General features: G+C 32.8%; 2 protein-coding genes across 2 annotated transcripts; both read right to left on the bottom strand.

The window, feature by feature from the left end:
• Positions 1–24,794: 24,794 nt before the first annotated feature.
• ELF7 (hydroxyproline-rich glycoprotein family protein) lies at positions 24,795–43,762 on the bottom strand. The gene is made up of 12 exons (XM_088218167.1): positions 42,012–43,762; positions 40,956–41,024; positions 39,502–39,609; positions 39,232–39,412; positions 39,064–39,140; positions 38,822–38,941; positions 26,764–26,869; positions 26,108–26,194; positions 25,906–25,974; positions 25,754–25,825; positions 25,507–25,650; positions 24,795–25,411 (listed from the first exon to the last, which is right to left on the bottom strand). The coding sequence occupies exons 1-12, from the start codon at positions 42,950–42,952 to the stop codon at positions 25,268–25,270; spliced, it is 2,118 nt and encodes a 705-aa protein (XP_088074293.1). The 5' UTR covers positions 42,953–43,762; the 3' UTR covers positions 24,795–25,267.
• A 13,002-nt stretch (positions 43,763–56,764) lies between these two features.
• On the bottom strand, positions 56,765–59,439 carry AHP4 (HPT phosphotransmitter 4). Its single transcript, XM_022053748.2, has 6 exons — positions 59,224–59,439; positions 58,182–58,312; positions 57,939–58,010; positions 57,737–57,808; positions 57,208–57,280; positions 56,765–57,106 (listed from the first exon to the last, which is right to left on the bottom strand). Exons 1-6 carry the CDS (start codon positions 59,266–59,268, stop codon positions 57,059–57,061), a joined length of 441 nt encoding a protein of 146 aa, XP_021909440.1. The 5' UTR covers positions 59,269–59,439; the 3' UTR covers positions 56,765–57,058.
• Positions 59,440–72,089: the final 12,650 nt, after the last annotated feature.

The following is a 72,089-nucleotide window of genomic DNA, read 5'->3' on the forward strand; positions in this document are numbered from 1 at the left end:
TTTATACCTAGGATACTTATTTTGTAAAAAATAACAAACGTACATTGATACTTGCACTTGGGGAGTAATTTTTTTTTGAATTACAGCCGAGACATTCTCCTCCACACTCGTCTTTTTATTGCAGCTTAACTTCTTTTTTTAAGTTCACAATTCCTTTAGAAATTTAGCATATCGAGGTACATGTTTAATAGCATACCGAGGTACCTGTTTAATTACATCATATAAAGGGATATTTACCCAAACTTTGCGAAAGGTTTTTAGAATTTCTTTGTCGTTTTTCTCTTTCTTTAATTTTGCAAACCTTTCTAGAAAAGGTGGACTAATTGCAATTGGTACTAGCTGGTCATAATTTAGTTTTATTTCATCTGTCTTATCATCCACTACAGTCTCTAACTATGTGCCTTTCCGTAAGCCTTACACAAGGCTTGTCCAACGAGAATTTTTCAATAGCTCTTTGTCACTTCGCAGTGTGGCAACACTCATATTGGGCATTGGATTTACCTCTATTTGATAAGGCAATTTACCTCGAGATTCTAGCTTACTTATGGACATTGTCAGTTGGCTCACTTGGGTTTTTCAATTCTGAATGTTTACTCTTGTTGGAATTGTTGATTGTTGGTAGTAAAATATTTCAATATTTCTTCGAGGGACATAGCTTATTTTGGAGGTGCGGGTTGTTGTTGTGGAAGCAACCTTGACGGCTACATTTGGAAGTTTTGCTGTCTTGATCCATAACTGAAGTTGGGGTGATCCCTCCATCCTGAGTTGTATGTGTTGAAGAAGGGGTCATACCTTCTTTGCGGCTGATTTGGAAATCCTCCTATCATGTTGTCATGTTGTTGGTCATCTTCTTGTAATGTAGGGCATATGTTCGTAGTATGGCCAAAATGTGCACAGATCCCATAAACTCTTGCTCGTTGAGTGTTTCCTACAACCATGTTTTACACTAACGTGGTTAGCTATGAAATTTGAGATTTGAAAGAAGAGACACTCATCTTATTCACCTTTTTTGGTGTCTCGTGTGGTTTCAAATTGTTGTGATGTGGCTACTATAATTGCTATTAATTCTCTGGCTTCTCATGGTGTCTTGTTCACTATGGCACCACCACTAGCTGCATCTAACGTTTTTTATTTTCGATAAAAATTACTCTTCATAAAGGTAGTGTATGAGGGATTGCTTTGATATATCATGTTATGGGCAGCTTGCGCATAGTCACTTAAATCTTTCCCAATAATCATGGAGGCTCTTCGAGTCTTTTTTTTCAATCCCACATATGTCTCTCCTCATCCCAATAACTTTGGAAGCAGGAAAAAACCTATCTAAGAATGACTTCACCATGTCTGTCTATGTTGTAATTGAACCTGGAGACAAGTAGAACATCAAGTCTTTGGCTGCATCATCCAACGAAAAGGAAAATATTCTTAACTTAATCTGTTCTTTGGACACTCCTTGTGGCTTTTTGTTTGAGAGTACTACATGGAACTCCTTAAGGTGTTTCTTTAGGATTTCATTCTCTAAACCTCTAAACTTGGTCAACAAGTGGATTAGACCAGATTTCAGCTCAAACGTAATGTCCAGATCTGGACAAGTAATACAGAGAGGCTACTGATTCATAGATGGTGGTGCTAGCTCTCTCAACTTGTGTTCCTTGGCCATTTGTTCTGTTTTTGCTTCGAATTCAACGATTGTGTTGTTTTCTTCAAAAATTGTGTCACGCTAACATGTTTTATTCTTTAGTTTTATCTGTTTCCTCAAATTTTTAGCATGTTTTATTCTTTAGTTTTGTCTGTTTCCTCAAATTTTTAGTAATCTTCTCAATTTTTAATTCATAAAGAAAAGGTTCTTCAAAATCAGATATGTTATAAAAAGAAAATAATAAAGTTAGTTACTTAAACCCTTTGGTAACGACACCGAACTTATCAGGGTGTCGAATCTACCAAAAATAATTTCACATTCTAACAATAATTTAAGACTTGTAGTAATGGCGAATAGGATCAAATTCTCAAAAAATCAAGAACCATTATCTTTTTATGGCCAATGATGAAAGCAAAAGCTGGGGGTTTTTGTTTTAAAATGATACAAATAAGTAAAATAGATCAATGAAGCTTAAAACAGAAAAATAAGAGAACATTATCAGCAAGTAAATTAAATAGTAAACAGTTATGAATGAATTTCAGTTAAAGAAGTAGTTTCGATTCTAGTTGCAAGATTGATCATTGATGCAATGATCATTCTCATTAAGGTTCAGTAAACCAGTTCTAGTTGTCAAAGATGCTCCTAACAACCAATTTTTCCTTAATCCTATATTAACCAAGAAATACTTGTTAGTTAATTCTTGTTAATAAATAATTCCAGAGTCACTTTTAAAATTTAGTTTATTAACAACATTAAGATCTAGAAAGACCTTATTCTAGCCAATAAATTCAACATCGTGATTCATTCAAACTAGATTATATATCCTCTTAGTATAAAACTAATTCGCCACTAACATTAAAACAACTTAAACAATTACAAATTTAAGAGTTTTGAACGGCAGTATATCATTACGCTATATACTCAACAGGTTCTGTTTTAAATGAACAAAAAATAACAATAATAATATGTGCAGAGAGATATATGAATATTGAAGTTTAAATAAGAACAAAAATAAAAACAGTTAGATCTCACAATCCAAATTGGAGCTTCAACTGAATCTCTAACTAGAAAGAGCATTTGTTCAACCGCTCATGATGAACTCAATACATAGTAAATTATTTTCGTGATTACTTAAGAGATTATAAAAAGAATGATTGAGGAAGACGAAGCTTGCTGTTGTTCTTGGCGGCTCCCTTTCTTCCCTGTTTTTTTTCCTATTTAAAGGCTAAGAGAATTAGAGTTCCCTCATGTGAAGATAACATTTTCATGATGATTTCGGCTTTCTTTCTACTTTTCAAAATCGTCTTTATGCTTGATTTAGTTTTTCGCTTCCAGGTAAAAACAAGATGTTCTTTTAAATTTAAAAGCATGTCGGGATATCAATATCTGCTGCTGCCACTAGGGTTCAAGTCTTCCCCAAAGGTTGCCTGTGCATGGTTTGATACCTGCTACTGCTGCTAAGGTGTTAGCTTTTCCCAAGGGTTATCTGTTTATAAATTGGTACGTTCTGTTGCCTCAAGAGTACAAGTTTTGACCAAGATTTAGTTGTACTCAAACTAAAATATGCTGCTCCTACTGAGGCTTAAGCCTTGCCCGATGCTTATACCTGAACTGACAACTACTTTTGCACAATATCTGCTTCTAATATATTATTTTTTTTTTAAATTTGAGTCTTATCTCTTAACCTGCATTAAAGTAAATAAAACCACTCAAATTAGGCAATAAGTAGCTCAATTATGCATTCAAAATAAGTGATAAAGATGTTGTTAATGCGCACTATCAATATTCTAGAAAAAAATCATCAATGAGGAGAAGGAAGTGTTAGTTACTATTCATTGATGGAATAGTTTGGGGTTCACATACATTGATATATATAAGTTGTAGCTTTTGAAAAGCCCCCCAAACTTGATTTTTCATAAATGGTTAGCTTTTGATTTTTTTCTCATTTGACATGTATCACAATCATATGGTTCAACTGCGATTTCTAGCATAGTTTGAACAAGATATTGCATTATGTGTTTGGTTGAATTCCAATGATTAAAGTGCCTAAATCTTTTTATGTTATAAAATTGAGTCATTCAACTCCACACTTGCATAAACTTTATCTATATTCCATTCCACAAAAAATATTTCTCTTTCATTTTTACACAAAACAAATCAACTCATCATGAAAAAATAATATAGTTTTATTTTTATATTCAAGAGAATATTCATTCTCCAACATTTGTTCAACACTCAACAAATTTCGACTGAGTTCAAAAACATATAAAACAACATCAACGACTTTGATACATGTGAAGTTCTTACTTTAGTTGCACCTTGCCCTTTACTTGAAAAAATTCTATGTTGCCAATTCTCATAGTGGTTTTGAAATGTTTATCAAAATCTTTGAAGATTGTTGCATTAAATGTCATATGATTTGTGCGTCCGCTATCAATGAGCTAGACGTTGTCAGTATTCATGTCATGAAAACTTAAGGCAGTAAATAGTTTCTTCTCATACGTTTCTGACTTAGTTGCTTATGTTTGTAGACTATTTTGAGGACTTTTGATATTGCTTTTACATACCTTGTCGACTTGTCCAAGCTATTTGCAATTGTCACATATTACATCAGGCCTCCACCGACAATATTTCTCTATATGAGTGGTCTTTTTGAATGCTTGTTAGATGTGAATTTTTTCTTGCCATCACAGCTTTCATTTTTTTCTTTCAACTTCTTTAAAGCCTTAGTTTCCTTGATGATTTTGTGTATGAAACGCTCCTTTGTTCTTATACTTGAAGAGCACTCATCAATTTAACAGTTGAAATATTGTTAAGATCTTTGGACTCTTCTAGAGATCAAATTTTGGACTCAAACCTCTTAAGAAGTGTCACTAGAACCTTTTTCAAAATTCTTTTATCTGGAAATTCCTCACTAAGCAAGTGGATTTTGTTGACTATCATGAAAACTTTTTTGAAGTATTTGTTGATGGATTCGTTTTTTTTTTCATGTTTAAAGCTTCAAAATCCCTTTTCAGATTTAAAATTTGCATTTTTTTTATTATGTTGCTTTTCTGATACTCCACTTTTAGTTTATCCCAAACTTCTCTAACATTCTTACATGCCATGATTATCGAGAAAACCGAATCTTCCGCTGAATTTTGGATAACAATCTTGCCTCTGGATCTTTTGGCTTTCTTTTAATGGTTTTTAATTTATACGAAGATAGGATCTTTTGGTACTGAAGGTACAGATATATTTTCAACTACAACCTCCTAAATATCAAAGGCTTCTAAATAGATTTGCATATTTACTAACCAGATTTAGTAGTTTTCACCATTAAAAATATGTGAGGCTGTATAAAAAAAAAAAAAAAAGCTATTGTTAGTTGATATTTTAAGGCTTTTCTTTGTTTTTGAATTTGTTTTCTCACATATCTTATAAGACCAATTATGGCTTTAATACCACTTGTTAGTTTAAAATAGAATACCTAACAACAATTAAAAAGAAAGATTTGAGAGAAAATTCTTTCATTTAAGATTAGTTATTTATGTAACAAAAAAAGAAAAAACTAATTTCCTACTTTTAATGTCTAATGTTTGAACTATTATAATTAAAAAAATTTATTCAATCATTATTTGCTAGCATTTTTTAAAAGATCTTATCTTAAATTGATTTTTTTTATAAAAAAAAAAAAATCATCTGATGCAACTACTTTTCAAAGATTTTATCTGCTGAAACTAAAATTTTAGCTATTCAACACAATTATTTTCATTTTTTGAGACTACAAATGATTCTCTTATATATACTTTTAGATATTTTTGGAAGAATATAAAAATCTTTCCTTTTTTTACATCTTTTCACGACTTTCTAGATAATTCTAATTATTTATATCTTCTCTCCTCTTATATGTAGTTCTATAAGCTTATATAATTTTTTATTATCTTTTAGAATTCTCTTCTAATATCTTTTAGAGAATTTCTAGATTTTTTTTTAAAAAAACCTAGAAATTGCATCATAGTCTTCTAATACTCTTCTAGAATAATCTAGTATAATTTTAAAAAAATAAATCTCATCAATTTATTAATCATACTTAATGGGATTTTTTCATAACTCCAAGCGTAATCCATAGTTTCTTGACTTTGATTGTAGTATTGCTTTAAGATGTTCGTCACTTGTTTACTAGCGTTGCAATACTCAAGCTCTAACTTTTTCTCTTTGATTGCATCCTTATAAAGTGATGTTTCACGATATGCTTTATCCAACTACAGAATGCTAGATTTTTTGCTATTATAACAACTGAATTGTTGTCATAATATATTTTTGTTGGCCTTTTTATTGTTCGCCCATATCTTCAAATATTTTCCTCAAACATATTGTTTGTTTGTTGCATTAGTAGATGCCACATTTTTAGCTTCTATAAACGATTGAGCTACTGAATCTTGTTTTTTTGATACTTACGTAAATGATTTTGAGCCTAGAGTGAAGATTGATCTTGATGTGTTTTTCATATCATCTGTTAATTTAGCATAATCATTGTATGTATATCCATATAGTCTTGAGTTAACTATAAGTGTATACCATATACCATAGTAGGTAGACAATGATACCAAAGAGATATGAAATAAATAGAAATGGGGTATGGATTATAATATAATTATAAAGAAATAGAACCACTTTGAGGTTCCCTATGAAATGAGGCATGGAACGGAGCCACTATGAAGAAGTTTCGGGGGTTACGAAGGAAACTTCAAGTCCATATTGGTCATGGGTTGATAATGGGAATTGAACTCTATGAAATATAATCTCCTGTTCTTAACTGGTAGAGTAGTCAGTTCTTAACTGACTAGTCGTAGGTTCAGATCTTATTTAGGGAGATTTGATTCATTCTGAATTAAAGAATTCAGAATTCAAAATGAAATGGTTCGTTTTGATCGTTAAGAATAGGTAACACGCTCGTTGTGTGTAACACGTTAGTACATTTATATTCGATACAATGTTTAAAAATTTTCTTAGTTTGAGCAATTTATTGTGTTTAAATTTTAATTGACATTTAAATTGTGTTATGCATGATTTTATGATTAATTTAAATTTTATTTTTACCCAAAGTAATTTGAAATTTTTTAAAAACAATAAAAAAATAAAATTAAATTAAAAAAATGGAGGAAAAGTGGGTTTGCCCCATCACGGACGGTGACATCTGCGCATGCCTATACGCCTGTGCAGTTTGTTGTGTTAGGCTTGGGCGCGCGTACTGCCCGCCTGCAGCGTGAAACCACATGCAAGGCCAACCTTACGCAACTCTTGATGGACGGGTTGTCCCGTCCGTGCTGTTAGCCCGTTGTCGGGCATGTATGGCTGCCACATGGCGCGCATGTACACCATGTGGGGCCTGTCTAGTCGGCCACTTAGACGAACAACAGCCACTGTTGATTGCATGTGATCTAATGGATCACATGCATTCGGAAATGCTATTTAAAGCCCCTTCCCCTCATTTCTCTTCACAAATTTCTTTTTCTTCACTTCCTAAGAAAAATTAGAGAAAATTTGAGTGATATCTAAGGGAGACTGAAAGCTTGATTTTCTTTGTACAAAATCCTTCTATGATTTACAGATCGCCAAGAAACTTTCCATTTTCTTCAAAACCACCAATAACTTCGTTAGAACTTTGAGGTTTACAGATTTTAGTAAGGAATTTTTTAGTATTTTCTCCTACTCTCCTAAATGAAATTTATAGAAAGTTCAATCAATGATTATTGATTTATTTTTAACACATGCAAATGAATATTGCTCCCAATCATAAAGTATTGAACATTTGATGAGTTTTAGATATATGTCTTCGATCTTTTCTAAAGTGAAAATGCATGCTTAAATCGAGTTATAATAATAATCAATTAAACAATACATATGTATGTGTGGATTTGGCCCTTTGTCTTGCCTTGGGATGAGGGCAAAGAGGGTTATCCTATTTGGGCCTTAGCTCAAGAAGGTATCTTGATGGTAAAATCCGAGGATGAAGGCCTCAATAGGTTGGGATAGGCTGTTGGACCCCATTAGCTTTTGATTGTAAAATTATCTGTGATTTTGGGACAGTAAAGAAAAGAGAAAAGTATTGAAAATTCGTTTCACCACTATCACTGAGAGGTATCTGAATATGACTAAAACTGACTGTTGGTGAACCACTCCCTGTGAATAGTATTGGCGTTCCTTCTGATGAGAGTGAATCACGATTAATTATAGGGACCACAGTGGCAAAGTATGGTTGTGCTCATTAGTTTTTTCTCTAATTTATCTAATATCAAAATTGAACTGTTTGTCCATTCACAGTGGTAGGCGGGTCTCATATGCCCTCAGTTGATATAAGTTAGAACAGTTTCTCGCGAAGATCTGTAAAATTCATAAATTAACCAAAACTATCTAACTATCTATTTAGGATTGATGACTATTATTAACGCATGATTGTCATTGTTTAATTATCTATTTGAAAATTTTTGTTTGTTTATCCATGCATGATTGATGAATGTCTTCTATATGCTTCTCACTATTCTACCATGCTATATAAGGTTAGTTTGTTGAACTATATATGCTTCATACTGTTTCCTTTCATTTTGCTTCGTTTATTATTGGTTCATTTTCTTTTCACATATGTTTCTCATTGTTTCGTTTATAGGCTTACAATTTGAAAATGATTTTCGAACGAATACACTATTTTCTTAAAAACCAATATTTTCATAAATATTTTAATTTATCCTGCTATAGTCCCTTCTAAGGGAAGGTCATGATATATTTTTTTGAAATTAATTAACTTTTGAAACCTTAGTAGTGTAGTTTAAATACTACTTGTTTTACTGAGTTTACTAAAACTAACCCCAATCCATGTCTCCCTTAGATGAAGAGGAAAGTGAAGATTCACTTGCTGAGTTGCCCCTTGAAGCTTGTTAGGATCCGTTCACGGACTTGTTGAGGAATTTGAGTGCATTTGTGTGTCTGCATTTTGATGAATTATGATTTTGTAATGAAAGAAGTGGCTTAATACCATTTTGTATATGTGTATTTTGTCACTCATCTTCTTTGCCTTGGGTGTATTTAGAACATCAAATATTTTGCAAGGGATGATTTTTCTTTTGTTGAACACATATCATGCACTTATATCTGTTATGTTATTAGACACCTTTAGCCCACCTGGTATCGGGATGTCACAGTTGGTATTATAGTATGATTCTCGGACATCCCTTACACTAAGGTCTAGAGTTTAGGTTTAGAAAACTAGAAAATTTCATAGAGCTAGAAATAATCTTTGCAGCCAAGCAAACAACTTTATTTATAAACTTTTGTCTCCCTTTCGTAGGCAAGTATGACTCGGGAGAGACCTTCCATAGAAAGACTAGATGCCTAGGATGATCCAATTCGGGCAGAGTTTACCGAATTATTTCAAACAATTCAGGGTTTGGTCATCGCTGTGGGCCCAACCTTACCCATAATGTCGGTCAGCCGCCTCCTCTAAATGACCATTGTCTCGTTGATTGTACTATCTCACATAATATCTCAGAATTTAGGAGACTAAACCCTCCTCATTTCGATGGTGGACCTAACCCAATGGTCACCGAAGTGTGGATAAGGCAGATAGAGAAACTCTTCTCCATCCTTGAACTCACTGAAGAGCAAAAAGTTTCCCTTACAGCCTTTATGTTCATCGGGGAGGCCGAATATTGGTGATATATTAAAAAGGATGCCTTATTTTCTCCAACTACTTGGGATCAGTTCATGGATGCCTCTCTTAAGAGTTTCTTCCTAGTTTATGTCCAGGAAAAGAAAGACGAAGAATTTCAAGACCTACGTCAAGGAAACATGACGGTAAGCTAGTATGTCGTCAATTTTATCTAGTTGTCCTGATTTACCCTAGAGATTGTAACCACGGAAGGCAAAAAGGTCCAAAAATTTCTTAAGGATCTTAGGGCGAACATCTTTGATCCAGTAGCTAAGATAAAGCCAAACACTTATGTAAAGGTCCTTGAACATTCCTAGTTGGTCGAGAAACTCTTCACTACCCGTTATTGGCACATTAATAATGTCCAAGCACAATAACAATAGAAAAGGAAGCTGATTGGCCAAGATCGTACTGACAAGCAACCCAGAATAGCACATGCCGTAGTTGCTACTCCACCTCCACTTCCTGATAATCCTACTTAGCCTGCCCAAATATGCCAACTTTGCGGGCAAAACCATGGTAATTAGCCATGGACCTGACTAAACAACGTCTGCTACAAGTGCGGGAGTACACAACATTACATAATAGACTTTCCTCAGAAGCCGAGGGATGTTGCTAGACTTGGCGCCCAAGGAAGGGTCTTCCACCTTGACGAGCCTAGTGTTATGATGACATCGATTATTATTTAGAGTATGTTTTATGTTCATAATTTTACTATCCGTGCTTTAATTGATACTGATGTCACCCACTCTTTTATGTCATGTGAGTTTTCTAAAAATCTAATAATTAAACCTAAACTCTTAAGACAAATTTTAGTTGTAGAAACACCTTTTAGGGGATTCCTAGAAGTCCATGTTGTATATAAGGACTATAAGGTGAAGGTTTTAGGTAAGGAATTGACTAGAGATATCATACTTTTATATTTTTTTAGGTTTGATGTGATTTTGGGTCTGGATTGATTAGAGACCTATCATGCCATTATTGATTGTTGTGACAAGATTATAACACTTTGTTCTCCTAAAAAAAACAATCCTAGGACAATGGGAGACTTTGTCTTGTGAATGAATGTTTTTAAATTATGTTTTGAATATTTAAAATTTTAATGCGTTTAATATTACATGCATGAAAAAGATTTTTAAGATTAAGATTGCATGTTTTTTCCTAACCTCTGTGATGCATAGGCACGTGGATTCTAAGCAGTCAGTATAGATAATCCTTATTGTCTATGACGTCCCAGACATTTCTCCTGCAAAGCTATCAGGCTCGTCACCCAAGCAAGAGATCAAGTTCTCCATTGACTTAGTTCCAAGGACAGCCCATCTAGAAGGTTGTTTATCAACTAGGCTGAACGAAACTTCTAAAGTTAGGATGTCAGATTACAACACTGAGGGAAAATAACTTTATTAGACCAAGTCTTTCTCCTTGGGGTGCTTTAATTTTATTTCCTAAAAAAGAAATATCTAACCCTCAGATTGTGTATTGACTATAGGGAACTTAACTAGGTGACAATCAAGAACAAGTATCATTGCCTCGTATTGACGACCTGTTTGACCAACTACAGGGTACATCAATCTTTTTTAAGATTGATGTGAGGTCAGGCTATCACCAGTTGAGGGTTAAAGTCGAAGACATTTCCAAAACAGTGTTCCGCTATAGGTATGACCATTTTGAATTTAGGGTCATTCCCTTCGGGTTAACTAATGCTTCTGTGGTATTTATGAACCTTATGAACTAAATTTTTAAGTCTACACTAGATTAGTATGTTATCATTTTCATTGATGACATCTTAATGTATTCTAAGGACCATCACGAGCATGTTGTCTACCTAACTCAAGTCTTGAGTGCTCTTAGAAAGCATCAACGCTATGCTAAGTTAAGTAACTGCTCATTTTGGTTGGATTAGAACTTTTTCCTTGGTCATATGGTTTCTAGTGATAGAGTTTCTGTGGACCCCTCAAAAGTCGAGATTGTAATTAATTAGAGTCAACTAACTAATGTCACTGAAGTTCGTAACTTTTTGGGACTAGTGGGATATTATCATCGTTTCATTGAAGCTTGCACTCTCTTAACTTGCCTCACTAGAAAAAAATTTATTTTCAATTGGGACCTCAGATGTGAAGAAAGTTTTGTCGAACTCAAGCGTCGACTTACTACTGCTCTAGTATTGATTCTTCCTAACAATACTGGTTGATTTCAAATATACTGTGATGCATCTCATTTTGATTTGGGATGCATGTTCAGCAGTATGATCCAGTAGTAACTTATGGTTCTAGAAAACTAAAGTCGCATGAATAGAACTACCCCACTTAAGATGTTGAGCTTGTTGCCATAGGTTTTACCCTTGAGATAAGTTGTCATTATATGTACAGTCATACTTTTAAAATCTGTACTGATCGTAAAAGTTTAAAGTACTTATTCTCCTAGAAAGAGTTGAACATGTGACAGAAACGTTGGATAGACCTCTTAAAAGATTACGACTGCAAGATCCTATACTACATGGGTAGAAGTAATGTAGTCGGAGATGCCCTTAGCTGAAAGGACTCAGCTATGTTGGCCCAATTGATGGTTTATAACTGAAGGATGCTTGAGACAATTCAAGGTCTCTGATGAACCATCATAGTGAAGGTGCGTACTTTACCAAAATTCGGATCCAACCCACACTCTCCAAAGAATTTGATAAGCCTAATCTACATATCTTGAACTTTTAAGATACATAGACAAGTTTGCATCAAAGGAACCTTGTGACTGTAGAATAACCAACGATAAACTTTCTAGGTTCTGAGATCGAATATGGGTACCTACTGACCCCGAGCTCAAGTTAGATATTCTGAAGGAAACCCATGCATCTAAATTTTATATCCATCTAGGAAGTATGAAAATGTATCAAGATTTGAGACGTCATTTCTGGTGGCCTAGTATGAAAAAGGATAATATTGAATTTGTCTCCTAATGTCTCACTTGCCAATAGGTTAAGGTAGAACATCAGAGACCTATTGATTTTTGTAGTGTTTCTCCATCCTAGAGTAGAAATGAGAGCATGTGACTTTGGACTTTATCACGGGTTTACCAATAACTAGTTTATATCATAATGTTATTCAGTTCATTGTGGATAGATTGACCAAATTCGCTCATTTCCTTACAGTCAATACTATTAATTTAATTAGCAAGTTGGCTAGGTTATTTGTTGAGGAGATTGTCAGGCTTCAAGGTGTCTCAGCCTCCATAGTGTCCGATAGGGATCTTCGTTTTACTTCTCATTTTTGGGAAAGTTTTTAATAAGCTTTTGGTTTCAGTCTTTAGTTCAGCACTACTTACCATTCACAAATGATAGACAATCTGAACGAACTATTTAGACATTAAAGGCTATGTTGCATGTCTATGCACTGGATTTTGGTGGTAGTTGGGACCAGCATCTCTCTCTACCTGAGTTTGCTTGCAACAACAACTATCATTTCAGTATTGGTATGACTTCATATAAAGCACTTTATGGCAGACCTTGCAGATCCCCTACTTGTTGGAATGAAGTTAGAAATAAGTGTCTGCCAGAAATGGATTATATTCAAAAGACAATTGACAAGGTTATCACCATCTGTAGGAATCTCATTACCATTCAAATTCAATAGAAGAGTTACACCGACAACCGAAGGAAGGATTTGGAATTTGCTGTAGATGACCATATTTTTTTCAAAATTTTTTCATACAAGGAAAAAATACGGTATGAGAAAAGAGAGAAGTTAAGTCCTCGTTTTGTAAGACCTTTTGAGATTTTGGAACGTGTAAGCTCTGTGGCTTACTGTATTGCTTTACCCCCTAAATTATCTCACTTACATTATGTTTTCCATGTCTCCATGCTCAGAAGGTACCACCACGATCCTTCTCACACCATCCCGCATCAGCAAACCCTAGTCCGTTTGGACATGGCTTATGCGAAATATCCTATCGATATCCTTGATCAAGAGGAGAAGGTTATGAGAAGTATGAGCATTCTAATTGTTAAGGTATTATGGCAGCACCACTCTCCAAATGAGGCTACATAGGAACTTGAAGATGAAATATGAGATAAGTATCCCGAGTTATTTTAAAGTTTCAAATTTGGAGGACCAAAGTTTTGTAAGGTGGAGAAGATGTAACACTCCAGAACCTTTATATTCGATATCGTGTTTTAAAATTTTTCAATTTTGAATAATTTATTGTGTTTATATTTTAATCAACATTTAAATTGTGTTATACATAATTTTATAATTATTTTAAATTTTATTTTTGTCCAAATTAATTTGAAGATTTTTTAAAAAATAAAATAAAAAAGAAAAAATTGAGGAAAAGGACTCACACCTGCATGCCTGTCGCGCAGCGGGGATGTCCCATCGCGGATGGTCATGTCCATGCATGCTTGTGAGCCTACACAAGCTATCGCATCAAGCCTTGGTGCGCATGCTACCCATCTAAAACGTGCAACTGCATGCAAAGCCGACCTTGTATGACCCTTGACAAATGGGTTATCCTATCCATCCTGTCAGCTCGCTGCCGGGCATGCATGGCTTACCATATGGCATGTATGCTAGCCATGTGGGGGGTCTCTAATCGACCATTTGGTCAATCACATGCATTCAGGAAGGCTATTTAAAGCCTCTTCCCTTCCTTCCTCTTCACAAATTTCTTCTTCTCACTTCCTAAGAAAAATTAGAGAAAAAATTGAGAGATGACTGAGGGAGACCGAAAGCTTGATTTTCTTCATATAAAATCCATCTACGATTTAATGCATGTAAATGAATATTGATCACAATCATAAATTATCGAACATTTGATGAGTTTCATATATATGTCTTTGATCTTTTCTAAAGTGAAAATACATGCTTAAATCAAGTTACAAAAATGATTGATTAAACAGTACATATGTATGTGCAGATTTAACTCTCTGTCTTGTCTTGGGGTGATGGCAAAGAGGGTCATTCTATTTGGGTCTCGACTTGAGAAGGTAACCCGACAGTAATATCCGGGTGTGAAGGCCTTAGTAGGCCAAGATAGGTTGTTGGCCCCCGACTGGGTTTTACTTATAAAATTATCTGTGATTCTAGAATAGTAAAGAAAAAATGAAAGTTTAAAAATTCATTTCACCAATATCACTGAGGGATTTTTGAATATGACTAAATCAGCTGTTGATGGACTACTCCCTGTGAATGGTATTGGCGTTCTCTCTTACGAGAGTGGATCGTGATTGATTGTAGGGGCCACAGTGGCGAAATACGACCGTGATCATTAGTTTTCCTTTTGATTTATTTGATATAGAAATTGAATTGTTTGTCCATTCACAGTGGTAGCTGGGGATCTCTTCTGCTCTCAGCTTGTATAAGTTAGAATGGCTTCGCACAAAGGTCTGTAAAATTCGCAAATTAATCAAAACTATCTAACTATCTATTTAAGATTGATGATTGTTATCCATGCATGATTGTCAATGTTTAACTATCTATTTAAAAATTGTTGTTTGTTTATCCATGCATGATTAATGAATGTCTTCTGTATGGTTCTCATCGTTCTGTCATGCTATGTAAGGCTAGTTTATTGAACTATGTATGTTTTGTACTGCTTCCTCTTGTTTTGCTTTGTTATTTTTGGTTCATTTTCTTTTTACATATGTTTCTCACTATTTCTTTGTTACTAAATGACTGTAGCAGGATCAATTAAAATATATTTGAAAATATTGGTTTTCTAGAAAATAGTTACCCATTTGAAAATGGGTAACTATTTTATAGAAAACCAATATTTTCAAATATATTTTAATTGATCCTGCTACAGTCATTTCCAATGGTAAGTTCATGATGGTATGTTTTAAAATTAATTAACTTTTGAAACCTTGGTAGTATAGTTTAAATTCTATTTCCTTCTTGAGTTTATTAGAACTCATCTCAATCCATGTCTCCCTTAGATGAAAAGAAACGTGAAGATTCATTTGTTGAGTTGCCCCTCAAAGCTTGTTTGGATCCATTCACGGACCTGTAGGAGAATTTGAGTGCATTTTTATGTCCGCACTCTGATGAATCATGATTTTGTAATGAAATAAGTGGCTCAATACCATGTTGTATATGTGTATTTTGTTAGCCATCTTTTTCATATCGGATGTATTTGGAACATTAAATATTTTGTAACGGATTTTATTTCTGCTGAACATGTATATTTTCATGCACTTATATATGTTCTGTTATCAACCACCTTTACCCCACCAGGTATCGAGATGTCACACTATGTCTTTATTTATATTATATTCTATCTCATCGTATCATATTATGTTCTAAAATATTTAATAATCACAATCAATACCTCGATGTAGGTCCTGGAACAGTAAAGTTAGGCTTGGAAATGGTCAAATGGTATAAGCACTAGGAAGAGGGTAAGTTTTTGTTCACTCCAAGCAAGGTACCAAGTATATTCATAATATGCTTTATATACCTAGTGTAATTCAGAACTTGCAAATTGTTGCTCAATTGATTTTAAATGACTATTCTTTAACATTTAAATATCAAAGTTGCAGTATATATGACTAAAACCAACATCTGGTTGCACATGTTCTTATAATTGATAGATCTTTCACTTTGAATTGGAATTCCACAAGTGATAGTGCTTTTTATAGGAGGTTTTATTATTGTGGCCTAGAAGATATGACCACTTTAATATTTTTTTCTTTGAAGGAAATGCAACTTCAAGGCTTGTTGAGAGAGTTATAAATCTTAATAAAAGAAAATCTTATACATGGCATTTGTGCTTTGGGAAAGTCTCATAGGTAACCATTATGATCAACGTCAACTTGGTGAGCAAAAAAAAAAATTTGTAGCTTGTTCAGAGAGATGTATGTGGTCCCATGAGCATTGAATCTTTTAACAAAAATAAATATTTTATGTTCTTCATTGATAACTATACAAGAATGACTTAGATTTATTTCCTGAGGGGCAAAACACAAGTTATTGATATTTTTAAAAGATTCAAGAATATAGTAAAAGTGCAAAGTAGATGTAGATTAAAGACTATAGGTTAGATAATGGCAAAGTAGATGTAGATTAAAGACTATAGGTTAGACAATGGCAATGAATATTCTTCTCAAGAATTTTAAAAGTTTTGTGACGATCGAGGTATTGCATACTAAATAACTTTGAGATATTCACTTAAATAAAATGGTATTTTAAAGAGAAAAAACAAATTAGTGGTTGAGGTGGGAAGGTTGATGCAGGGTGGAGTAGGAAGACTCTACATATCAAAAATATTTCGATCATGAATCCACTATATTCAACAATTCAATAACTTAATTATCTAAATTTAATCCTACCTACTGGAATCACAGTCAATGTATTGAAAGTTTATTTAAGTAATTGAAAAATAAAAAGAATAAAAAAAGACGTCACGACTTATCCAATAAGTTGATCATAAGTCCCTGCCACAAGAAGGCGGTCTGAAACTCTCTAACTCGAAGACACTTGAAGAACACTCCAAATTAACGAAAGCTAATTAAGCAACAAAGTTAAAATTTTATTCCGAATTGTAAAAGCTGTGTCTTACAGCCTAACGGTGAGGTTTTTATATGAGCTTTCACATGAATACTTCTAACTAAATACAAAGATTGATAAATAATAAAATACTAACCTTATCCTAATCTCTAAATCTAAAATACTAATAAATATTATTAAGGGATAGAATTACAATAAAATATTAATAAAATAAGGCTGGAATTATCAGTGTGAATTTGGATTAAATCACATTGAGAAAAAGGAGAAGCAGAGTCCTTCTTGGCAGCAACTTCCCCATCCGCATGCCTCATATACGCGAAAGGTTTCCTCATGGCATAACCTGCAGGCGTGTGCGACCTTTTTGGTGCATGCACACGATTTGGCTCGTGCATGTGCGCCCCCTGCGCTCTTCGTGTGTGACGTGTGGCGCTTGCACAAGTGCACCTCTTCAGTGCGTGAACGGCTCAGCTCACATAAACAGGCATGCTACAATTCTTGTCCACGCACAGTTGGCCTTTCCATGCACGCCTCGCTATTCCATGTGTGGATTCTGTTTTCCTACATGCCCCCTGTGCTTCTTCATGCGAGACAAATCCCTATATGTGCCAATGCTCCTTCTTGCGCATGTGCATGCCCATGCATGCGTGCCAAGCTACTAGCTTACGTTACTTGGCTTTGCGAGAATCTCTTTTTTCTTGCCCATGCTGGTCTGTGTGTGTTGTGCAGCGTGCGTACAAGCTTCTATGCATTTGCGCTTGCGTGTTGTGTGCGCAACATGCCCTTCTTCCCGTGCGGTTATAGACTCGCGGCTAACTGTGCTACTGGAATTTGGATTTCTAGAGGATTCCTCTTTGATGTGGGATTGCATCGTTAAAAGTAAACTTGAGCCACCTAGAATTATGTCAAAGGTGTTTGATGAATGACAAACCCTTGCCTCAAGAATAATGAGCAGAAGCTTTGCATACTTCAGTTACTTATTAAATAGATTACCAACTAAAGCAGTTGAACGCAAAACTCCAATAGAAGCTTGGTTAGCTATGAAACATTCAATGAAACACTTAAAGATTTTTTTTTCCATGTTATGTGCATGTGCTGTAGCAAAGAGAATCAAGCCTAATCGACAGGCATAACCAAGGATTTTTCTAGGTTATACAACAACCTCAAAAGGTTATAGGATATATAACCTGAAATCAAGTCAGGTTCAAGTCAGTAAATATGTTAAAGTTAATGAATATGCTCATTGGAATTGTGAGCAAAAAGATATTGAAAGAGATGAAGGAGGAGATTTGAAGCAGATATAAAACTTAGACGATCTTGACACTCCATCAGAAGAGAATATTGGTGCACTTGCAGACACCTCAACAAGTACATGTGCTGAAGATAAAATACTTGTTTGAAATCTATGAAAAATGGAACTTCATAAAGCTTGAACCTTCATCTTATGAAGAGGTAGCCAAATATAAAGAATGGAAGCATGTTATCTATGGGAGATTTCTATGGACGAAAATAATGGCACCTGAAGTTTGATAAAAAAAAAAATCAAACTCAAAAAATCTCATTGGTGTAAAGTGGGTTCTCATGACCAAAATAAATCCTAATGGAACCATTCATATTCATAAAGTAAGGCTGGTAGTCAAAGGGTATTTTAAGTAATTTCATGTGGATTTTAGAGATACCTTTGCACATTTGTTGAAGTATAAAGTTAAAAGACTATTATGGGCACTTGCAGCTCAAGAAGGATGGCAAGTATTTCATCTTGATTTAAAGTCTGTAATTCTAAATGAAAAATTGCAAGAAGAATTGTATGATGAGTAACCTGAGGGGTTCTCAGTTGAGTTCAATAAGGATTATGTAGATGTGTTTCATACTGCTTTATTTGGCCTTAAGCAGATCCCATGAGCATGGTACAGCAAGGTAAGGTAAATACCCATCTAGCAATTGTGACTTTGTCAAAAGTGAAAATGAGCCTACTTTATATATTTGCAAAAACTGAAAAATTTATTGTTGCTTTTATCCATGTAAATGATTTGCTGATCATAGAAAACTGTGAGAAACTTGTTGCAGATTTCAAACATGAAATGCAAGTCATGTTTGAAATGTTAGATTTGGGACTTATGACCTCATCTGGTAATTTTGTTTAGGAAATATGTCAAGGAAAGAAGTTTAAAATGAAAAGTAATAAATCAATACTTTATTAGTTCCAAATCAAAAGTTTTCAAAAGAAGGCAAAGGTAAAAGTGTTGATTCAAAGTTGTAATAAAAGCTTTATGGGAGTACCTTATCTCACAATTATAAGACCTGATTTACTGTTTGCAACAAGAGTTTTATGGAGATTCATGCAAGATATGTTAGCATTAGTTTATTTTATTAAATTATCAGTTACAAAAAATTACAAATTAGCTATTAGGAAAAAAATTAAATAATAGAATTTAATAGTAATTAAATAAAATAAATGGGTGTTTACCAATAAAAAAATTAATAGGGGATTTTTACTGCTTATATATAGCCTATATATTGTTCTATAATAGCATCCCATTCAAATTGAATATAAATGTATTTTCTCTTTTCAATATATCTCACTAATTATCTTAAATTTTATTTATTTGCATGAGTAAAAATCTCTTACCTTCAATTTATTTCTAACAACTGGTATCAGAACATGATTCAAAGACGGGTGTTAGCGAAGTAGTGAATTTACGTTCATGAAAAAGAAGAATTTTGAATTGACGGCTTCAGATGTTGGCGCAAATATGGCGCAAACAATAGTTCCCATATTTTTTGGTAGAAATTATGATGTATGGAAGATAAAAACGCGAATGTTGCTACAATCACAAGGGTTGTGGGATATAGGTGAGAATGGTTATTTTCGCTTTGTTGTTGGACATCAACTAACACCTGCAAAACCAAAGAAGTTAGAGGAAGATCATATAAAGGATGTCAGAGCCTTGTTTCTCACACAATAAGGTGTTGTAGAGAGTTTGTTCTCTCAGATAATTGGTGCAAGTAGATCGAAAGAGGCGTGGGATATATTGCAAGAAGAGTTTTAGGGATCTGCAAATGTGATAGCTGTAAAGTTTCAGACCTTGTGCAGACAATTTCAAAATTTACAAATGAATGAATCCGAAAAAAATAAAGGAGTATTTCTCAAAGATGATCGAGATTGTGAACCAGATGCGGAATTTGGTGAAGAAATTGCATATCAAAAGGTAGTAGAAAACATTTTAATTAACTTATCTGAAAAATATAAATATATTGTTGCAACATTTAAAGAGTCAAAAGATTTGTCTACTCTTACAATTCAATAATTAATGAGTACGTTGGAATCACACGAGGTAAAAAAATTATAGAATGAGAGCAACTCTATTGAAATTGCTTTTTGTACAAGTTTTAGAACTCAAAATTCTTTGACGAATCAAAGAAATTCGCAGAGAAAAAGTGAACAGGATATGGAGACGCAACAAAATTAAATTGAGAGAGAAGCAGGTTCGAGTCCAAATATATGGTGTGATATATTACAAAATCAAATCACAGTACGTTGAGATGTTGGAAGAAGATACGTTGCAACAAATGCAAGCAAAGCGGCCATATTGTAAAATACTGCAAAAGTCAAATTCGTGATTTTGCAAATTTCGTAGAAGATATAGAGAATACAAAAAACATTTTTTTTTTACATACCATATTGTAACAGAAGGAAATAATAATATTTGGTATCTAGATAGTGGTTGCAAAAATTACATGATAAGTAACCAAAAATTGTTCAAAAATCTAGATTCGTCGTATGAGACCCAAGTACGTATGGGAAATGGTGATTTAGTTCAAGCGAAAGGCAAGGGTAGTATTGTTATGCAAATTAAGATGGGGTTTAAATTTATTCAAGATGTGCTATTAGTCCCAGATCTGAAGCAAAATCTGCTGAGTATCGGACAACTTTTTTATAAAATGGTTATGCAGTTCATTTTGAAGATGGAGGTTGCAAAATTTTTTATCGAAGAAAAGCAATCATTTACTAGCCAAAATTAACATGGAAAAGTCCATAAATTTTCTTTTACAAATAAACTATGCTTCAAAAGTGACATTACGAACAGAGAAAGCAGTTCAAGTGAAGGGGGAGGCATCCAATTCAATAGAATTTGACAAGTTGCAGGAAGAGGTCAAAATAGGTGTATAAAGAACCGTTGTAGAAGAATAGGCAAAAGTTTTCAGTAAAGACACTTCACTAATGAACAAAGAAGCAACAAGAGTGGAGTCTAATGTTATTAGTGTAAGAAGTACGGACATGTTAAAGCAAATTGCTGGTATAAAGATAAACAAGTTAATTCTGCGAAGATAACTAATAAAAAAAATATGTTGTTTATGGTTTATCCTAATAGTGATGAAGTTACAGATATTGGCTGCTCCAATCGTATGTCAAACTCGAAGACAACATTTAAAGAAGTTGATGAGATATAAAAAATTACAATTAAATTTCGAAATAATAAAGATATTTAAGTTGAAGGAAAAGGTTGAACAAGTAACAGATATCTTCACAAACTTATTGACCAAAGAAAAGTTTATATACAATCGGAATCTAATCAATGTATTAAAGAAAATATATTAAAGGGAAAGATTGTTAGCATTAATTTAATTAAATTATTAATTACAAAAAATCATAAATTTGCAATATAAAAAAATTAAGTAACATAATTTAATAGTAATTAAATAAAATAAATGGGTGGTTACCAATAGAGAAATTAATAGGGGATTTTTTATGCCTATATATAAGCTATGTATTGTTCCGTAATAGTATCTCATTTAAATTGAATATAATATATGTTCTTTTTTCAATATATATCTCTAGTTATCTTAAATTTTATACTTTTGAATCAGTAAAAAATTTTTATCTTCAATTTCTTTCCAACAAGATCTAGGTCAGAAGCATCTTCTTGTTGTAAAAAGGGTCCTGAGATATGTTAAAGGAACTTTTGATTACGAAATCATCAATATGCAAGCAAATCATGAAATTCTTAAAGGTTTTTCAGACAATAATTGGGCAGGATTCCCTGACGATTTCATAAGCACAAGTGGATATGTTTTTACTATTGATTCAAATGTATTTTTATGAATGTTTATGAAACAAGAGGTAGTTGCACAATCAACAATAGAAGCAAAATACATAACTACTACTGTTGCAACTATTTAAGCTTTATGCTTAAGGAAGGTCATGGAAGATTTACTACAACCTCAAGCCAAACCAAACATAATCAAGGTTGATAATCAATCGGCTTTATGTATGACAAAGAATCCTATCAAACATGGCCGAATATTTAAGTAAAATATTATGTTATAAGACAAGCGGAAAAAGAAGGCAATATTAGTTGGATTCACTACTATTTAAATGATCAACTTGCTAACATATTATCTAAGTCATTGAGAAAAGGGAGATTTGAGGAATTAAAAGCTAAATTGGGCTTACCTAAGAAAACTCTTAAGGCATAATTTTAATGTATTGAAACCTCTTTTAGTACACATTTATGTTGAGGTGCATGTATATTTAGATAAGTACATGAATTTTAAGATGCACATATATTTGGATAAGTAAATGAATTTTAAAGTTCAAGAAAATGCATTTATGCATGGTTTACCATATGCACGTATTTTTTTGCTATATAAACCCCTTTTATATTTTGAATAGAACTTGATAAAGAAAGTTAAGTTTACGTCAATACTTTTTCCTTCCTAAATATATATATATATCAATGATGGGTGTCAAATTAACTAAAAATAATTTTCCTATTCAAATAAGAAAATAATATTATAGTAAAAGTGAATAAGGTCAAATTCATAGGGAATTGAATGCTAACATTCTTTTACGGCCAGCAAATAAATAAAAGTAAAAGAATGGGGGTTTTGCTTTGAGTTGAAATTGAACAACCAATGGATTAAAACAAACAGCAAATAAAAATTAATTAAATAATATATGTTTTAATATGTAATATTGATTATTGATACAAAAATAATTCTTACTAATTCTCAATAAACCGGTTCTATCTATTATAGACGCTCCTAAGAGCTAATCTTTCTTTAATCCTAAATTACCAACAGACGCTCGCTGATTAACCTTTACTAATGAACAACCCCGAAAACGCTCCTAAAATTTAATTTACTAATAACATTACGAAGTAGAAAGACCCACAATGAACTCAACTATGCAGTTTATTTAAATTAGATTATATATCTTCTTAGTATGAACATTAATTTACTACTAATTATGGAAATATCCTAAATAATTAGGGATCAAGGAATACTGAATAACGATATGCTATTACACTAAACGCACAATAAATCCTATTGTGACGAATAACAAACATCTATATTCTTCAACACAAAAGAATATATAAATATTAAAAATAAAGAAGAATAAAAGTAAATCAAGCCCTTTTATTAAAACTTCAATTAAATACTTGACTGAGAAATTATTTTTAGGATAAACAATGAAAAATACAGAAAAATAGAGAGAAAATATGATCTTCTTCTTTTCAATCAGCGCCACCTGCGACTCTCTTTCTCTTCTTCTATTTGAAGAGTGAGGTTGTCTGCAAGTAGGGTTTTTCTTACCTTGATTTCGACCTCATTTCTATTTTTGAAAGTGTCCTTTTTAATTGGTTTCTTGTTTTCTCTTATTTCTTTTCGTTTTGGCATAATCTGAAAATTTTGTATATGATGCCACACCTAGGGTGCAAACCTTGCCCAAAGCTTGCCTGTGCACAATCTAACGTCAGCTACTGATTCTGGGTATAAGGTTTGCCCAAGGCTTAACAATGGACAAACTATCTGGTACAGAAATTAGCCCTGCTATACTGTTTTTCGGATATTGAATCCTATCTTCCCACCTACATCAAAATTTAACAAAATCCATTAACTTAGGCAGTAAGTGATCCAAATATGCATTCAATCTAAGCAATAAAAGTGACATTTATGCATAGCAATCAACGCTCAAAATGAAATTCTCAAACAAGCTAAGAGTTTTAACGAACTCTGATTTAATTAGCTAACCATCATAAGGAAAGTAAAGTGAAATCTAAAGTAGATCTAAACTACACTATTGTTTCGTTGGACAGAATACTGGTTGTAAGAAGTCTAGTAATATGCTATAATTAATACACATTGTCTCCCCACATCCTTCCATCTAAGTCAAATATGATCGAATTTAATTTAAAATCCAATGGGATCAAAAATGGATTGGATTGGTGAATCCACTCCCAATTCGGGATAGGTTCAAATTTTCTATTTACAATATTGGATTGGTATAAATTTTGCAAAGGTCTCCATGAGGGCAGCTTATTGCCTTTCCTACGTAGTATAGTGTAATATTTTAATTTTTATGATAAATTAACGAATTATTTTGAATAAGAAAAAAGAGTTATAACTTCATTCATTTATTACATAACAACATTATATTTTTATATGAAGATATAATGCAGATTTAAACAAATTCAATTGAAACTAATCGTACTTGGCACCAGAAAGCAGAAGGCAATGGTCCACTGCACGGCATTAAGAGTGGTACCTGGGGTCAAGACTCGAGAATGACACGCCGACGTCAAGTGTAGAACCTAAATGCGTTACTTTTTGGATCACTCCAAAATACATTGATATCTCGAATGGACCTAAATAATTTTATCATTTTATATTTATAAATTTAAATAATATTCAAAAATAAAGAGTTAGGAAATTATATATATATATATATATATATATATATACATATGAATATCAGTAAGGTTAAATAAAAACTAAAGAAAAGTAACTAGAATCACGTGCTAGATAAATAAACAAAAAAGAGTGATTACTCCAACCCCCGTAGCAAATAATTTTGACTGTCTGAATACATTCTTTTAATTCCAGTAATGACTAAATGCATAATTCATTCACTGCTAACCAATCATCTACATTTAATCACCTATTCAGGTATAACCTCTGTCAGACTTAATCTGCGCAGTTCATATCAAAGACTTCCTAAATTTAGTTGCTACTCAATCTAATATTACAATATTTCTTTCCTGAGATTATACATATCCAATAATGCAAAGGATAATAATGGAAAAACTCAAATACTCAAGTTCTAAACTCAATGAATCAAGGAAAAAAAAAAAAGAAACAGCAGCATACCCATTGCCTATTTTCTTTTTTGTTTTTTTTTTGTGTCCAAACTCTTGTTTACAATTTTCTTTCCCCTTTCCATCTCTTGTATGACATCGAAGGAAAAATCTGTATATCAACTAACAACCCTGAATGAAACTAAGAAACATAAATATTTGGGAGGCTAGAATGAACATATGAATTCTAGATATATGACCATCTCAGTTTATTCTAGTGCAGCATCTAAATCAACAGATCTCTGTCCTTCACTGTCCCACAAGCTACCAAAATTGGGAAATCATTTTGATATAAGTGCATTTGCATCGACAACACTCAGTCAGAGAACTCGTCTTCGGCTCCACTAAATTGATCCATGTCTTCGTCTCGTGCAACCTTCCGTGCTGTTCCCAGGCCATCTTCAGCATCTAACCTTCCAATTCTCGAACTTGAAGGACCAACTTTTGCATTTGAGTAGACCTGAAAGCATTTCTAAAGTCAGACGCATACAAAGACTTAGTTCGTTACTCTTGTATCCACACATCTATAAGTTATAAATGGCTTTATGGTAATACCGCGGAATCTTTAAGCTCTCTTACAGCAACAGTTGACCTCCGTCTTACAGTCACTCTTGAAGGTGCAGGAAAATGTTCTATATCATCACCAGACCTCCCCTCTCTGGCCCTCTTTTTTCTTAGATTAAGCTTTGTGGGAAGAGGCTGCAAACAGGAGAATGATGTATAAAGCCAAAAAGTAATCAGCAGAAAATTTCAATAACAAATATATGTAGAAATAGATGTAAAATCTGCTCAAATGTGTTACCACATAGCGGGCTTCTCCATCATCAAATGATACAAGGTATGTCGTGGGATCATCTGCATCATCACCCCTTACCTGTTGAGTTGCCAAAAGAAATTGTCAGCAATCAATTAAGTGTCACCCCATCCACCATCAACAAAGATCTAAAAACATACATCCCAATGGTATTCACGAAGCCAAGAATACGAAATGTCCTCATTTTCATCATAGATGTCCTTCGATAGCTGTCACCATAATATCAATGCAGACAAATTAAAATACACCCATAAGAAAAAGGAAAAAAAATGGCAATGTGGCCACCTTTAAAGCTCTCTTGCTGAAACATAATATTCGGAAATTAGGAAAGTGATTATCTACCTCATCTACAGAAGGAACCATGTAAGCCAAAAACTTCTCTGGATTATATGGATCAGATCCTGTTGCCACATAACTTTTCATAATGGCCTGCAACAAGACATTAACAATCTGCTGAACAAATGGTTTTTTTTTTTTTCAAATTTCATAATGGCCTGGAACAAGAAATTAACAATCTGCTGAAGAAATGTTTTTTTTTTAAATTCACTGGCTCAAAGACACTGTTTTCCTAACCTCATTAGAAGCGAAGGTAACCCAAGCTACCATGCTTGAGCTGCTCCACAAATGAATCATTCTTTTCTTGTCAAAAAACCAAAACAGGAAACAGAATTTTCTGGACTACAGACAAATTAAAATAGAATTTTCTGACTGATAATTCAATTGATTTCTCAGATAATCCATTGGGAGAAATCTTTGTAGCAAAAACCACTGACCAGAATACATTATGACAAAACCTTCAGTGAAAATCATTTTGTGGGTACTTTTCCTGTTAAAGTTCATAACCTTATGCCTATCCTATAAAAGGGTATAGGCTATGCCTAGACAAACTAGTAAAGATTCTTTTGCATAAATTATAAACAAACAAGCCATCAGCATTAATTCTATGACTAAATGTGCCTACAGCACTGAGATTTTGCTTCACTATATATTTCTCTTACATGTGTTTCATGGGCATCACGAACAGATTGGTCCAACTTGCCATAGATTTCTGAATCAGCTGTAGGAGCACTATCAAATGAGGCTACAACAAATTGCTCATCATACCTGCAAAACCACATTAAACAGCCATCAGGAGTTAATATAGCTACAAGGTTGTTGCAATCATCAGCAACTGAACTTTAACAGAGAAGAATACAGACTGATGTAGGATAAGTTGGGTTTGAAACTAACTTATCAAAGATATGTATAACAAGAGGAAATTTAAGACAGACATTCCACAACAGGAATAGAACAGAAGAAAGAATGGATTGAGGTGACGCAATACCAGGGAAAGGAAAACAAAAAGCACAGGCAGGCAAGAAAAAACTAAGTAAACAAAAAGGGGGAATCGAGCATACTAGGGTAACATCACTGAAAGTTATCAATCCAACATAGCCTACTCTCTTTCATTCTACTCACAACTAAACAAAGGAAACAAAAAAATACGGAAAATATTCAAAGTTTCCAAAATTTGAAACAAAACCGAATCAGCTAAGTCATATAATCAAGTCTCTTCAATAAAATTTGTAGATTAACCAAGAATTTCTTATGCTTAATCTGAGGTGGTTCTTTATCATTCTCCTCTGCTTGAAAAGAAGTTGAAACCCGCAAGCTAAAAATAGCTATGGTTCAAGTTATGCAGCAAGGATTCGTCAATCCAAACAGAAGCACACCAGGGAAAAAATTTTCTATTCAAAAAAAATTTAGTGAAAAGGCCATGGAAAGTGTTAATAAAATTTGCATACAAATATGGTTACAATCTCACTTTTAGGCAGCAGCATTTAATTGGGCTCGTCAGTGCCTGGAATAATATTAGAAAGCAAAGCAACAGGCTCAAAGATGCCTTAATAAGGTGATAATTCCCCTTGTAAGCACGACCAGGTACAACAAGAATATGCACACTGGGTTAATGAGGCAAGAAGCCAAAGATTTTGGCAATCTGTGAACAATCACAAAATTACCTTCTTTTATAGAAAAGAATAAGAAAAGCAAAGCTGAGAAGTACAACCTAGAGGAGCTTATCCTACAGAAAAGATAAAACATACAACCCCCCAACCCCACCCAACACAAGAAAAAACAAAAGGAAAAGGAAAGTCAAAACAAGAGCGCCAATAGCAACTCAATCCTTTTGTGGTGGACAACGAGGAAGTCCCCTGATGAAATGTACACTTAGTCAAAGAAAAGTTAAGGACACAATCCTACCCGAAATATCATTAATAAGTACACCTATTGACAATTCTTACAATACTTTCCAACCAAAGCACCCTAAGTGCAGCAAAAATAGCCTCTATCCAAAGAGTGGAATCTCCAAGTTTAGGGCAAAAGCAGCCTAACCTTCCAAATCACCTTTACAATGCAGAAACAAGTGACCATATGCCCTAAGCACATGTAGAAGGCATGAGAGGAGAGAACATTACAGGTATGCACACTTGAAGCCAACTACTGGAATCAGTTTCATCAAGGACCACAAACTCAAAAGACTCTCACCTCATTAGGAACTTTCACTTTCTAAAAAGAGGATTGAAGAATAACACTGTTATTATAACCTCATTGAGCCTTCCAAACTCATCCAAATTTCTAAAAAGGTTGAAATTCCAAGAAATATGATTATCATAAGAGGAGAAAAGGGCCTATGGGAGAATCATGTTCAGTGGATAATCTGCTAAGGCAGGGAAAGAGATGCAAGTGGTGCATCACCCAATCACATATCCTCCCAAAACAAGATGAATTGATTCCCATTATAACCCAGACAAGAAGCCAAAAGAAGTCATATATGCGAGTGATTGTTTTCCTTGGGCTTTCGTGGGAGATGGAAGAACACATTTGGTCTCCCAACCATTCTGATGTAACTCGAACTTGATTTTCACCAACTTTAAAAGGAGCATCACTTGAAGGATAAAAGGAGCTATGTACAGGATAAAACGCAGATAAATTTGCTTGATAAATCCAAGCTAGCTGAATTATGCAGAATCTACAACGGTTTCACTAAAATTTACCATGAAGATAAAAGTACTAAGAATTAACCAAGAAGAAAATTACTTTTTGAAGAATAAACTAGAATTTATTAAAATTGAGTTTCTACTTAACAACCCATGAGGCTTACATATTTATAGTTTTTTTAATCTAATCCCAAAAGAACGGTGATAGCAAAAGATAAAATCTAATGCTAGACTTACTACATAATTCTTAACAAAATAAGGAAAAAAATTGTTAAGTAATCTAGAATATAAATGGCAGCTCAGTAGGAATATAATTAAAATAATATTAAACAACTAACTTCTTTAGGAATATAACTCTAAGTTAAATATTAGCAGACTAAATAGTAATAGTATTTATATATTCTTCTCTGCATCGAAGTAATAGACTCATGGGAGTAGGAAAGAATTAATATACTTGTACGTTGAGGTGGGCAAAGGAATAGGATCATAAAGAGTAGCAGCCTCAACCTCAAGGGATTCTTTAGTTTTATTTGTAGTAGAAACTCGCGAGCAATTAAACAACTGGCAGACTGCTTTCATTATCTACGTCATCGTCATTAGCAGATCATCATCTAAGTCATCCTCATTAACAGAGTATCCAATAGGATCAACAATTAGGGTGAATCATTAGACTTGTGTTCTCCAACCAAGGCACAGTGAGACATCAAGAAGTAATGTCAACTCTGTCAAGGAAACAACATCATTTAGTGCAGGAACCACTTGACTCACTATGAAGACCATTTGGGCAAGGTGTGAAAGAATGTGATGTTTGACAGACAACAGGTTTTGAAATGTGATGAGGAAGAAACTTAGGAATGAATAAACTCCCAAAAGGAAAAAGCTTGATGAACAAAAGGGCATTAGAAATAAGTTTCTATTTCAAGAGTATTTTGACAAACTTTATTTCAAAAAAAAAGCCTTCTGATAAACTTTTCCGAAAGAATTAAGAGTAATATATGACTTCCCCTTGATTTCTTTAACCCATTGATCAACCTACTAATAGTAGTTCTTCAGGTTGATACCTATGCAGCAGTTCCTCAAATTGAGCCAAGTAATCAGTCACGCTATTAGTAAATTGTCTCCACCACAACAAATTCTCAAACAATTACTCTTATAGTAGGTGGCAAGTTATTTTTCTTTCAATATTTGTCTCTTAATCCCCCTTTCCCCCGGGGAACAAAATTGGTTAGCAGACAGACCCACTAAATGTTCTAAGGTTTTAGTAGATATATCGCTAATACTTCTTAATAGAACCTACCAATTTCATTTCGGTTTCACTGATATGTTATACCAATAAAAATAATCTCCTAGAGCATCTATTCAATCTAAGAAAATAGCAAGGTCAAGTTTATAAGCATAGGACATTAACGTTAACCCTCTTAGTAATGTCTGGTTCATTCTCATAAGTCCGAATAGCAGGATGAGATAAATGCTTGATACTCCTATCAAGAACACTACCATAATAGACTACTGAGATTATGAAGGAGGAGTTAGGATTGATTTGCCTCATGATCTTATTGGAGCTAGTACAACCAATCTCTCGACACCATACTTTGGACCATAGAAACTACAGGTCAATATACTTGTAGGTCATTTTTTTCCTAATCACCTGACCAATCTTCTGACATCAAACAATCATATTGTTTCCAAAGACTTTAAGAAAGCTCCAGTCAAAAAGGCAACCCTGAAACTTGCCAAGATCTTTTAACTAAGGGACTTCTCTCTGAAACTCTCTCTCTAAAACTCTCTCTCCCACTTGACTTCTCCTCCTTCCCCTTTACCTAAGGGTAACCTTCCCTAAATCTACAACAAAAGAGCCAGAAAAACACTTGGTCGGCCTGTGGGGCCGACCTTCTTCTTTTCATGGGCATGTCAAACTCGGGTATCAGAAAATTCGTTGTTATCGAGTGAAAATCGTTTGACATGGTTTGTAAGGGAAAAAATCTTGATGGATTACAAATCAACGAGAACGGAAGAGGAAATCGAATCTCCGTCGCCCTTAATAAAAAAGAAGTGAAATGGCTTGTGGAGGCACTCAGCAACTTTTACTGGCTTAAAAGAGGAGCCACTTGCGGGAAAAAATTTATAGGTGATACTAGAAAGCTGTTCATTGCTCTTTGTTGGAACATATGAGGTAGAATACTCGTATTATCTGAAGAAAATGGAAGATTGGTCAAACATAACTTTATTCCTGAAGGCTACAAGGCGATGGTTGGTGGCGTATGATGAAATTGATATTCGAATTTGTTGAGATCCCAATGACTAATCTCTTCAAAAATAAAAAACCCAAAGCTGTGTACTCTTAACACTTTAGAGCAGACCATAAACGGCCCCTTTCCCTTGTGCTCAATGTTGGTACATTGTCCTCAATGCAGACATGGATTCAATATCCCAGTTCAAGTCGATAGAGGCAAACCTTTCGTCGAGATTCTATCGTCAAACAATGGCAACTCAGTGCGGGGAATGAAGAAGCAGCCTGACCCAATTCCCGGTTTTTCAAATTTTGAAATTCAAATGCCCCTACTCTGTCAGTCTCAACCCGGCAAACCAAAATTCATCTCGAGCCCAAAATCAACGGAAAAGCTCATAAAAACCACATAAACATAAGAGGAAAAAGGAAAATGGGTGGAGCACGTGGGATCTGAGTAAAAAGGCCTGAAAATTTACAAGTGCCAAGCAAAAGTCCCAAAAAGTCACACTTCAATGGAAGCCCAAATCAAAACACAGCCCACTTAAAAAGCCAAGAAAGCTTGATTTGGGCATCTCTTCAAATAAAAATCCCACTGACCTCTCAAACCCTCGAAAACATTTCGAGGAAGATATGGACATAATTTGCAGTGGAAATGGGTCAATCAACGATTCTCACTTATCCACCCCTTCATTCGAAGTTTGTATCCTTGAAGAAAATTTCTTGCCTCCAATTGCGAAACATGTATTGGAAATAATCCTTGCTCCCATTTTCAGAAGAAACACCAAACAACATTAAATCTATCCCTACATCACTCAACGTAGATGAAGCGCAGCTCTATTCTTCATGGGTGTTACAGAATATTGGCAACATCAGTAAACTCCTTGTTATCTCCTTCGAAGGGCTGGAATCTCAATCGATGACCCTGTTTACGCCACTAAAAAGAAGATATGGTGGAATCCCATCCCTTCTCAGAGCACCAAGACTAAGAAAAAACAGCCTGAAAGTGGGATAAGGGAGCTCAAGAGACTCAAATGCTCTGTTAACTATGAAGGTAGAAGAAAGAAGAGTGAGGAGACTGGGGGGTATCAAACATTCAACAATGGTAGGTAAAATGCTTTCTTGAAATGTGACGGGTCTTAACAATGTCAAAAAGAAAAACATTATCAGAGGCTTCTTAGACAGATGGAAGCCTACAACTGTTTGCTTACAAGAAACCAAATTGGACAACATTAATGCTAGAACTATTAATGGCATTTGGCGACAGGATGATGTTGGCTAGGCATTCCTTCCTGCTAATGGTTCTGCTGGTGGCATTCTAGTGATGTGGAACAAAAGCCTTGTTGATTGTAGTGAAACACTGGTTGGGGGCACTACCGTTGCATGTAAGTTTGTTACCTTAAGTAATGGGGTGGAATGGTTCTTTTCAGGGGTATACTGTAGAGATTCGGAATCTAATAAAGAGACTATGTGGAAAGAATTAATCGAATGTCATGTCAAGTGGGGTAATAAGGGAATCATTGGTGGTGATTTTAACATGGTCCTCAGAGGGGAGAAAAATCCAGCGGCCATTTCTCTGTTTCCTGTGCCAATGAATTTCAAGCTTATGTGAACAAATTCAATCTAGTTGATTTACCATTGAATGGAAGAAATTGGACTTGGAGTAATCAGAGAGACAATCGCTCTTTTTCCAGAATTGATCGATTCCTCGTCTCCAATGATCTCGTCCTTGAACTTCTAGGTTTAAATCAAAAGGTACTCTAGACCCACTTATGATCATTTCCCCATTTTATTATATTCTAATGGAATTCATTGGGGCCCCTGCCCATTTAGAATCGATAACAAGTGGTTTAAAAATAGTAAGTTTAGAGAAATGATTGCTAATGTTTGGAACTCTACCAACTGTAGAGGCACCCCAAGTTTTATTATCGCCTCAAAACTCTCCATACTAAAAAATGAAATTAAATCTTGGACCAAAGAGGTTGGTAAGGCCGAGGAAAAAAGAATAAATGATTTATTGACTGAACTTGATTGTTTGGAGAACTTGGAAAGTATTATAGGCCTCTCTAATGCTAATAGAGAGAAAAGAAATGAATGAAGCCATCTCTTGGAAGCAAAGGGCTAGAGAAAAATGGATCAAATAAATTGATAGAAATACCATATTTTCATTGGCTTGCCAATCCCAGAAGGAGGGTAAACTATGGTTCTGAACTACTTGTGGATGAAAATAAAATAGAGGGTAATGAGGCGATGAGAGAAGCAGCTAGAGCACATTTCTTGAATCTCTGCATGGAAGATTTCCCTGCTAGACCTCTTCTTAACAACCTGTACTTTGACAAACTCTGCCAATTCTATTCTGGAAGCTGAATTTATTGAATCGGAAATTCTAGAATGCCTCAGAGACTATGATGGCAATAAATCCCCTAACCCGGATGGCTTTAATATTAAATTTTTTCAAGAGTTCTGGGAAATAGTGAAAGGTGATATAATGGATTTCTTCAGATATTTTTACAACAGCGCTTTCTTTGTAAGATCAATTAATTCAACATTCCTTGTACTAATCCCAAAAAAGAAAAATGTTGTTAATATTAAGAACTTTAGACCAATCAATTTAATCAGCAGTCTTTACAAGCTTCTCCCCAATGTGCTTGCTCACAGACTTTCCAAAGTTCTTAACTGGATTATCAGTCAAAATAAATAGGCTTTTGTTCATGGCAGACAAATCACTGATGTTATTCTTATTGCCAATGAAGTTGTTGATGATGTTATAAGAAAAAAGGCAATGGTCTGATTTATAAACTGGATATGGAGAAGCCTTTTAACCATGTATCTTGGAATTTCATTGACCACATGCTTGACAACTTGGGCTTTGGACAGAAATGGAGAAGTTGGATAAAAATGTGTATCACTTCACCAACTTTTGTGTTTTATTAAATGGTAGACCTTCAAAATTCTTTAAGGCTACCAGGGGTTTAAAGCAAGTTGATCCATGATCTCCGCTTCTATTTATTATGGTACTGGAAGCGCTCAACAAGCTCATTGACGAGGCAAGTAATCTGGGATTGTTCAAGGGCATCACAATAGGTAATCATGATAAAAAGACAGAAATTACGCATCTTTTTCTCGCTAACGATACTCTCTTCTTCTATAAACCAGATATTGATAACTTACTTTATTTGAGGTGCATCTTATTATGTTTTCAAGCAATATCGGGTTTAAAGATAAACCTTGATAAATCTGAGCTTATTGATTTGGGTATGCACAATTCGAGTCACATACTAGTTGACACTTCTCCTCATTTTGCTGCTATCTGGGACTGCAAATCCTCTCAACTCCCAATTAAATATTTGGGAGTCCCTTTGGGCAGTAATCATAAAGATGCAAGAAGCTAGGAACCTGTTGTTGAGTTATTCCAAAATAGATTGGCTAGTTAGAAAAGTAAATATCTGTGTAAGGGTGGGAGACTAACACTTATCAAAAGTACCCTCTCCAATGTCGTTTTCTCTGGGGTGATTATGATAATAGTCGTAAATTTCATTTGGTTAATTGGAACGAGATTAAGAAACCGATTGCTGCTGGAGGATTGGGACTGAGATCCGTCATAACTCTTAATAAAGCTCTTCAAGGTAAATGGATCTGGAGGTATCTCTGCGAACATAACAAACTCTCAAAGGATGTTGTTGACTGTAAATGGCTTGGTAATAACCGACTGGATCTTACTGACTTGGACAAATCTGCATATGGGAAAAGTTTGTGGAAAAGTATAATGCACAGTTCAGAATCTGTACTTGATAGTTCTAATTGGAAAGTGGGCAAAGGAAACAACATCCACTTTTGGAAAGATAAATGGTTTGGTAAGGAATGTTACCAGAAACGTTTCCCTCTCATTTATGTCATTGCCAAAGACATAAATTCACTCATTAGGGATGTGTATGAGGATAATTATTGGAATGTGGTGGTAACCAGAAATTTACAGGACTGGAAAGTGCAGGGATATGAAAGTCTTCTCCAGCTATTATCTACCATTAAACTTAATTTTAGTGAAGATTGTCTCTACTGGAAAGAGAACATAAATGGTGCATTTTCTGTCAAGTCATTCTATAAACTTCTTGTGGATGACCAATCTAGTTCTCCTGGCAATTTTCCCAACAAAATTATCCAGAAATCTGTTGCACCACTCAGAATTTCTTTTTTCCCTTGGGAAGCTGCAAAGGGTAGAAATCTTACATTTGACAATCTCACGAGGAGACGACTGAATTTGGCTAACAGATGTCCTTTGTGCATGCTGAATAGTGTAATGAATGCCAAAAAAGTTATAAATCATATTCCAAAACTTAATTGCGACCGGACACCAAAGAAGAAGATGTCCTTTGTGCATGCTGAATAATGAAACTACTAATCATCTTCTTCTTTGGTGTCCGGTCGCAATTAAGTTTTGGAATATGATTTATAACTTTTTTGGCATTCATTGGGCTATAGCCGAGACTGTTTCTCAAGAGTTTCTAGCTTGGGAAGGAATTACTACGAAACACAAATGTCACAAATTTATCCCTCTATCTATTATCTGGGTGATTTGGAATGAATGTCACAAATTTACTGATTTTGATACTGCCAAGGATCAATGGCTACTTTTTTTGGTTCCACTATTCTCGGTCACAACCTAGATAGTTTAGAGGATTTGGGATCTATTGTTGATATTATCACAAATCTGTAAATTCTTCTCTTTATCTTTGTACATGGGTTCGCCCCCTTGGCGCTTTACCTTTAATATATTTTCTCCTACTTTTATCTCAGAAAAAATAAAATCAAAAAAAAAAGCTCCAGTCTGTCAAAAGTAACAGTGTTTAGAGGAACAACCATTCATTAAATGCTTAACAACTAATGAGATGTGACACGTCCGCCGGCCTAATCGAGCTTTGTCTCTAGACATCTCCATTATGTGTTACAATAGAGAGGAGACTCATTCCCATGCGGCATTGAAGTTGTGGATGAGATAATTAACCGATTTGGTTTAAGTACAATCAAGAATTTTATGCGATTGTGTTTTCAGGTTGTAGGGATAAAGAAGGCGGCAAAGCTACTGAGGGAAAGGAAACTTTTTTGTTGGCTTGTAGAGTATATGGCTCACGGGAAACTATAGGATATTTCAAGATTGCTGCTCGTCATTTTTTACACTGTGGGAGAAAGGGTACCTTATGGGCCAAAGCTCATGGGAATTATTCTGACTTAGTTATGAGCTTCATCAAAATTGGGATCCGATCATTTTGTTATCATAGGCGGTTTTCGCTATTTGCTTTTTCTTGCTGTTGCTTTTTCCTTTTGCATTTACTAAAGAGGATGTCTGTTTCTCTGTATATGTCTTATTTCCTCTTGATTCCTAACGATATTTCTTTTTCTATGAATAAAAAGAGTAATGAGTGAAGTTGAGTAAAGTAAAATTTTAATGTTGGGAGTTAATAATAATTCTTTTTTGAAATAAAATTGGGAGTTAATAATAAAAAGAGCAATGCAAGATTGAACTCTACTCTTGTTTGATTTGATGGAGTAGAGTCAAATACTTACTAATGTGACAGAAGTTAAAATATAGTTATGCTATATATAGAATTGGGTATTTACAAAATTTAATCAAAAACATATTAATAAGACTCTCTCAACCCCTTATTCGAAGGGTTATATAAGTGGACTTTAGCCGGGTTACAAGGAGTTGCAAAACCCTTTGTTTCCTCTGACTTACTCGCATTTACTCTCTTTAAGAACTCGCAAATATCATTTATCAGGCACTATACTCTACCTTATCTCATTTACCATCAAAATAATACTCTCAAACAAGCTGTTAAAAAAATTGGTTAAACTAAGAGATTTTAGTTATCACACCTAAGAATCAGGATTGAAAATAACAGAAAAGTAACAAGGAATCACACAAAAGATCCCTTAACCATTACATGTAAGGTTTTGGTTGCATCATGTAAACATGCGATTGCATCACAAGGTCATGATTGCATCACAGAGTCATACAGAAAATGCATCTTCAGAAAATTCTGTAAATATATTTATTGACTAATTGATGTCTGATGAGAGAGGTTAAAAAAGTATTCACAGGGCCTTTAACTTAATTCTAATCTAACTGCAACTGGAATTTTAACCGAAAACTTAAAAAATTGAAAGCTTAAATAAAATCATACATACTTAAACTTAATATACACTCCTAAATATTTCACAGAATAGAAGTATTCCGATGGTAAGATACATCAGTAACCAACAGGTAGCCCTTATTCCTCCGTTTTGACCCAAGAAAAAGTCTACATTTAGAAAGAAAGTTTCAATTTTTAAGATAAAAGAAAAAATACAAAGGGAGAGAAAGAAATAAATACAAAAGTCTCAAGAAATTGTCATCCAAAGGATCATTTTCAGAAAGATGCACACTCCCCCAAGAACTAGATTAGTGTTCCAAGAAAATAAGACAGTTGGCTTAATAACAAGCTTAGTTGACTCCATTAAGTCCAAGAACAAGAGTAGCAAGAAATCCCAGTGAAGGCTCTAGATCTTTTAGGGTAGACAGAATGGAGGGGGTCGGGGGGGTTGGGAGGGTGGTGGGTGGGTGTTGGCTCTTTTGGGTCTAAGGACAAGAGTAGGAAGAAGATCCTAGGTAGACACATTTAGGGTGATCAAACTGCTTAATGAAGGTTCAACGTTTCTTCGAGATGTCCCTGAAATCTTGAAGGATTTAAGCCAATCACCATATAATGTAAATAAGTAACTAGTGCTTAGTGTTTGGTTATGGAAAGAAGTAGAAAAGGCAGCAATGTGTTGTGTATGAGAGAAGGAAGTTAAATGGACCAACACAGATTAAGTGATGCTTGACTGAGAAGACACAACCAAGAACCAAATACAAAAATTTCATACTTATTGGACTAACCCAAAAATTCAGAATCTACTGAAAATTGGCTCAACTTGACTCACGACTTAGGTTGAATGAACCAACTCAATTGGCTTGGTTTAAAAGACTTGGCTCAACTAACAAGTTAAGCTTAAATAACTAGATCGCATGGCACTCACAGGCATTTGGCGTTTGGAGCAACCCAAGATTTTCCAGTGACAAGAATGTAACTATTTTCAATAATCGAGCAATACTGTCCAAGAGGATACAAGTTCAGCAATCCCTCTGAACACTTACGACTAAAAACAATGCTTTTCAAGGAGCCACGATGGTGAAAGATTAGCTTGCATCTGCTAAGGAGTGGCTGTGATATTCCAATTGTGGATGTCTCGACAGCATCCATTGCCTGCCTGAATGGTAGTGGTGGCTTGCTGAGAAAGATGCTAACCAAGGAGTGGCTAATTTTGCAATTCAACTTTGTGATTTTTCAAGGAAACAAAGCCAAAATCTCTTGATTCTTGCAGGAAAGTTAGGAGAGAAATTACATTTTGTATCAACTGACTTAGAACAAGTAGGTCTGGAACCAATGTAAACATGATAACATAGAATCCGTGAAAATTAAGTGAGAAATCAAAGAATAGGAAGAGACACAAAGGAAAAACAGGATCAAGACAAAGGAATACGAGGGAGAAAGAAGAAAGAACTGGTATAAAATATACAAGAGTGAGAAATATAACAAAAGGAAGGCTACAAACTAATGTGACAGTTATCAATTCTGACATGCCTAATTTCTTGATTAATAACCGTAGATAGGTCAAATCACAACCAAGGAAGAGAAAATAATAAGGAAAATATAAAGATATTCCTAATTTCAAAACAAAATCAAACTCATAAAAGATCAAGAAGCATTTGCTTATAGAAACATATTTGATGCAGAAAATTAAAATAAACAGAAGCACCAAATAATTCCATACCGTTCAAAATCAGGTAACAAAGGCAGAACTTCAACAGGCTCTAAGTTTTTATTCGTTGCATGAACAGGGGGTAACTTGCAGGCCTCAAATGAAGCCTCAATTTCCTTGATTTGCCTCTCTCTGAGAAAATTATTAATTTTATTAGTTTGTTCTCTCTTCTGTTTTAGAAAAGAAGACAGTGTTATCATGAGTACATCTTGCCAGAACTCTACTTCAGATAGACCACTTGAAATACAGCAAACCTGTTATTAAGATTGTCCAAAATGTTGCGACCCCCTTTCATTTCTCGCAATTCCTTTGCTTGCTTTTCAGTTAAAGACTGCAAGTGATAATGCGTTTAATAATGATAAATCTCTATCAACATTTGTTAACAAAGAACCAAACCTAAAATTATGTAGTTATATGCTTACCTGTTTGGCCGACTCCATGCTAAGTGGAGATATATATTGTGTTTTAACCAGCCAAGAAACACCTTTATCAGTTGGCCTTTCTTTCCTTCTTATGCCATCTTTCTTCACAGGGGTAACAACTTCATCATCACGCAATAATTCCTCATCTTCAGGGGCCATAGGTGGTCTAACACTGGGAGGACTGATCAAACCAGCAGAAAATAAAAGTAAGAATTGTCTCACCACAAGTTGTTTACTTCCTAAGAAAAAAGAAAGTCAGAAAAATGATACTTGTATACACTGAGATCAAGCAGGTCAAGAGGTATCCCAAGATCAGGCTCCACATATAGTTCAGGCTTCCACATTTTCTCCAGAGATGTTATAGTGTATTTTGTATATCTGTCAGAAAGGATAACAACAATTACCATAAGATTATGAAAACTGAATCAGATCCTGAAACATAGACAAACCAAGAGAGAAGTTGTGCTTCTGAAGTTTTGTAACACTAGCCCAGATTAGTTTACATTAAATTTAAAAATATCAAATTTCTATCAGAATCTGCAAAAGCAGCTTCAGTTAAGATCAAACAATTTCAAAACATTGAACAACAATCTAATTAGTTGCATTTTTTTGTTTCTTAATTCTTTGATGATTCAAGCAAAGCTCTATCCTTTGGACCCAAACCAATGACTAGCATGAACAACAGTCTAATTTGTTGCATTTTTTTTGTTTCTTAATTCTTTGGTATTCAAGCAAAGCTCTATCCTTTGGACCCAAACCAATGACTAGTATGGCAGTACATTAATTTCTGAAGATCTAATAACTATTGAAAGAACTTTGTTGACCATTTTTCACCAGATCTATTTGCTCATTATCCACTTTAAAGTGAAATGTATAGAGACAACGTCAAAAAGAAACTGAGATGTGTTAATAATAATGACAGAAGCAAAAACACTGTAGAGTCCATCTCAAACTATTTTTTCCATTGGTAACGGTAAGAAATCTAAAAGCTAACCCAGAAGATCAAAAGCTAGTTCTGCCTATATCTTATTCCACAATTCCTATGTTTTGCATCCTCATGTATGCGAGAATTACCAGCTTACGTATTTATTCCGATGACCCTTATATCCTTAAGGGATAGCATCCTAAATTATCTGTTTCTTCATAACATCCTTTTTTTTCTATAAAACAGAACATAGTATATTATCAAATATCAGTTTTTTCTTAGTCTTCCATTTGTTAGATAAATGCTATATGCCAAAAGAAGGTTTACATGGTAGCATGACACTAACATCGAAATTTTCAAATACTTCATAACAGAAATTAGTGTCCAAACTCGCATAATATGGTTCATTCTTCCAACTTCTAAGAAGGGCGCATTTTTTTCAAATGCCTTCCCAAAGAGAATTAGTTAAATGTCTATCTTGGCACAATGTTCAAATATTTACATTTTTTTTATAGTTTCACTTTAGCATCTGACAACTAGAAGAGTTTTTTACTGTTTCGTTCATCATAAAAGTCAGAGCTTCTCCTAAAAATTTATTGTTAGCAAGCATGGACCACTGATATAAGTGGAGAACAACTGTCGATATATCACCACACTAATACCTCTGTGCACACGAGAAAAACAATATGTTTATGCAGGTACTCGTCGAACCCGAATTAAACCCAAATTTTGACAAAATTTTGAGCAAGACAATGAAGCGATAATTCTTTTTTCTAAGCAACTGTTTAGAAGTACATACTGATCTTTGTCTCTCTTTAGCGCCATGAGCTTCGGTTGTGCACTTGGATCAGGTAGCTCATTCCGGAATCTTTAGAAAGCACAAGAATAGAGCGTTTGTAAGTAAGCCTTGAAAACAAGTTTCATAAACTGAAATAAAACAACACTACACCTAAGAGAAGATTATTTTCTCTTACCAAAAAACAGAAGACTATTGACATAAACCAGACCATGTTATAAAGAATACCAATATCATTGATTCACAATTTAACCTTGTGCATATTTAACAATTAAAAAAATGGCATGGACATGTCGTCACATTATCATCCAGAATATCTTTAGCAAATATAACATTCTCCGATATGAACAGAGGAGATAAGGTCTAGAAAATAAAAATCAAATCCTTAATCACAGGGATTAGCAACAACCACGATTATATGGTTGTCACAACTAAAAATAACAGAACTGTTACTCATTGAGATATTAATAATTTTTTTCCATGGCCAGTCTTAAAAATAATGATGAGTACTCCATTTATCTATGGGGTGTCCACATGACTAGAATAAATATCAAACAGAACACAACTCTGACTAAATAAGAAACAAATTCTAATAAGATATAATAACTATAAAAATCCTGCTAAAGCATATTAATTCTAGCCGCAACACTATACTAGTAGAAGCTATACTAGATTGTTCCACAATATTGTTATATATCATAATTTTGCCACTTCGTTGCCATATATCACATCCATTTACTGTTCACGGTCCAGAAATTTATAACTTTATAGAACCACCTTAAGCAAAAAATGCAAGGATCAAGAGTTCCTCTAGTTCAACAACCTGTTTTTATTAAATACATGGAGTTTTCAAGGTAATCAAAGTAAAATACATGGAGTTAAAAACCACCAACATTTTCCATACATTTCAATAATTTTTTAGTGGCGAAAAAAAAAGCTTTCCTTGATTATTTGGCTCCATTTGCACACTTAAATTACTCAGTATGTTCCTTCAAAGAAAAGATATTTGGAGATGAAGAAAAAAAAATTATTGAACAAATGGCAAAATTATATACTCACTTCAATTTGCACAAAAAAGTTGTTGGCTTCTTTAACTTATTCTCAATCCTCTCACCACTTAGAAAAGGCGTGCTCCTCCTATCCCCCATTCTTGACCCAACAATTGAACCATGCCCCTTGCCCGCAGACATTAGTTGAGCCTTCTGCAGAACACTATTTTGCAATTCCTTCATCTGCTGTCTGTGCTTCTCGTCCTGCCTTTGTTTCTCAAACTCCCGCTTCTTTCTCATCCTTCTCTCTTCTTCCGTCTCCATCCTCCCAGGAGGATCATTTGGCTTCTTACCAGGAGGAACTGAGGGTCTTTGCTGTTTCACTGGAACCACATGATTAGAGTGCCCGCGCCTTCCAGACTCGGATACATCTCTATGCATCCCTTTATCACGATCTTTTGATCCCTTATTTGCTCCAGCCTCCTTACTTTGAGGAGGAGCCAATGGAGGCGGAGGAGGGGAACCTGGAGGTGGCGGGGGGGGAATTGAAGAACTTGGGGGTGGAGAAGAAGGAGGTGGGGGTGGAGGAGGTGGCTGCATAGACTGATGATTATATTGTGGATACTGAGAAGACTGATAATACGCAGGAGGTTGCTGTGACTGTAAAATCATTGAATTTTGCGGCATTGAAGGTGGTGGCGGTGGTGGAGGGAAGGAGGAATCAGAAGGCGGAGGTGGGGGAGGAGGTGGATAAGAGTACTGCTGATGAGGAGGTGGCGGTCTAGAAGCAGGGTAGGACTGGTGGTAATTAGAATTAGGCTGCACTTGACTGAAATTCTGAGGAAAAGAAGTAGCTGCAGAGGTAGACCCTTCCCCACCAGGATTACTACCACTATAGTTCCAATTTTGATTATACTGGTTTCCTCTCTGCTGCTGCGGGGGTGGTAAAGGATTTTGATTTGATGGCGGAGGGAAGGAGGATTGTGGAGGGAATGGCCTGTAGGAGGCCATGGCTAAGCCTTCGACTTATTTGAATATCAGAATACAACACCAGGCAAGGGTAACTGTTTATCTTGAATTCTGCGTTTCCCAATTAAAAAACTATAACTAAAACACAATCTTTACTACCTTGTTCCTGAATTCAAATACAACAAAACCACCTCCAAGTCCTAAATTCAAGGTTAATTTGAACATCCTACCAGAATAAAAACCCTAAGACAGAGAACTCGATTCATCACTTCAAATTCTCCAGAAGGACAGAGCTGATCCATACCAAAGCAAATAAAAGAACTAAAATGCCAAAATTGAATTCTGATAACACTCCTAGCAGATATATTGCGCGCAAAACTTCCTTTCCTCTTCAAACGCAACGAAAAAGAAAAGAAAAAACTCAAAGAGGCAAACTAAGCAGAACGAAAATCGAAATGCCAAGTCCACCAATCCTCGCACTCAATACAACTCAAGAATCCTTTAGAAGAAAGAGAAACTCTACCAATCCCAATTTCTACTCAATCTAGAGAAACCCTAAGAGAGAAACAAACAGAAAAACCCTCCAATTTTACCGTCTCCTCTACCCTCCTTATAAAACCCCCCGAACCAAGAGATTTGATGTACGGAAACCTAACATGAACACAAAGAAAAGTGAAGTATATACACAATCCACAGCACAGATTTGAGAAGGAGATTGTTTGTATAGTTGCAGAAAAGGTAGTACGACCGGAGAGGGGTTTGTCGGAAAGCAAAGAGAAGAGAGAAAAGTATTTATATTTATCACCGAACCACGTTGTCTCGCTCTTTAGATTTGGGCCTGTCGTCAGAACTCGCTCAGGTACCATTCTACGTTGCATTTTAAAAAACAAAATATCAGTACAAATTAATATTTAATTTTAAAAATGTTTATACATTATTATTTAAGCACCACATATATCAATAATGATATAAATATTCTTAAGATTTTCAAATTTTCATTAAATGATATTTTGTTTAGAAATTTATTTCATTTTTAATTTATTTAATGTCAATTTAGATATAATTTCTCTAAATAAGATTTTGTTTATAAATTTATATCATTTTTATTTTTTTAATGAAATTAGATTGACATGATCACTTCAAAATTAATGATTATAATAAAAAGAGAACATTTTCACTTATCAATAATAATATAAAAAAAAAAATGAATAATCCATCCCCCCCCCCCCCCACCCAAAGAGTTTATAAAAATTATTTCCTATATTTTTAGTTGTAACAAACATCTTTTCAAACTTTTAGTATTTTATAATTTTAGTTAAATTAAAATAAGTAAACTACATGAGATATATGAAAGTGATTAATAAATAAAAAAAGTTTTTACCCATATGTATTCTTTTATTCAAATTATATTAAAGAAATGTTATTTACAATATTCACATATATTGACCACTAATAATTTAAATGAGCTACCTATTTGGCTAGATTATGCATCGCCTATCAATATTTGGCCTTCAACCACAATTCTTTTAAAGGCCCATTTTAGTTGTAGGGATGGAGAAAGAAACGATTATAATTTAAATGGACTAACTATTTGAGCAAATTATGAATCATGTCATTTAAATTCTTAAGAATCCAAAATATGAAATATAAAATAAATTATGAGATAAGTATTCAACCTTTAGTCATGATATTTTTTTTAAAACCTTTTTGGGTTGTACGGGGCGTCTTTAGGGTGATCTCATAGTTTTTAGATGGAAACGATGGTGTCGATCAATGAATTTTCCTTCCTTTTGCATATTTTGCTCAAGAGTTGAAGGAAGATAATACATCAAATTGTTTATAAGGACCAACTGATCTCTTCTCTAAAGATTCCAAATTAGGGAACCCTAGTAGAGTCATCGCCTCAACTACCATCCATGTGTAATTCATACTAGATTTGACCGATTGTGTAACGACCTGTTTTCTCTGTTGAGAAAAAAGCGTCATTTTGCATACATAACTTGATAAATTTACGCAGTATTAAGTGAAAACTTAAGACTCAATCATTCCCTATACGGACTTATATCATGAGACTTACAAAATTCTTTACATTACATCATTATAATATAATTAAACTAACTTTCAAAGATGAACTCTCACTATCACTAAAGGTTCTTCAAAGTCTTTCTTCAACCTTAAACTTACTCTTGATTTTATTTGCATTAGAGGGTGTGAATTGGGGTAAGTTTCACGGACTCAATAAGAAAAATGGGTAATGCCCACAACCAATATATGCACACATTCAATTACCAAATCTTTTAAATCAGTTTATTCATTAAACATTCAGAATTTCTTATTTCAGTATTATAACTCATGGCATAAACAGTTCTATAAATAACATAATTCAGTATTTAATATTACAATTTAACCAGTAAGCAGTTCAGTAGATATTAATTCAGGATTTTAGTTTTGTAAACTTTACTCATGACTCTTATTCCTTCATATCAGTTTATATCTTATTAAAAATAGTTTTACCGCGCGATGTCAATTCTGCCGACATCAACGAGAGTAGTAAGGATCCTATGTATCACGTGAATATGTTACAGTTCAGTTCACAATTCACAATTTATAGTACACAGTATACAGTTCACAGTTCTTATTGTTCCGTCATGTTTGTATCCACGGGTAGGATTTACCATAATCACACGCCAAAAGGTTATACACACACCCACCCATTGGTGATACCGGTTAAAAGAATTTTTTCGTCTTTTAAATATTATTATGTTATTCTTTCACTAATCAAGCTCATCACTAGATGACTTACTCATGCATGCACCTGCATATATATTATCTGAAGTATACATAAATATGTTCACACAATAATCATAATATATACATCTTACATACACGGTCATCGACTTAAATAAATATATATATATACGTACAACACATAAAACATAGATATACTTGTATATTTACACAAGACATATATGTATTCCATAGCATGCATGTACAAGTTATTCACTCATATCCACTAACAGTATACATAAATACATCATACAACATATAATTAAATATATATATGTGCATCATGCACATATATAACTCAATAACTAGACTGCATAAAATCTGCATATACACACTACTAACAATATACATATATAAACATAAATCATACACAATACCTTATAGATCTCCAATCGTATGTAATTGCACACACACATGATGAATTCGTAAAAGTCATGTTAGAAATCTTAAATAATTTGTAAAGTTTGTAAATAAATCATTTTAATGGAAAATAAAGTTTTATAAAAATATGAGGGCCTCTGAATGAGACTAACCAAATCCCTTACCTACAGTCAAATCAGAAAGTGTTGGAATCTATATTGGCTCGGGTTTATGCTCTCCTCTAAATCCGGTATTATTTTAGATAACTCTCTTGTTTACAAATAGAAAATATGTGGGTCAATTATGGACACTTTTAGAAATAATTAAAATACAAAAAAGAGATCGAGTTTTATCGTAGTGCGATCCTAGTCACTAAAATTACCACAAGCCACCATACACATGTCTTTGATTTGCTACGCGTCTTCTATCGAAGCGTCATTGTCGGACCATCGTCAGCCACTGCATACTGCCACGAACCACTGCGAATTTACCAGAATTCACCATGAAATGCTTTGTGCACTTAGATTCAGCACGTATATGGTGAAATTGCACCATAAGAAGCCAGGGATAGGTTGAATCATGCGACTTACCACCACAAATCTCCTTCTTCTTTAGATGCACGTTGTTGTATGATTCCCTTTCTGGTTTCTAATCGCACAAGTCATCAGCAACCTAGCCTCTTCAACTTATCGTGGGGAAAGCCACGTACTGTCACAGATTGCCTCGCGCATGTTGGTGGTAGCCGCAACTTCCTCTCACAAATCTCCTCTCTTCGCACAATTTTCTTTCTCTCTCTATGCATGTATCTCTCTCTCTCGTCACGCATGGGATCTCTCCTCTCCACGGTTCTCTCTTTACTTTTATACTCGGAGGGAGGAAAGCCCCATATGACCCTTTCTCCTTCTTCTTTGATGGAGAAAAGAGGCGTACACGACTCTTTTTTTTTTCAGACCAGGGCGAAGATGTCCTTGGACAAATTTTTTTTTTCTTCTTCCCCAAAATGACATCGTTTTGGCCCTCTTTTTTTTTTACACCTAACCCATCTTGGGCTGGAGTGTTACAATCTCCCCCCCTTAAAATAAATTTGGTCCACCAAATTTGTAGTAAACAAGGTTTATAACATTTTTACCTATTTTTAAGTTTTCTCTTCAACCTAATAGTGTTGTTATAATGTTATCACTAGTGAGCTCTCTTTAGTTCGTAATCAGTTCTTTTCTAGTTCCCATAATTAAGGTATACTTACTAAGAGTGCATCTCTCAATTCTAAATGTTATTTACGAATTTGGTAAGATATTAGGGTTTTTAGGAGTTTTTCCCTTCCATATCCGATGACTTGATGTCTACATAGATTATCCTTTAACCAAATTGTATAGTTCCTCTAATTCTATGGAAATTTAATTTAGGAGGGATAAGGATTTTCAGAAATAAAAGTTCTAATTAGTCACACTCTAATCATCTGATACAGAAGTTTTTTGTCCATCAAGCATATAATGGTTTAATGCCTAAGGGGTTTCTAAAGCATCATTATAACTCCTATATGACATCTCAATAAAGATTTGGAATAATTAGGGTATTCGTTCTTCTTAAAGAAGATTTGCAAGAAATTCTATATTTTATCAAAGTAGTGAATAACTATTTGGTCTCCCAAAATGCTTTCTTTTGAGTTTACTTATTTTAAGACTTCTTTTTCTTATTGGTCTCTAGTGAATTTAGGAAATGTGCTTCCATCTCATACAGAATCGATTGGAGGAGATTACCAATTGATCAAAATATCCCTAATAATGTTTATTGTTGAAGATAACAATATTGGAGCACTAAAAACCTAAGCATTTGCAAAAACACTAACAGGAGAAGTAAGAGGCTAAAAGTTATTTCAATTCGGAAAAATATCCTCTATGATAAAACTCGAATAATATCCATGTGATAAGTAAATCAAGTAAATAGGTTGCGCTAAACTCTCTATTATGTCATGATTTTGATGTAGATCATAATGTTATCAATAAGAACAAACTCTTTGGTCCTTTAGTTCACAACATAGTAAGTTTATAACTAGTAGTATTAATTACAATCTTACATTTAATATCTCTATGCAAACTGGGAATTGGTTGGATGATTAGATAAGGTTGGTTAAGAAAGATAAGAATCATCGTAAATAACTATGAAGAAAAATAGGTGTATTAGTAAACATTAATCAAGAAAATTTAAAAGACATTATTCAACAATGGATTAGATAGCATAATTGTCATAAACAAATGTAATAAATACTTAAGCCCAAATGTCTTGTATTGGTTTGAAAGTACATCTAAACAAGTCCTCAACTATAACTCGAACTACCTCTTTGAACACATTGTCACATTGTAAAAAAAAAAAGAAATAGTTGGGAACATATCGACATTGTCTAAGAGCTAGATGTTAGAATAAAAATTCTTTTCAAATTCGTAGATTTGTAAAAATTAAACATATATTCTCATACTGAATTAAAGAAAAATATAAGCAGAAATGTACTTGAATCCATTGCAGAAGATTTGTTTGCGTCCGACGGTAGGATTTTTCGAATTAACACGATGCCTTGAAATTAGTTTTTTCTGGTGATAGGACTTTAAAAAAATAAAAATGACAACCTTGTGATTCGAGGACCATAACCGCCTTTTATATTGACAGACTTCTGTAATTTTCATTTCGTCCATCATAAAATGATAATATTATAAAAATGGTATCTACACATTATAAGTCCATACTTAAACCCAATATATTAAAACCCAATATTATTTAACTATATTTGATCACTTTTAAACGAGTCTATTAAATTAATAGTCTGATACGCATATTAAGGTGCACATTAAGCCCATACGTTAGAAAAAATCCAATAATCTCTTATTTGAGTTTTATGTGACACCTTAAGTTCGCTTTAAGTTGCATTAAATAACCGTAGGAATACTCAGAATTGTGCTATCGATACCTAAATGCATCACCAAATAATCCTGTCCATCGATCATAAAGATATAAGATCAAAACGGCCTTCACTATAGCTAATGTAGCTAAACCCATCAATGGTAACACATATCAGTACAACCGAATGACATGGATCAAACATGGATGTGTAGCATAGAAATTACATGCTATGTGATTTAAGCATGTCTATTTTTAACTGATCCTGCCTTAACCTTAGTTAGATCAACGGTAAGAATATTCAGATATTATAATATTTATAAACATAAACTTAAAAAAAACTGAAATGAAACCATATATACATAAACCAAACCAAAGTATAAAGTTTATGTCATGTCTTAAAAAATAAATGCAACTATGGTACAAGACTCTCACTGAACCTAGACATCATCTACGAATATAACACCCATATAAATAATGTGCTTATGAAAGATCTTAAGTGGTAATCCCTTAGTGAGTGGATGTACAATCATGAAATTTATTTTAATATGCTATATTGATATCTACTTACTTTAAACTCTTTCTTTGATAATAAAGAACTTGATATCTATATAACTTATTAATTAGATTACATAAAATCTGCATATGCACACTAGTGACATTATGCATACATGAACGTAAATCATACACAACACCATATAGATCTCTAATCATATGTAATTGCACACACACATGATGAATTCGTAAAAATTATGTTAGAAAACTTAAATAATTTGTAAGATTTATAAATAATTTATTTTAATAGAAAATAAAGTTTTATAAAAATATGAGGTCCTCTGAATGAAATTAACACAATTCCTTACCTACAGTTGAATTAGAAAATGTCGAAATCTTTATTGGCTCAGGTCTATGTTATCCTCTAAATTCGGTATTATTTAGATAACTCTCTTGATTACAAACAGAAAATATGTGGGTTAATTATGGACACTTGTAGAAATAATTAGAAAACAAAAAGAGATCAAGTTTTACCGTAGTGCAATCCTAGTCACCGAAGTCACCACACGCCACCATATACGTGTCCTTGGTTTGTTACACATTGCTGCCGAAGCACTGCTTCCGGAGCATTGTTGCCGAAGCGCCACCGTTGGACCACCTTTGGCCACCGCACACCGCCGCGAACCACCGCGAATCGATCAAAATTCACCACGAAACACTTTGCACACTCAGATCCAGCGTATATATGGTGAAATCACACCAAAAGAAGCCAGGGATAGGCAAAATCAAGCAACCAACCGCCGCAGATCTCTTTCTTCTTTGAATGCACATCTTTGCATGATTTCCCTTCTGGTTTCCAATCGCACTGGTCGTTGCTTAGTCTCATTGGCTTGTCACGAGGAAAGCCACGAACAGTCACAGACTGCCTCGTGCAGGTCGATGGCAGCTGCGACTCCCTCTCATAGGTCTATTTCTCTATCTTTGCACAATTCTCTTTCTCTTTCTATGCATGGATCTCTCTCTGTCCTCACGTATAGGATCTTTCCTCTCCATGGTTTTCTCTCTACTTTTATAGTTAGAAGGAGGAGAGCCTCATACGACCCTTCCTCATTCTTCTACTGTGGAGGGAAGAAGTGTATACGCCTCTTCTTTCTCTTTTTTCCTGACCAAAGTTAGACACGTCTCTTGTCAATTTTTTTTTTCTTATTCCCTAAAACGATGTTTGGAAAACTCCCAAAATGACGTCGTTTTGGGCCCCCTTTTTTTTTACACCTAGCTCATCTTAGGTTGGGGTGTTACAAATTGACAATCCTATATTGCTACATTCTTGACAGCTCATCTTTGTCTCAGTAGAGTCTTTTAGTGGCATGTTCAACCATCTTCCCCATTGCTCATAAAAAATAAGTCACTGGTTCAATTATAAAATACTATTATTAGTATCTCGAAAGTTAGACACATAACCTATAATTGCAATGAGTGAATTATAAACGTAGAGCTCTATCAACTAAGTTATATCCTCTCGAGCTAAGTGGATCATATTCTTGGATAACAAACCTAAAAGTTTTTTATTGATGATATCGATATTGATAATAGTGGCAATATTGATACTAATAAACGATATTGATACTAGTAATGATATTGATGATATTGATGATATTGATTGTGAACTTGATACAAAACTGGAGCTTTTAATTATGATGAATATGCTAATTAAGAATATTAATTTAAATGTGGTGCCTATTTGGCCAAATTATATGTCATGTCATTTAGATTCTTCGAAACACAAAATACGTAACATGCAATAAAAAATGATATTAGTATTCGACTTTCAACCATAATCTTTCTATAAGATCTATTCGGGTTGTAAGGATGAAGAAAAAAAGGTTCAATAATTGGTTGTGAGTAATTGGTTATCATAATCTTATCAAACATTGGATGTTACATCGTTATGAGAGAAATAAAGATAGTCTCACTTTTGAAGACAAGTGGATTAGAAGAGGGAACTTATGTTGCAAGTGCATGTTATTTTCTATTGAAATTCCAGGTATAAACTATAGTTGTTTTATTAATTTTTAATATTATGTTGCAGTGAAATGGGATGTATGATTATTTGTGTTGTATCCGATGTATCTAGTGATTAGTGTCTTGTTGGGAGAATAGGAAATTGATTGTGAAAATATAAGAGGCAAGAAGTTTTTTAGCAAAATATGAAGGGTTAATGCCTTTAATGATAATAGTTCCTACTCGAACTTGATTTCTCCATTTCTATGGTTTATTAGCCATACTTGATACATACAAAAATATTTATATCCGATCTTGTTAGTTTGGTCTTCTTTTTGCTTGTTAAACATGTATTTTAAATATTCTGTGATAGATGAGAAATGCAAAAGATCAAATTTAAGAGATTATGTTGAATGCAACCATAATACTATTGTTAAATGATAATAGGTAAATAAATGCTGATGTAATTTTGTTGCCTAATTATATAGAGGACAAATATTTATTGTGTTAGTTCTCTCTGTTGGTAGACTAGAAAGGCTTATAGTTAGGCTTCCATAGTATTTTTTTTTAATTAAAAAAGTTTGTTGTGGGATTTCTTTTATTTGGATCATTTTGTATGTGAAGTTGACACTATAATATACCTTAGTTATTAGAGTTCCATATCCATTTATTACTCATTGTGATTGTGGATTATCTTATCTTGAGGATCTCCTACATTATCTAGGGATCAAAGTAGTCTCCGAGTTTATATATATCCACTACATTGATGGTTGGGATATAAGTTGGCTAAATATTAAACAAATGGGGTTATGTTGTAAGGATGAAGGTTTGAAACCCTTCATCATGGGAATCCACATCTCTTGCCAAATATGAGTATTTTGGTCATCTCCATCATCTTATAGGTCATCTGAGTAATTAAAGGTATAGTTTTAAGTATAGCTCTCCAAATTGGAGATTCATGTTTCTTGGGTTTCAGTAAGAGAAATTGAGAGGATTTGATATATTTTGTTTTCATGAGTTCCACCTAAGGTTTAGTTGCCTTTGTAAGGATTTGTCAAGATATTTTTCTAACCATAACTAGGTTAAAGTTTCGTAAGGATCTAAATACGAGGCCTCTTAATGGTTTTGATTTGCAGATTATTGTCCAACTAATGGGAGTGTAACCCACTTGGTGTTCATTGAAATATCACTAAAATTTTCTAATTACTTCATCTATTTTATCACAAAGGTTCTTTGGTAAAAAAAAAATGTAAACATTGCATATATGGGCACAACATTTAGCATAGCTATAATGAAAATAACTCAACTTGCAAAATATAGTAGCCTGATCTTCTATCTCACTAATTTAGATTGAATATTTTCTATAATCATTAAGAATTGGTCCTTGGATGTTCTCTTAGTTAGAAGTCTTTTTCATTTGTTGGCATAGTCTTCAAAGCATGTAAGGATTTTCAATTGTTTCTTTATATTTTTAGCAATATTCCTACTAAAGACAATACAAGATTTTTGAGCTTGACCATTATGAGTGTCTTTTGAAGCATGCAATTAGAATTTTGACTTCCTTTATTGTTGCTTGCCCAAAAATAAATAAGTCATCTACAAAAAAAAAATGATAAAACGAATGGGCTCCTTGAGAGATTTTAACTCCTTTAAGTCACTCTTAACAATAATATTGTGTAATAATCTGATAAAAGCTTCAGATCATTGGAAGAATAAATAAATGGATAAGAAATCTTCTCATCTAGGTCCATGTTCCTACTGAATACCTTTTATAGACACCCCAGGAAAAAGAAATTGATAGAAAAATGTTGAAAGACATCAATAAATAAATTGAATTATCTTGGACACAAATCACCCATATGTATTCTTGTACCCATTGTATTTTTTTTCTTCAAAATTTTAATTCCTTCTCTTTCCCTAGCCATGTGCACCAACATTGCATCATCATATATTCTTTCATTTTTTATTCCAAAAGTCTTTAAAAAAATAAGTAAGAGTTATTTAATAGCTAAACTAATTGCTATATCATTAAACGCCGTAACACTATTTCAAATAGACATAAATAACTATAGAATTATCTGAATATAGAAATACCAACATGTTATTTAATTATGTACAAAAGTTACCACAAGAAAAATGTATATATACATATATACTGGCATGAGGTACATTACCAAACAGAAAAAGTTTAGTCTTTAAGCAAAAATAATAATTTGTAAATGGTACTGTTAAAGAAAATGGTTAGCAAACATCGGTAACAAATACTACTAATAATATGTTTTTCTCTAAACCAACTTATTGAATAAATGGACAATAACAAAATGATCATAAGTCACTGCTGCCAAATGTGTTTATGATCATATCAAAAAAATCTTCATTTATGCTAATTATTTTTACATATATCTAAAGATAATTATCTAATAACTTTGATAATATCCACATAAAATAAACAAATTGATATATATAAAAAAAAGGGGTTCATTTTGGAGAGGTTTTATTTCAATTTAATGTACTTTGAAACAATGGATTTTTCTTAAAATCAATAGTTTATCACTCTAGATCAACAATCAATTATCAATTGGTCAAAGTCAATAGTCAACAGTTGGCTAGTTATAAGATGAGGTCAACTTATGTCGGGTCGGATCAACGGGTCAAGAAGGTTGGATCAACCATATTGGGCCATCACTTAATAATCCAAGCCCAAAAACTTTAGGCCCAAAATTCATCAGCGTAAAAATAATTTTGTTAAGGTCCAAAATAAAGAAAACAAAAATAATTTAAAAGAGTTACCGGCCTGGAGCTGCTCTCTCTCTCTCTCTCGGTCGCCGCTTACAGAATGCGTATTTTTCGCAAACGAAAATATAACATGATAATGCATATTACTATATGTATATATAAGTGTTTAATATACATACATGTATACAAACACACACACAACAACAACAAAAAAACACAATATATGTATATATATCTGCTGTACATGCACATAATTCATAGAAGCAAGAAAACAAAAAAAAAATGTATATATATATATATATGTAGATTAATGCATGCATATATGTACATTCTTTTACATATATATGGCATCAAAACAAGATTATATGTATATATACAACAACTCTTTCCTGTTATTTCTTAATTCCATAAAGGAACAAAACAATACGTATACAAAAATTTGTACATATATATACACACACACACACACACACATACATGCCTATATACATAAATAAATAGTGTTTTCATACATATAAAAAAATTAGCCTCCAATAAGGAAAAATATAAAATTTAATAGATCTGATATGAGTTGATCTAATATTTACTTGATCAAAAAATTAATATCCGATAAAAGTTTAATCAAAAACATGTATAAGATCTCATGTTATCTCATAAAATTATAAAATAAATTCAAATAATACCTGAATTTATTGTGAAGAAGAAGATCAAGATCAATGATCCTCCATGTCTAATTATTTTGAGAAAATTTTTAAATGTACTCTGAGATGATAGGAAAAGAGTAAAAATTTTGTTTACATTGAGAACTATAACCTGTATATATATGTGTGTGTGTGAGTGTGTGAGTTTACTTTATAACCCATCAAAAAAATTAAAAAATTACCTAACATATAAGAAATGTTAAAATCATAAAAATTTAATTTTATTGATGAAACAAAAAACGAGGTACGAAAAAAGTAAGACACCAAGGAATTCAAACAAATAAAATTTAATAATCCAAAAGATAGAGACTAGTATAGTATGAATATAAATCTAAACGTATAAAGAGATCTGAATGAGTAAAGAAGGTTTGAGAGGAAAAAAAAAAAAGGTCACAAAAATAATTGAACCATGTGGGATGACAAGAAAAGTTGAGTGCACAAATTGACCTTATAAAATTCTAACAAATTCATTAAAGGCTATGGACAATGGGGTTGAGTACTTGATACTATCCAACATTGTATTGATTGATGTGTGCGGCCAATGTTGAGTGGCATGAAGATGCCAAACATTATCGAGAACATAGAAAGGTATGTTGATGAAGAGGTAGAAAAAGATCATACCAAGAAAATTAATAAGTAGGTTGCCTTAGGAGAAATAGTAAGCGGAGCCTATAGAGGTGGAGTGTCCTTCTTCATCAAATGCTTAGGGAAACATTTATTCTTTTATCATTTACTTTATGAAGTTTTAAACATTTTTTTTTTATAGATATTTTCTAGTGAAGCTAAATAATTTATACAATTGATTTTATACATGATTAACGACTAAATTAGGGATTTATGTTGTTCACTTTTTGTATAATATTTTGTATATGTATTGTAAAAAATGTATAATTATGATATAATAATTTCATTTTAAGTGAAAGTTCGCTAAGTAACCTTAGTTGTTAATAAGATATTAATCTTTAATTTAAGTGTACAAGCATTAACATCTTTCTTAAACTATATGTAGTTTACGAGCCCGTGATTGAAATACTTCTTGGGTCCCTTGTAAGGTATTCAAAATCTTGAATGCTAATGTTTTCCTATTTTATCATAGTAACAACTAAATTAATTAAAATTTTTATTTTTAGTGTACATAATAGTTGCATACTAATTTTAGATTTGAGCTCAATAATGTACTTATAAATCAAAATTTATGTTAATATATTCTAATGAATAATGTTTATATGTTAGAAAATATTAGATAGTAACTCCAGGGGTGCATAGTTGTGTACTAATTTTAGATTTGAGCTCAATAATGTACTTATAAATCAAAATTTATGTTAATATATTCTAATGAATAATGTTTATATGTTAGAAAATATTAGATAGTAACTCCAGGGGTGCACAGGTCGTTATGCATATGATGCTTGGATAATTAGATAAGATATAACATTACTACATAAGATATTAAGTAACTATGCATGTAATGGTAGATATAATATACATACCAAGTCGAGCACACTTGGAAATTTGCAAGTAGTACTCACTTGAGTTGTTAAAGTAGGGATGTAATAATGGATAATGTATTAAAATGTATTAGGTTGTTAAATAACAGTAGTTACGTATATTATTTATATAATCAAATAGTATTTAGCATTACTTAAATATTATAATTATGTAATTAGGTATTATTAAGAATACACCAGATAGCTAAATGCTTATTATTAAATACTAATCAAATTGAATTTGTGCAAGAACTTTTATTTTATTTGGTCAAATAAAAAGTTTTTTTTTTTTTATAATGGGTTGGTGATATATAAGTTATGTAAAGTTTCAATATAATTTATTATATTTTTGATAATTATAATAATTAAATTCTTTTAACGAGAGTGATGGCAATAGATTCAAAATTTGACATCCTCTTTTATTTTTTCTAATGCTTTCATTTCTTGTTTTATTGAATCAACGGGAAACAAAATAAACCCCAACCCATTAAGAACCTCTGATGACTTACCCTTACAAAAGGGAAAATAAGAGAGAGTGACTTTTTTTTCTTTTAGGACGGAATTTGTACAGATACACCATGTACTAACTCTATATGTATATATATATATATATATGTATATAGAGTAGTAGATTCACCCATTACTTTTGCTATTTTATATTGTTAATTGCACCATTCTCATTTCACTACTTTCTATTTGCGCCTACAAGCAGTCTCCTTCGGTCCAGCTTGTCTTGCCAACTGAATCAACGAATATGAATTTCCTTCGAGTGATTAGAATAATTAATAAGAACAAATCATTAAAAGGTAAAAAAAAATGAAAACTGTGTACGTAGTGGCACCTGAAAATATGCTTCAAGTTTCTTTCTGAGTGTTGCATGTTCTTTTTTCAATTGTTGGAAGCTCTTCAAGCATCTGCTTTGCCCTCATGCAAAAAATACATACACACACACACATATATACATATATATATATATATATACAATTAAAAAATTTGTTCAATAAAAGATATTCTATATTTACTATAGTACAGAAATAAACTAATTAATATACAAATATTTGCATAAAATAGTGGGTGCATGCATATACCCTAGCTAGCTACAATCAACTAATTAAGTATGATATTTTAATTTATTAAATTATATTCATATAATTATTTTACTAAATAACTAGTATTTTCACAATATAATTAAAGTATACCATAGTTAACTTTAATTCCATCCTTTGTTAAAAAATTATGGTTACCGGCAAGTAAGTATATATATTTTTTTTAAAAAAAATAAAATAAAAAAGAGAGGAGGGAATATTATGGTGATAAGCACAGTGACCTAAAACCGGTGTGGACCGTCCAGGTGGAGGATAAAAACTCACCCATCTCCATTAGCAGCCCTGCAATATTCTCTAAACTGTGTGCACTCAGCTTTCACCTTTTTGGCACCAATGCTGCAACCAGTAAGTTTTAGATGATAAATTTTCCAGAATATACTTTACGATTCCCTCTCCAATTAATTATATCTATTAAGTTATATATATATATATATATAACTTTTAATTAAGTATTTAACTTAATTACCTTGTGCTGCTTCCCTTGAACTGCTGCATGTAACCATCCAACTTATGAAAATCAACAGGAACCTTTTCCCTTCTGAAATTAATCCACAAGAAAAATATTAGCTCCACACATAATCCTACATATATATATATATATATTCTCCTTTGTTATTATGGGTAACTATATATTAAATGTTTCAGAATTACTGATGAATTGAGAGATTTATATATGTATATATGTATAGATATATGTAAATGGACTTACAGTGCCTGCTCTATATTATTCATCAGTCTAGTTGAATCACGATAGTATAATGTGACAACTTCCTCCACAAAATTAGGGTTTGCATCATCCTGGAGTTCCTCCAATTGGATAAATTGTTCATCAAGATATCCCTGCATAAATTGTTCCTCCAATTTAAATGATATTAAATTAAATAAGAAACAGAAATACTCTTTATAAACACAAAGATTCAAATAAATTTGTTATTTGACTCCAAATCAATTTTATTTGTAATTTAGATTAAATATTTATGTAGTTCCTCATTCACCACACAAAAACACAAATCTACTTTTGTAAAATTAAAGATTTTCAATTCAAACATACATATAAATTGTAAATAAATTATAAAAATATAATGACATAATACCAAAATCAGCTTAAATGTCCCATAAAATTGTTGTTAATAACTAGAGTAAATTTTAGTGAGTCCATTGGTCTTATTTATTTTATTTTGTAAAAAAAATATGAAGTTGTTTTTGTTATTTCAAATCAACAATCATACAAAAAATTACAAAACCCAACTATATATAATATTCTAATTATCTTTTTTAATTTTACTATAAAAATATAGTAACATGTTTAACTAAATAACCAAATCACTTTCTCCACATATTAAAATTGAATACATTATCAAAATTTCACCTATTTTTAATAGCAATGAAGCAATCGACGAGATAAGACTCGTTAAAAATTTTAATTAACTTTGTTTTCTCACCCCAAAAAAAGTTGGTATTCGAAAGAGAGTAATTTCATGGAACAATAACACTTAAATGCTCATAGAAAAATCTCTTTGATGTTTGAACGTATGCATGCATCAGATGTAAACGCCATTCTTTTTTCATATGTCCTCCATTATTAAAGATAACTAAAGAAAATGAAGGTGGTGATATATACACTCACGTATATATATATATATATATATATATATCCACATATAAATATACATATGTTTTAATAAAATTTGTACATGTATAGATCAAGCCACATTTACGAGGACCAGATTGAAATATAAAAGAAGAGAAACCTGATCAAAAAGCGACTGCCTCAAGAGGGCGACCTGCCTATGCATCTGATTTCTTTACGTTTGATGTGCGTGTGTATATATATTTGGTGGAGAGAAAAAATGGTGAAGACAAGGGAAGGGAGCTGGGTAATACTGCAAGGGCCAAGAAAGGGTTTATATAGTGAGGAAGAAAGAGAGAGATAGAGAATAGAAGAGAAGAGATTTAGTGTGCATGTGGACAGAAATTAATTTGGAGGGAGGAAAAAGGGGATTTTAGTATCTAACACAATGTGGGCACTTGGATGTATGCATTAATTCTGTCTAGAAAAGACATAAATATATTTGTTTATGATTTACAACAACTCTAAATGTCATTCAGATTCTTTATGTAACCAAATCATATTCTCTGCAAATTTTTAGGTGGCACAAAAGGGAGTATTTATTAATTTAATAAACTTTTATTTTTCCTTTGCTACAAGGTAATTAATTATTAAACCATCCAAAACAATGTTACCCCTTTTTTATTATTATTATTATTATTATTATTTTTATCTATTGATCATGTAGCTTAGAATAATTTCCCTTATTTAAATTTGAAAAAAATGGATGAGTTACAAAAAAAAAAAAAAATTCACACAAAAACACATCCATATGCATATATGTTGTTGAAAATTGGCAACTGATGATTAACAAAAGGAGTTTAACTTAACATCCTAGATGTATATGAAATCGCAAATAAATCTTAATCTTCTGATTTTTTTTTTCGAGAGTCATTCTAATGGTTAAATCAATTTAAATCTTAAAGAATTAAAGAACTAATAGTTTCTATAGAGTTTAGAAAACAAAAATTACAAGAAATTAAAAAGTCAGAAGATTGAAACCTTTTAATATAAAAGACTTGTAGTATTTACAAAAGGCTGGTGAGGGGTAGTAACCATGTTTTAGTGTTATTTAGTCAACATAATATTCGAAGTTAAAAACATAAGTGGTTTGACTTCATAATTGTAGGAACATTTATTTTACATCAATGAAAATTATCTCTAGATTTTTAAGGTTCTAACTTGAGTAATCAATCCAAGTAAACTCATGTACCTAGATACCCAAGTAGCATTAAGTACCTACTTGGATACTCAAGTATATTATAGGTCATTGTCTCATAGGTTTTTGAGTAGGTAACATAAGTATTGGCGTAGGGTTGTTTATAAAAGAAAAGTATTTTTGGGAAATTTCTTGGAATAATTTTTTATTAGTAATCTCAAGTATTTATATACATATGCAGCTTATAAACCTAATTAATGTGCAAAACAAATAATAGAGTTAGGCTAAAACTTTATATTTGAGCGCCAAAATCTTATTTTAATAAAAAAAATAGAGCTTTAGAAGTTTATCCCTACAATTTAAACAATCGGGATAATTATAGTCCCAACTAGACACCTAAATACACGTGTGGAGACATTCTATATGTGAGTACACGCGTGTTGCATTTGGAGACATACATAAAGAGAGACATGCCAATGCATATTGTATATGGAGTCAAGACATGCATGTACATATACTAGATTCCCGACACTTTGAAGTGTCATTGAGGCCATTGATTTGTTACAGCTTGATTCATTCGCGTTTTAGATTTTTTAATATGATTGATTTTTATTTTAATTGTTGTGATAATTATATCTTATGATAGAGCTGCATTAACTAATGGCAATTAAATTACCCAAAGTTTATCTTTAAATATGTGAAAAATGGCCTAAAGGAAAGGTTTGATAAATGTATTTGTAATTTTATCAGCTAAGGAAATAAACTGAACTTGAAGCTCTTTGCTTGATACTAACTCTCGAACAATATGAAAATCAAATTTCACATATTTTATTTGTACATGAAAAACTGAATTCACTGTCAGATGAACAGTTTTTATATTATTATACCATAATATTGAGTAGAAATCAGTGAGATGCCTACAATTCTCTCAATAAAGATTTGATGCAAATAACTTCAGTAGGTGTATTAACAATAAGTTTATATGCAGTTCCTATGGATGAATGAGTAATGAGATTTTGTTTGGCTGACTGAGAAATTAGATTTTGCTCGAAATAGATTGCAAAGTCACTTGTTGAAACAACAATCATTAGGATTCCCAGTCTAGTAAGTATATGAAAAGCATTAAAGAGTCATGAATGATGTGATAAAATGCCAAGAAAGAGTTGTCTTTAAAATACCACATAATCTACTTGATTAGAATTCATGATCATAGATGGGAACATGTAATAATTAACATTATTTGTCCATAAAAAATGCAATATATAATATAGTGACTATATTATATTGTAAAGATCCAATCATTTTTTGGTTCAAGATTAGAATGGTGTATCAAACTTCTTAGTTGATAGTGGATTGCTGCTCATGGATGTGAAAAAGGCTTTAGCCCATAGCATGTCAATTTGTTCCAAAGGATCAAACACAGACTTATATTTAAAGTAAAATAAGACCAATTTTTATTCACGTTACATCTATTTCTTGAAAGTAGCAAAGTCAACCAAGTGATTTGATAACAAATTCAGTCTAAAGCTTAGATATGACTAATTGAATTATTCATGTTAAAGAGCTTGTAATAAAAATGTCACCAAAATAAACAAATACAAAGTATAGTTTTAAAATTCTAAAAAAATGAAAAAAGATATGTAAGCTCGAGAAGGTCAAAAACCAATATAATGCCTAAAAGGCGTTTAATTGCTTAAACCAAACACGAAGAGCTTATTTGCGAGCATGTAAAGACTTGTTAAGTGTGCACTTAATGAGGACAATCCTTGTCAATAAAGACTTGAGTTTATGTCATGTAACTAGTTTCCTTAAATTGTTATAGAGGAAAGCATTAGAAACTTTAAATTTTTAACTATCCCAATAATTTGGAGATGGTTACGACAATGCCAAGTCAAATAGTTATAAATTTGACAACAAGGGTGGATGTTTCATAATAGTCCAGACCTTTTCTTTGGTAAAGGCCCTTGGCAACCAAACACATCATGTATTTGTCCATGTTAACATCGAGTTTCCTTTTAATCCAATGTATCCATTTGTTATTAATTACATTAGAAGGCTTAGGTACCAATATCCAAGTGTTATTATGGACCAAAGCCTAAGATAACAAGTGAAACAAAGAATATTTTTGAAAATATTTAGAATGATTTTTGTCAATAATCTTATGTGTGTGCGTGCGTGTGTGTATATATATATATATAAGGGTTAGAAACCTAATTAAAGTGTAATATACATGTTAAAATCATATTAAAATACAGTACATGTGATCACTTACATTTGAGCACCAAAATTTTATCTTAATAAAAGTAGAGTTGTATAAGCCTATCTCAGTAGTTTAAATCATCGAGATAGTTAAAGTCCCAATCAAACAAAAAGAACATGCACACGTTGAGTTAGCCTAGATAAGTGAGTGCATATATGTCCGCATGGTGATAAGTTGTGCATATGTTGCGCATAAATTGGGTGTAAAATTAGGACGCATGTGTGCAAATAAATACTAGATCTATCCTGGTGCTTTGGAGTGCTGTTAAAGCCATTGATTCCTTGTAACTTGATCCATTTGGTTTTTAATTAGATTTTTTAACCTTATTTATTTTTATCTTTATTTTTATGATAATTTATATTATTTGACTGTTTAGTAATTATTTAACATTAGGTATCATCTATTAAGTTCCTAATAACTAATTAGCACTAATTATTTACTATCTAGTGAGCTTCTAATAGTCATGTACCATTAGTTAATATTTGGTTAGTTAATTAGTAACTTACTAACATTAGGTATTATCCGATAAGATTCTTGGAAGCTATGTAGCATTATATGCTATCAGATACTATTACACTATAGATAAATGACATTAAATATTACATAGTAAAATGATTAGTAGCTAAGTGGCATCAAGTACTACTTGGTGCATAATAATTGCTCGATACCCAATAGTATTAGCCACTACCTAGTGGGTGATTTTAACTAGGTAGGATTAGGTACTACATTGAGGTGCTCAACAATCATGTAGCATTAGACATTACTTGATGTGGTTATTAGTGCTAGCTAGAATAATATGCATTACTTAGAGAGATGACTAGTAACCAAGTAAAATTAGACACTACCTAGTAGGTTATTTGATAATTGGATAATATTAGATACTACTTAGTAGGTGCCACCTAACAAAGTGGCATTACATATTACCTGGGATGTTACTCAATAACTAGATAGAGTTAAATACTACTTGGTAAGATGCTCATTAGTTGAGAAATATTAAATACTATGTTTTTGTGATATATGATAGTTAGGTAGTGTTAGACACTATATTATAAGGTATTTTATAATAAAGTAACACAAGGTATTATCTAGTAAAGTACTCGATAATTAGGTAGTATTAAGATATTATGTGATATTATGCTTATTAGTCAAATAGTATTATTTATTACTTGGAGGTAGTATGTGTTTGGAATCTAGGTAATATTAAGTTCTATTAGGTGTCTTGCATGGTAGTCAAATAGTGTTAGATACTATCTGAATAAAATGTACCTATATATAATATAATAAATAGTAACCTCGTCGCCTAGTTTGTGGCTTTTGTGCAGGAGAGACACTTTGTTCCCAAGCATAAAGGCCTTTACATCAATGGGGAGCCTAATTGGCATGGGTGATAAAAATTTTCATATCACTTACCAATTTCTTAATTAAAATTACTTAATTAAGGAAATAAAATCTTTAAATCCATCACCTTTCTTCACAATAATGTCTCCTGGAATATGAAGGAAGTGATTCTATATAAGTTTTTTTTTTAATGTTCACAATAATGTCTCCTGGAATATGAAGGAAGTGATTCTATATAAGTTTTTTTTTAAAAAAAAAAACTTGATACCTCACTTGTTTGGAATTAATGGGTTTTTAGGTAATAGCTTTAATTGGAATTAATCTGGCAATAACTCTAGAAGACATCTCATGTTAATAATAATGTGTTTGATAAGTCAATTACATTTACTATATGAATGACACTATATGTAATTGAGTCAAAGTATCCATACTGAAGTTAGTTTTTTTATAAAAAAAATCTTGTAGGGATATGCTTCCTACCAAGGAAAACTTGATCAAAGAAATCGTTGGTTTTGATTGCATTCTGTTATGTGCAATGTTGAGTTTAAATCAATTAAATGTGTCATATTTGATTGTAGTTTTGCAACAACTGTTTGGTGTTATTGATTTCTTAGGAATTTTACTAAAGGGAGCAAGTATGTATATTTTGCTTTTTGGATCCAAAACCTTAGCTATTATGTTGTCTAAATTATGGCATCGATTGCTTCGGAGACAGGTCTTTTTTGATGTTATTATTAAAAATGATTGTTAAATTACTGTTGATGAAATTTATTCTTTAACATATTCATTTCGAAATTGGCATTTTACTTATATAAGGTTCATTAGTTTAAATTTCAGAAGTACTTATTTTTTTCTCTTACTCCCATAAATTACAGCAAAAGTTGTTCATTTTAATGCTAAGAAGTGTAACGTAGAGCATTGCTGCGTATTTTAAATAGAAGACCTACTAGGATGTGTAAGGCTCGGAATTTGCCTCGAGATTAATTTTAAAATTAAAATTATGTATAAAAATCTAAATTTGAAATTAATAAAATTTACTTTAATATGAAATTATGAAAAAAAATAGGTCGAAAACGAAATTGAAAATAATTTTGGAAAAAAGATGTAAAAATTTGAGTTCAGATGGTGTTTTTGAAAGAAAAATAAGAAATTGTGGGTTAGAACAAAATTAAAGAAGATTACGTCACGTAGGACTGCTCAGTCAGCAGCCTTGACAAACTGGAGCATGTCGCGTGGCAAGATACGCTAATTCGGTGCCACGCGGGGGGCCACGCTAGCGATCTGCGTGTCCAGCGATCGGATGGTCCGGAAGCATTCCAGCGTACGTGGAAGGTCCGGATCCGTTCCCTCCCCAAGCGCGATCGGACGGTTGCTATTAAACGCGATGAACAGCCTAGACTCGTTCCCTCTTTAAACGCGATCCGACGGTCGAGAACAAATGTGATGAACGATTCAGATTTTCGCGAGACGGGTATAAATATTTTATATTACGCCAAACCCAAACCCTAGTCGCCAGCCTCCCGCCAGAGAAGAAGAACCAGTCGCTAGAGAAGGGAATTGACCGTCGTCCGCCGCCGTGTTGGAGCTACCTCCGACTGTCAAAAAAGGTCATATCCACTCGAAATTTGATTCCAAGCACCCCCATGGCCAAATCAGAACAAAAGAAATGACAGATAAGTCAAAAACTGTAGGTAAAGTCAGACACCGCCGTCGCGGGCAAAACTCAAAACCTCCTCCGATGAGCCCCTAACCATTTTTCGTTTTGTGCAATTTTTTACCGTTGTGTTCATTGTTCTATTTTCTACAGATTGACCGAAGAAAAACTCTTAACCACTAAGGTGAGCCGGCGAAGCCATCGCATCGAAAAATTCTGTCGGCGGTAGGTTTCTGTTTGTTAACTTTTTTTGGCCAATCGAGGCCCCTTACCGTGTTTTCTTGCAGGGATGGATATAAAATAGGCTGAAAACGGCCAGGCCGAGGTAAACCGCCGCCATGGGCGGCGGTGTTGCCGTGCTGAAATTTTGCAACTGGTCAGAAAAGGTTTTTAACCCTGATTTTGGCTTTTTAAGGGTATTTTTAGGTACGTGAAGCATGTTTTAATCTCCACAGAAAAATTCAGAAAACTCGGGTACCACAGTAGGTGTAGTAGAAAGTTCGGTATTTCAGACACCGATTCGGGTAAGAATCTCTCACCTTATTCTTTGTTATGGAATTGAAACTTAATAATTGATAATATGGTATTTGTGTAATTTAAAAAACTTTGAGAATAATTACAGATTACTAATAGAGTCGGAATTGGTTAGTTATTTATTTGTTTGTTATGTGTAATGATGGTTTATTTTTACAGCTTCAAATACATGAGAATATACTGGAATTGTTAAATAATTTAGTTGTGCTTCCTTGATATATATTTACTGATTGTCTTGCATGATTTACGGTTAATTTATGAAATTGAAAATTAATATGCAAATGGAAAATCGTTTGGTCATGTGAACTAATGAATGGTAGTCTTATTGGATATTTAGAGAGATGGTGGACTGACTGGGTACATAGAGAACATTACCGTAAACATTGCCTCATACCGGACGAAGTATCGATGAATGGTATTTTTGGTGCTTATACCGGACGTGGTATGGAGACAGCCCGATTCACCCTCATACCGGACGAGGGATTGAGGGATAATATTTTTGGTGCTCATACTGGACGAGATATGAGGATGACCAGTTAGTTGACAATGTTAGATATTGGTTCACGCGTAATGGGATATTCCTATGGACTCCTAAGGATACTAGTAGGTGAATAAAAAAGAAAATTTATTGTTTTTACCCACTTGAATATGATATTAGAATGTTATTTGAGTTATTGTTTTTATAGGTCAATTTTGAAAATCTTGCAACAGTAAATATATGCAATAAATGGTTTTTCCTTATGATAAATGAATTTACTTAAATCAAGAGTTCCATTAGTTATTTTTATGATTTTTACAAACTTTCATTTTCTTTATCGGCGGGTAGTGTGATGTTCTTATTAGATTAGTATAGCTCATCCTTTCATTAACTATTTTAGATCAAGATGATCAAGAACCAGATCCCGATCAACAAGAAAATTGTGAATAGTTCACCACCCGAACTCCCTTTAAAAGATAGTGAAAGTCGTCATAGAATGCTCAGTATATTGCATTTTGTTTATTTCTTTAATTTTTATTTGTTTCTTTTAGAAAAGACATTTTTGTAGTCTTATTGGCATTTCTAAATTATTGTATAAGGAATGTGAATCTTAAACTCTATTATTTCGCTTTTGCTTTTAATTCATGATTTTTTTTCCTTTTAAGTTCCGAGTTTTTACGTATGGCTGACCTAAGTCCTGCTAGTTACCTTTTCTTCTCAATAAAATCTTTATTACTTTTTATTTATAAAAAAAACTAGCATTTATTTCTAATGCTTCCAACAGTCATATCTCAAAATTTGAAGATTGATGGCTTTCCAATCGTTTTTTAAATATTTATTTAATTCAATTTTAGTACCCTAAAATTTGTTTATGTAATATATATATATATCTAGTACAAAGACAATTAGCTTAGTTGATACTGATGAACTTTAACATTATTGATTGATTATGACTAATTTTATGGCTGAATGTGATACTTCTAGTTAAGTCTTAGTAAAACTTATAATCGTATATACTTTCATATGTTAATTCGTCAAAACAAAATCATATATATTTTCTCCGTCAAGATTTAATTTGAAAACATTTTATCTTGTTCATTATCAAAACCATTAAGAAAATGAAAAAGGGCTCATAATAATTTCACTTCTCCTCTTATTCCTCCATTAATACATTTTATGCTGTTTAGCTGGCAATAAGATAAAATAAAAAACCAGATTAGTTAATTAGCACAACTTAGTTGGACTAAAGAGCCATTCAACAGGGAGATATCTAATTACAGAGAATTCCTCCATTGTTAATATATCATACTTCTTTTCCATATTTTTACTTGGAAACAAAATGTATTTCTTTATATAATTCTAAGCACTCAATTCATTAACAAGTATCAACTTGTAGGTTAAGTCTAGTTAGTGTTGGATCATTTTAAAGTGAGACCGTGAGAATTTTATTTCGTAAATTTCTTACTTTCGATATGGAATATAAAATAAACTTGATCTTAATATACTAATAAACTAGTTCTCCAGTATATCAACAACTTCAAAAAAATTGATATACTATAAGAGAGCTCTACAATCCTCTATATATTTTGGATAACAACATCATCAACTCCATATTGTATATCTTAAATAGAAATATTTTATACGTATAGAAATGGATTGCCCAATGATACCATGCATTTTGGTTCGAATAATTGTTATTAAGTAAAATATAATGGATTAGGAATATTAACAATATCAAACACATGAAAAGAATCAATCTATTAACCAGAAAAGGAAAGTGGCGACCGTAGTTAGCAGAGGCAAAAAATCCCAATAATGATTGACATTTTATAACTTCACTTTCCAATTCATGGAGTCGTCCTAATTATCATGTCTTTATAATTTCCATTGGCCTGCAAAACTTAGCAAGATTTTTAAAAAAGTAACAAGTGTTTGAGAAGAGATTCTCCCTTTATTCCTCTGCCACAATCAACCCAGATGTTCATTTAATTGCAAACGCATATGTGGTCACATCTGCTCTTTTGTTAAAGATCTAAAAGGAGGGTTGTGGGTGGAGGGATCAGAATATGACTTTCTAGTTTCCTTTTCTAGCATATTATATAACATAAAATATACATTAAAAATAGTGATTCTTTTCCGATCACTGTCTTATATATGGTAATAAGAATCTCATCCTGGAAACTAATCACATCCCACCTACTATACAAGCATGAAAATTTTGTTTCTTTTTTTAGTTATATGTATGGTATTATATTTTTGTGCTGTGTTTATGTGCATATGTTATATAAATAAATAAGAAAAACAATAAAGACCTGTTGTTACTTTTCCTACCCACAGACATAATTTGTTCACTGCAGTTTTATTTTGATCAATGTTCATCTTTTAATATGTGAGTTACAAAGTTATTCTACGTATATAAATGAAAATAAACTGATGTGATAATATGCCTTGATTTTGCTGTAATTGATTGTAGTAGTGCTGACGATGTATTCTCATAAAGAAAAAGAATTAGTTTGGATGGCGTAGCTTCTGGAAAAATTTAACTTTTCATTGTTCCACAATGTAATTGTCCTAATGCGAAGAATCCAAACTCAAGAGCATTGATGCAATCATACAGAAAATAACTTTAAGGTTGCTTTCTGGGTGACCTTTTGATATATACATATATATATTCTCCATGCAGCATCAATTCTGCTCATCTTTTTAAGAATCTCATTGCTTTGTAGGCATTCTCCAAAGCAGCCACCGCACTATACTAAGCTAACATTACCATTCTGAGTCTTCTTTTCCATTTTGTAGTTTTGAAATTAATTAAGATTTTATTTAATACATAAAAATGTTTTTTTTTTTAGTTTTTATTTCTTGAATTTATGTGTATTTGATTTAGAAAACTTTACAGATTAACCAATAATTAAAAGAGATAATGAATTTGATGATGAATATTTAAAATTTTGAAATGTTGTTTTTTAATATTTTGAAACATTATTTTTAATTTTTGCTATTTTAAAAATGTAACATCTCGAACTCCAATGTCAGTGGTTACGGACCTTATCACAATATTTTCAACTAGTAGAACAAATAAATATTAAATATGTAGCGTAATTACAGTTTAATACACATTTTCTGTGACTAAATAATGATTTATTTACACATTATTGAAGTATCTAAATTAATTTACAATATTAAAATAAAAACTACTAAAATTTTCTTTTGATCTTTGACTTCCTCTGACCTGGATGATGGTGAATTGGGGTGAGTTTCACAAGCTCAGTAAGAAAAAATATTGTATAATGGAGACTTACGTACATATATTCATGTAATATGTAAAATATAATAATATTTATAATAAAAAAAAATGTCAAACAAAACATCTCAATTAAAACACACAACAAAACAAATTATCACACGAAACTCATTCTAATCCTCACTCTTTTAACATAATTCTTATTCTTCTTTCAAATCGTACTCACAATCGAAATATCAAAATATACTTGAAATATCACATCTAAGATTTCATCGTAGAATGCTGTTTAGATCGTCATCGAGGAGAGGCGAAATGGATCTCCCCATCACATAGATAACATACACATATAAGTTTCATAATAGTTACGTTTGCTATGTGACTCATACTTACAAATACCTATCCACATTTATATTAGATTTCAAACTCTATCCATATACAGGTTCACCATATCCACTGAACTTCAGCCATACATGCACACTCCCATCATTGATTCAGACTAAACGAGTAGGTATTCAAAGTCCTTACACTTTACACTCTTTCCAAATCTCTCTCATTTTCAGTTCACTTATTTCCTACCTAAGATCTTAATTTGTATATATAATTAAACACCAAGACACACACACACACAAAATACACAATATCATCACGCACATAAGGGTCATATGTTTCAAATCACTTTCTGAATTATCTTATATCGAATCACATACTAAGTACAGTGTGTCGTACATCTGCACCAGATCACACAGCAAGTCCAGTGTACCCAAATTCCACACATGCACACATTGGTTATACATTTCACACGTATAAGATGTGTACACACATATCAATTACACAAATATATTATAATATAGACATGTACCATTACTACATTTTCAAACAAAATATATATTTATATTCACATACACACAATCTCTATCAATACATATATACATTCATATTTATACACATATATACAATCACAACACACCATATGTAACTATTCACGTATTTATTCTTATCAGTTCTGTTTTCATCAATTAATATCTACACAAAACATACACATACACAATTTATGTGTGTAAATTATAAATTTACACACATCATATATAATTTACAAGCAGTCTCCGTACGAAATGCACATAATTCTTACTTATGGTGTGATCAGGAAAGCTTTGAAAATCATTTCTGTCCCGATCTTCGATCCTCTTGAAAATTTAAATACCGTTTGGATAATTTTTTTCATTTATAATAGAAAATATATACATTAAATTATAAATAATTTTACAAACTATATTATGTGAAATGATGAACGGATTTTACCTTGAGACACGTGGTCCCGGTCGCCAACGTAACCACGTGCCATCATACGCATGTTACTGAAAAAACCAGGCGTTGATAATCGAATTAGCGCGCATTGTCGCATGCAGCGCACCAACATCATATTTGGTCACCACCCTTCCATTTTTCTTCCTTAATTTAATTTAAACTTTTTTCTTTTTTTTTTCTTTTCTTTCATTTTTTTCTTTTTTTGTTCCTTTTCTTTTCTTTCTCTTTTCTTTTTTTTTGTTTTTTTTTTTTTTTTTTTTTGTATTTCCTTCTTCTCTCTTTTTTTCTTTTTTTTTTCTTTTCTTCTTCCTCCTTTCTCGTAGCTTCTTTTTTTACCTTTCTTCTTCATTTTTTCCTTTATTATTCTTCTTCTTTTTCCTTTCTTCTTCTTATTCTTCTTTTTCCTTTCTTCTTCTTTCTTTTTTTTCTCTCTCTTTCTTTCTTTCTCTACCCGACCACGTCTCTTCTCTCTCTCTCTCTCCTCTTTTCTCTCTCTAACCAATGACGATTGCTCTCATCTTTCTTTCTCTTTTGGTTGTGGTGTCGCGCAACATCGTGCGACCCCTCTCTCTTGGTTGTCAACACCGCTCAACCCTTTCTCCCTCTCACCGTTATATCTCTCTCTCCTCGCTCTTTCCTCTCTTTCTTCTTTTTGTTTTCTTTTATTTTTTTCTCTGCTCTTTCATTATTTATATATATACACATATATATTTTTGCCGCTTGATTTATTCTCCTTTTCTCTACATTCTTCCTTTTCTTAATTATATATATACATACATATATATATATATTTGGCATGGTTTGCTTGTGCTCCCAAAGGTGTGTACACCTCTGGGTCTTTCTTCTTTTTTTTGTTTTATCTTCTTTTTTTTCATTATAATTAATTATGTATATTATTATATTTTTTTTTTTTACCTTGCTGGTGCCCAGCTGGATATTACAATCTCCCCACTCTTTAAAACAATTTGGTCCTCTAAATTATTCGTCAAGGAATTGGAATCACTCATCTTCCTACTTTGGGAAATTTTTATTTGTT

This window comes from Carica papaya, chromosome 4, assembly GCF_054855325.1.
Source record: "Carica papaya isolate Zhongbai chromosome 4, ASM5485532v1, whole genome shotgun sequence".
Classification (NCBI taxonomy): Eukaryota; Viridiplantae; Streptophyta; class Magnoliopsida; order Brassicales; family Caricaceae; genus Carica; species Carica papaya.

Coding starts and splice junctions, on each gene's coding strand:
- ELF7 (XM_088218167.1), bottom strand. CDS start 42,952: ATGGCCTCCTACAGGCCATTCCCTCCACAATCCTCCTTCCCTCCGCCA. Junction 38,942..39,063: donor TTGGACAATCTTAATAACAG/GTTTGCTGTATT, acceptor TAATTTTCTCAG/AGAGAGGCAAATCAAGGAAA. Junction 25,412..25,506: donor GAGAGCTTAAAGATTCCGCG/GTATTACCATAA, acceptor AAATGCTTTCAG/GTCTACTCAAATGCAAAAGT.
- AHP4 (XM_022053748.2), bottom strand. CDS start 59,268: ATGCATAGGCAGGTCGCCCTCTTGAGGCAGTCGCTTTTTGATCAG. Junction 58,011..58,181: donor AATAATATAGAGCAGGCACT/GTAAGTCCATTT, acceptor GATTAATTTCAG/AAGGGAAAAGGTTCCTGTTG. Junction 57,107..57,207: donor AACTTGAAGCATATTTTCAG/GTGCCACTACGT, acceptor TCGTTGATTCAG/TTGGCAAGACAAGCTGGACC.